Here is a 72,089-nt window from a genome sequence, read left to right as displayed (position 1 = left end):
ACACTAATACATATGTATGGTCAGTGCAGGAACATATGGAGCGGATCAAAATGCCGATGCGCGCATTTCGCAAGTAGCTTTTTCGAGGCTTGTATTCACAGGACAGGCACTAGGTACAGGAACCTGGGACACTGGCCAGCAGCTTACACCAATACATAAACTATAACTGGCAGGGAGGAGCTGGCCTGGCTGCCTTATCACTGGTAGATCAACCAATCAGCACAGCCAGCATAGGAGGAATACCTGATTACACAAGTGAATGCAGTTGCAGTGCTGCACATATACTTGAAGCCTTGCTGTCAGTGAGGACTCCCTGTGGATGCTTGGTGTCCAGTTCGACCAGCATCCACAGCCACTATCTTTGTCTGGCTTCCCGCTTGCCTAGCAACCAGCGGGACCGTTAGCTGGAAGACGCAGTGTCCCGGTTGCGTAGCAACAACCAGGACCAGGCCAGGAGAAAAGCGGCGGCTTGTGGCACTGACCACTGTGTGCAAAATACTAAATTGAGACCATAAACCCTTCTAGATTAAAATGATTGCTAAAGGGGTTATGACTCGTTCTTACCATTCTTATAGCCTATCCACCTCAGAATAATCAGGCTGGGTGCACTGTTTGGCTGTGTATATACTGAAGTCTGTAAAATACCATGTACAATCATTTCTGCAGTTGTTCAATAAGTAAATGTCTATTATACTGTGTCTGTCTTTAAGGAAAGGGATTTCTAAGGTAGAAAGTCCCTGGCAGAGAGCACAGCAACATGTTCCGCAAGTAACATAAGTGATCATATGCCCAGCCACACTACTGACCAGGACTCTGAGAGCCAATGGGGACATTTCTTTCATGTTGTCATGTGTTGCCGGGTAAGAGATGAGACCAGGGAGACGAGAAGTGTATCTGATCCAATGAAAATTAAAAGTGAAAGCATCGGAATTATTATTTGTTTTTATTTAATTTGTTTTTATTTTGGAAACATGATATAGAATTGATATTTGCTGGCCTAGGACACTGTGGGGTTTATGTAATAGGGTGTGATTTTCATGTACTGGTGCTATCTAAGTTATTAAGGCTATAGAGTTAAAGCATTAATAAAAAGTTGGTTTTGCCTTTTAAATTATTACTGCTTTAAGGGGGTTATTCAGACCTGGCCGCATCAGCGGTCCGCAGCGCAGTTTGCCGATGGTAAAAACTGCACATGCACAGTGGACACATCACAGCTGTGCGACCACCCACATTGCAGCCGCATCCCTGATGGATGCGACTGCAATGTGATTGACAGAGGTGGGTGTTTGCGGGGCAGCAATGTGTGTTGGGGGGTGGGGCGAGGTGAACAGGGGCGGGCCTGGATAGTTTTCGGGGCAGCTGCGTGACCTCCCACGCAGTCGCTCCGATCAAAGATATGCTGGTCAACCATCTGACAGAGCAGCCAGGGGTCATCCTTAGTACCGATGCATCCGCAATCTAATTGTCGGGAGGTGGCCTCACAGATGCTGGGTGACCTTGCCCTGTGCTGGAGATGGAAGCAGATCTGGCTGCGTATACAGCGATATGTGTCCATCTCTGAATTAACCCCTAAGCCTACAGCTTTTACAAAAATCGCACCTTACTGCATATACCCATGGGTCTGGTTTTGGGGTAGGTGATAATAGGATTTTGGTTACCTACCGGTAAATCATTTTCTTGTAGTCCGTAGAGGATGCTGGGGTCCATATTAGTACCATGGGGTATAGACGGGTCCACCAGGAGCCATTGGCACTTTAAGAGTTTAATAGTGTGGGCTGACTCCTCCCTCTATGCCCCTCCTACCAGACTCAGTCTTGAAACTGTGCCCGAGGAGACGACATACTTCGAGAGAAGGAAATACACAGATAGTGGCGAGATTCATACCAGCTCACACAACAGGCCGGAAAACACAGCAACAGCTGAAACAGTACTGAAACATTAAAGAAACGCAGAACTTATCTAAGAACAAGGCAGTACTGAACCAAAGAACCACTGCAGGATAACGAAGCGCTGGGCGGAAGCCCAGCATCCTCTACGGCAGGCTTTCCCAACCACGGTCCTCAATGCACACCGAGAGTGCAGGTTTTAGTGATATCCAGGCTGCAGCACAGATGGTTAAATCAAAATAACTGAGCTACTAATTAAGTCACCTGTGCTGAAGCTTGAATATCACTAAAACATGCACTGTTAGTGTGCCTTGAGGACCGTGGTTGGGAATGCCTGCTCTACGGACTACGAGAAAAGGGTTTAACGGTAGGTAATTAAATTCCTATTTTCTCTTACGTCCTAGAGGATGCTGGGGTACATATTAGTACCATGGGGATGTACCAAAGCTCCCAGAACGAGAGGGAGAGCGCGCAGGCTCCTGCAGAACTGCTTGCCCAAACTTGAGGTCATCAGAGATCAAAATATCGAACTTGTAAAACTTAGCAAACGTGTTCGACCCAGACCAAGTAGCCGCTTGGCAAAGCTGAAAAGCCAAGACACGACCAAGTAGCTGCCCAGGAAGAACCCACTTTACGAGTAGAGTGGACCTTAACAGATTTTGGACACGGCAATCCTGCCGTAGAATATGCATGCTGGATAGTGACCCTGATCCAGCGAGAAATCGTGTGTTTAGAAGCAGGACACCCAATTTTCTTGGGGTCATACAGGACAAACAGAGAGTCTGATTTTCTGTGATGAGCAGTCCTCCTCACATAGATCTTCAAAGCCCTCACAACATCCAAGGCCTTTGAAGCAATTGAGGAGTCAGTAGCCACTGGCACCACAATAGGTTGGTTGATATGAAAAGCCGACACAACCTTAGGAAGGAACTGTTGATGAGTCCTGAGTTCCGCCCTATCTTCATGGAAGACCAGATAGGGACTTTTACAGGACAAAGACCCCAATTCCGACACATGTCTCGCAAAATCTAAGGCCAACAAAATGACCGCCTTCCACGTGAGAAACTTGACTTCAGTCTCCTGTAGAGGCTCAAACTAATCCGATTGCAGAAAATACAACACCACGTCAAGATCCCAGGGTGCCGTAGGCGCCACAAAGGTAGACTGGATGTGCAGAACCCCTTTCAAAAAGGTCTGAAACTCAGGGAGGGCAGCAAATTGTTTCTGGAAGAAAATGGATAAAGCCGAACTCTGTACCTTTAGGGATCCCAATCTCAGGCCCATATCCACACCTGGTTGCAGGAATAGGAGAAACCGTCCAAGTTGAAACTCCACCGCAGGAAACTGCTTGGATTCACACCAAGACACTTTTTCCAAATGCGATGGTAATGTTTAGACGTCACTCCCTTCCTAGCCTGTATCAGGGTAGGAATAACTGCGCTCGGAATACCCTTCTGAGCTAAGATTTGGCACTCAACCGCCATGCTGTCAAACGTAGCCGTGGTAAGTCTTGATAAGCGAACGGCCCCTGTAGTAGAAGATCCTCCCGAAGAGGCAGAGGCCTTGGATCTTCCAGCAGCAGATCCAGTAGATTTGCGTACCAAGCCCTCCTTGGCCAGTCCGGAGCAATGAGGATTGCCAGAACCCTTGTTCTTTTTACAAGCTGTAGAACTCTTGGAATGAGAGGAAGTGGAGTGAACATAGGTGGTCATTCCGAGTTGTTCCCTAGCAGTTTTCGTTCGCAGTGCAGCATTTATTAAAAAAAAGAGGCAATCCTGCGCATGCGTAAGTGCCGCAATGCGCACGCATGACGTACTTTCATAACAGCCGAAGTAGTTTCACACCAGGTCTAGCGAAGCTTTTCAGTTGCACTGCTGGCCGCAGAGTGATTGACATGAAGTGGGCATTTCTGGGAGGTAACTGACTGTTTTCTGGGAGTAAGTGAAAAAACTCAGGCTTGCCTGGGGAAACGCAGGCATGGCTGGCCGAACGCAGGGTGTGTTCGTGACGTCAAAACAGAGACTAAATAGTCTGCAGTGATCGCAAGCTAGGAGTAGGTCTGGAGCTACTCTGAAGCTGCACAAAATTATTTTGTAGCCGCTCTGCTATCCTTTCGTTCGCACTTCTGCTAAGCTAAGGTACACTCCCAGAGGGCGGCGGCTTAGCGTTTGCACGGCTGCTAAAAGCAGCTAGCGAGCGATCAACTCGGAATGAGGGTCCTATACACTGATGGGAACACCCACAGTGTTACCAGTGCATCCGCCACCACTGCTTGTGGGTCTCTCGACCTGGAACAGTACCTCCGTAGCTTCTTGTTGAGGTGGAAGGCGATCAAGTCTATGTGAGGAACCCCCCATCAACCGGTTACCTCATCGAACACCTCCGGGTGGAGGCCCCACTCTCCTGGATGGAGATCGTGTCTGCTGAGGAAGTCCGTTTCCCAGTTGTCCACTCCCGGAATGAAGATTGCTGACAATGCCACTCCGTGCCTTTCTGCACAGAGGAGGATTCTTGTCACCTCTGACATTGCAGCCCTGCTCTTCGTTCTGCCTTGTCGGTTTATGTAGGCCACTGTGGTCATGTTGTCTGATTGCACCTGAACAGCCCGATCCTGCAGAAGGTGTGCTGCTTGAAGAAGGCCGTTGTATACAGCTCTTAGCTCCAGGATGTTTATTGGAAGAAGGGACTCCTGACTTGACCACCTTCCTTGGAAGGTTTCCCCTTGAGTGACTGCTCCCCAACCTCTGAGACTTGCATCCGTGGGTTAGAAGGATCCAGTCCTGAACCCTGAACCTTCGGCCTTCCAGAAGGTGAGCTAGTTGCAGCCAACAGAGGAGTGAAATCCTTGCTTTCGGCGACAGACGTATCCTCTGGTGCATGTGTAGGTGAGATCCCGATCACTGGTCCAAGAGATCCAGTTGAAAGGACAGAGCATAAAACCTTCCATACTGCAGAGCCTCGTAGGAGGCAACCATCTTCCCCAGAAAATGGCTGCACTGATGAACCGATACCCGGGCAGGCTTCAAGACATCTCGTTTCATAGTTTGTATCACCAACGCTTTCTCCACCGGTAGAAACACCCTCTGCACCTCCGTGTCAAGGATCATCCCCAGGAAAGACAGCCTCCTTGTCGGCTCCAGATGAGACTTTGGAAGGTTCAGAATCCAACCGTGCTCCCTGAGCAGATGCATCATGAGAGCAATGGACAGTAACAACTTCTCCATGGACGATGCCTTGATCAGCAGCTCGTCCAGATATGGAATTATGTTCACACCCTGCTTGCGGAGGAGAACCATCATCTCAGCCATCACCTTGGTGAAGACCCTTGGTGCTGTGGAGAGACCGAATGGCAGTGCTTGAAACTGATAGTGGTCATCTAACAGTGGAAACCTGAGATAAGCCTGATGCGGTGACCAAATCAGAATGTGGAGGTACGCATCCTTGATGTCCAGGGACACCACAAACTCCCCCTCCTCCAGTCCTGAGAGTACCGCTCTCAGAAACTCCATCTTGAATTTGAACTCACTGAGATAAGGATTTAACGATTTCAAGTTCAGAATTTGCCTGACCGAACTATCCGGCTTTGGTACCACAAAAAGGTTCGAATAGTAACCCTTGTTTAATTGATGAGGTGGAACTGGAACAATGACCTCCGACAATACCAATTTTCAGATAGCGCCCAGTAGAATAGCTCTGTCTGCCGGCAAAGCTGGCAAGCCTGATTTGAAGAATCGGTGAGGTGGTAGAGTTTGAAACTCCAGCCTGTATTCCCGGGACACAATATCCTGTACCCAGGGATCCAGGCACCCAGACGTGGCTGAAATGCCGAAGTCTCGCTCCCACCTGACCGACCTCCAGGCTGTGCGGTCCACCATAATGCTGAGGATTTTGAGGCACCAGAAGCAGGCTTCTGATCCTGGGAACCTGCAGGTGCAGTTTTTTTGGATTTGGCACGACCACCTCTGAAGAAGGTGTGAGAGGGCTTGTTCTTTCTAGTCCTAGCGGGCCGAAAGGACTGTGACGTGTTGGGAGAAAAACTTTTATTCGTAGCCAGAGCAGCTGAGGGAAGATAAGGAGACTTACCCGTGGTAGCCATGGCAATCCACACATCCAGCGCCTCCCCAAAGAGAGCCTGACCTGTGTAGGGTAGGTTCTCCACACTTCTCCTGGATTCCGCGTCCGCAGACCATTCGCGCATCAAGAGACCCCTGCGAGCCGAGACGGCATGGAGGAGATCCCTGCAGCCATGGAACCCAGGTCCTTCATGGATTCTACCAGAAACCCCGCAGAATCCTGTATGTTACGTAAAAACAAATCAGCGTCACCTTTATCCATCGTAGTCAAGTCCTCCTGCAGAGTGATTGACCACTTTGCTATTGCTTTTGAAATGCATGCACAGGCAATAGTAGGCTGCAGTATCGCCCCTGAAGCCGTGTAAATGGATTTGAGCATAGCATCAACCTTGCAATCTGCCGGATCTTTTAATGCGGTAGATCCCGGGACAGGTAAGACCACCTGCTTTGACAGCCTGGAGACAGATGCATCAACAATAGGCGGGGTCTCCCATTTTTTTTCTGTCCTCCTCCAGGAAGGGAAAAGCAAACAGAACCCTTTTAGGGATCTGGATTTTTTTCTCCGGGTTTTCCCAGGACTTTTCAAATATAGCATTTAATTCCTTAGATGCAGGGAAGGTTAGCGAGGCTTTCTTACTGTCCGTGAAGTAAGCCTCCTCAACCTTCTTAGAGGTTGTGTCAGCAATACTCAACACATCCCGAATGGCCTCAATCATCAACTGCACCCCCTTAGCAAGTGATGCTGTCCGAATCGGTATCTGTGTGGTCCTGCGTAATTTGGGCAAGAGCACGTTTTTGAGAGTGTACCGCAGGGGGGCCCGAGGGAACAGAACCGGACCATACTGCCCTAGAGGATTGCAATACATGAGTTGCATTCTCAGTCTGTGCAACCCTCTCCGAAATTTGAGAAATAACCCCTCTAATAGAGACAAACCACTCTGGTTCCCTAGCCGGGATCTGCGCTACAACAGTGCAATCCTGATTACATGGAATGGGATCTTCCTGAGAAGACATATCCTCTACAGCATATGAGACAGAGTCTCTAGACATGGTTGTTAGCAAACCCACACACCCCACATACACACAGGGTAAAGAGTAGACAGAGTTTCCCCCCCAAGAATGGCTGAGAGACACAGAGATTTTTGCCAACCCACACACAGCGCTATACAGGTATAGGGAGACCCTTAACTAGCCCTGACTGTGCCCCTAAATAGGTGACACAGTCTATATACAGCCCCCCCCCCCCTTCTACAACCCCCTGGTACCGTATAGATAGCTGGAGTTGCTCTGGAGGGACTGCTGTTCACAGGCAGCATGCAGGCAGGAAAATAGTGCCGAAACGCTGCTGGGTCCACACTGAGGAGAAGCTCCGCCCCCTTAATGGTGCTGTCTTCCCGCTCTTGATGATTAGACTGGCCTGAGGAATTTGTTGCTGGCTGAGATCCAGGGACCCCGACAGGCTGTGTGGTCAGTATAGGGTGTAGGCGCTCCCTCACAAAGCGCACCAAGTACCTCTGAGCCCCTGGAGCGCAGTTAGTACTGCGTTCCCTACCCTGTTGCCGCCATCTTCACATCAGCTCCCCACTTGCCAGGGGGCCAATGACTCACTTGCCACCGATCTTCTGGCTCTGAAAGGGGGTGGTGGCAGGCTGCTGGGGTGAGCATTCTACTGCGACGGGGAGTAAACAATCCCCTCAGGAGCTTAGTGTCCTGTCAGCGGAGATAGTGACTCAGACCCCGCAGGGCGGACACTACTCCACCCCTTAGTCCCACGAAGCAGGGTGGCTGTTGCCAGCAGCCTCCCTGTAAAAAAATAAACTCTAAAAAAAACTTTTACAAAAGAAGCTCTGTAGAGCTCCCCTAGCTGTGACCGGCTCCTCCGGGCACATTTTCTAAACTGAGTCTGGAAGGAGGGGCATAGAGGGAGGAGCCAACCCACATTATTAAACTCTTAAAGTGCCAATGGCTCCTGGTGGACCCGTCCATACCCCATGGAACTAATATGGACCCCAGCATCCTCTAGGACATAAGAGAAAGCTGGGTTATGGTGGGAGGAGGAATTGGTTTTATCCTTTTTTTCTTTTTTTATAAAGGAACAGAATTCTTACTGCTATATTTTAAAGCTGCAATAACACACACACACACACACACACACTCATTGTACAAATAATATAATTTTCAAAAATGCAAGCAATAATGGCACCAATAGAATAACTAGACTCTGAAATTAGCAGAGAAGAGCTCACTCTCAAATTATTGGTTTGGTTGCACAGGTTACTAATGTGTAAGGTGGTCTTATGCTTTACGTACATCTACATTTAACTTAAAGAAGTACATTTAAGGTACAGCAATTTACTGGGTTGGTTCCTTGGCCATTATTTGCCCTAGTCAGGGTATAACTAGAGTAGGGCCAGTAGGTCATTTTGCTTAGATCCATGACCACATCTGGTGCCTGTGCTGCTTCCTCTGCACCCAGCTTACCATGCAGAAGGCTGCAGTGCACTGCTGGGAGACATCGTGACTCTCCTATAATCCACTGCACCAGCCAGTACAGGCAGAGAAGCCTGTGGATGGAGGCCAAAAAAAAAAATCAAAAATACACATTTTTTTAATATACATATATATATATATATATATATATATATATATATATATATATATACACACTGCTCAAAAAAATAAAGGGAACACTTAAACAACACAATGTAACTCCAAGTCAATCACACTTCTGTGAAATCAAACTGTCCACTTAGGAAGCAACACTGATTGACAATCAATTTCACATGCTGTTGTGCAAATGGAATAGACAACAGGTGGAAATTATAGGCAATTAGCAAGACACCCCCAATAAAGGAGTTGTTCTGCAGGTGGTGACCACAGACCACTCCTCAGCTCCTATGCTTTCTGGCTGATGTTTTGGTCACTTTTGAAAGCTGGTGGTGCTTTCACTCTAGTGGTAGCATGAGACGGAGTCTACAACCTGCACAAGTGGCTCAGGTAGTGCAGCTCATCCAGGATGGCACATCAATGCGAGCTGTGGCAAGAAGGTTTGCTGTGTCTGTCAGCGTAGTGTCCAGAGCATGGAGGCGCTACCAGGAGAAAGGCCAGTACATCAGGAGACGTGGAGGAGGCCGTAGGAGGGCAACAACCCAGCAGCAGGACCGCTACCTCCGCCTTTGTGCAAGGAGGAACAAGAGGAGCACTGCCAGAGCACTGCAAAATGACCTCCAGCAAGCCACAAATGTGCATGTGTCTACTCAAATGATCAGAAACATACTCCATGAGGGTGGTATGAGGGCCCGACGTCCACAGGTGGGGGTTGTGCTTACAGCCCAACACCGTGCAGGACGTTTGGCATTTGCCAGAGAACACTAAGGTTGGCAAATTCGCCACTGGCGCCCTGTGCTCTTCACAGATGAAAGCAGGTTCTCACTGAGCACATGTGACAGACGTGACAGAGTCTGGAGACGCCAAGGAGAATGTTCTGCTTCCTGCAACATCCTCCAGCATGACCGGTTTGGCAGTGTGTCAGTAATGTTGTGGGGTGGCATTTCTTTGGGGGGCCGCACAGCCCTCTATGTGCTCACCAGAGGTAGCCTGCCTGCCATTAGGTACCGAGATGAGATCCTCATACCCCTTGTGAGACCATATGCTGGTGCGGTTGGCCCTGGGTTCCTCCTAATGCAAGACAATGCTAGACCTCATGTAGCTGGAGTGTGTCAGCAGTTCCTGCAAGACGAAGGCTTTGATGCTATGGACTGGCCCGCCCGTTCCCCAGACCTGAATCCAACTGAGCACATCTGGGACATCATGTCTCGCTCCATCCACCAACCCCATATTGCACCACAGACTGTCTAGGAGTTGGCGGATGCTTTAGTCCAGGTCTGGGAGGAGATCCCTCAGGAGACCATCCGCCACCTCATCAGTAAGTGATTTGAAAAATATTAGGTAAGTATTGGGTATTGGTTACAGACTGAGAATTAGGTAAATAAAAGGAAGTGGGAAAATAGAATAAAATAATAAATGTAAAGAATAAAATAAATAGAAAGATATATTGTATCAGTGTTAATAAGGCACACGCTCAGACACAGCAATGTTTACAGCCCTTTAAACTTTAAAGAGGTTCTCAGTGTGGATGTAGAAACAGTTCTGCAGGATATACTATACGGACAAAAATATTTGGACGCCTGACCATTATACCAACAGGGACTATAATGAGAGTGTATTCAAATGTATGGATATAATTGGTCCTGTCTTTGCAAAATTTGTTCAATGCTCTTTGCAGACAGGCATTTTTCCCAGACCCTAAAGGAAGCAATTGTTAGACCTCTTCTTAAAAAAACTAATTTAGATCCCGACTGCATGACCAACTACAGACCGGTAGCAAACCTTCCTTTTCTAGGTAAGGTTATTGAGAAAGTGGTTGCAAATCAACTGGAAACCCGCCTGGCAACCCATGATATCTATGATCCATTCCAATCAGGATTCAGGAGAAGACATAGCACTGAAACAGCCCTGGTGTGTGTTAAATGATCTTCTGATGGCAAGAGACAGAGGTGACTGTTCAATATTAATCATTCTGGATCTCTCTGCAGCATTTGATACTGTGGACCATGGGCTTCTGATTGAGCGACTGATACATTTTTGTGGACTGGATGGCACAGTCCTAAGCTGGTTCAAATAATTTCTCACAGGCAGCTCACAGAGCGTATCGTCTGGAGAATACTCATCACCATCAGTTCCATTGCCATGTGGTGTCCCACAAGGTTCTATACTATCCCCCATGCTTTTTGCAGTATACATGCTCCCGCTGGGTGAAATAATCAGGTGCCATGGCCTGGTCTACCACTGCTATACAGATGATACACAACTGTACTTGTCCTTTGCTCCGGGCACTGATAACCCAATAGCAACCCTAAATGGATGACTAGCTGAGCTCCAGGAGTGGATGAGTGCCAGTTGGCTGCGACTGAACCCAGATAAAACAGAAGTCCTTATGATACGACCGCAACATCAACGGACAAGACTGCAGCATAGCCAACCTGTCACAACTGAGGGCCTGAGCTGACGGGAGGCAGCCTCAGTTGTAGGAGCTGAGATGTAACGGAACCTGGGAGGTTGTATCAGACCCCTAGACATGTAAGTAACATGTAGAATAACTGCCCGAAGGCGTGACCACGACAACCAGGATAAAAGTCAATGATGTTTATTATGACAAACTCCGTAACACAGCAGCAGTAAAGGAAACATAAAAGTCAACAGAGGATAAATACAATTCCTGGGTACTACAGGGTGGCAAGGGCCACAGGCACTGGTAGTGTGAGACAGTTCTTATAATCTTCTAGTTGGAAAGTCCTTACCAGTCCTGACTGTAGCAATGGAGAGAACCCAGGATCGTACCAGCTGGTGTTCCAGGAAAGGCTGGGCTGCTGAAGATAAAACGGCTGCTGTGGATACCGGCTGGAACCAGACTGTTGTTGGTACGGAGTGGATACTGGCTGGAACCAGTTAAATAATAAACGAACTTGAGAGCGATGAAATAATAATGAAGTTTGGAGTTTGAGAGCGGTGAAATAATAATACCGGTGGAGAGTGGTAAACTGCAGAAAGGACACCGGCCCTTTAAGAGAAGCTGTACACTGCTGGAAGCTGGGCTGGAAGCAGGTGATTGATAATGAAGTTTGGAGTTTGAGAGCGGTGAAATAATAATACCGGTGGAGAGTGGTAAACTGCAGAAAGGACACCGGCCCTTTAAGAGAAGCTGTACACTGCTGGAAGCTGGGCTGGAAGCAGGTGATTGTTGTAACTGGAAACAGGTGAGTCCAGAATGGATCGGAGAGTCAGGCTACACCGCAGATGGAATGCTGGTGCGGGTCTCTATAGCAGAAGTCTGGAGACAGGAGCTGGAACCTGGAAGACAACCACAGGAGAGAGACAAACTGGAACTAGGTTAGACAACCAAAGCACTGACGCCTTCCTTGCTCAGGCACAGCTTACTTATACCTGCAGCAAGGAAGGGGTTGGCTAGGCAATTATGCAAATCAACAATACAGACAGCAGATTGGTGGAAATGATCAGATGACAAAATCCAAGATGGCTGCGCCCATGCAGACACTTGGAGGGAAGTTTGGTTTGTAATCCATGTGTGAATTGAAACAGTAATGGCGACGCCGGCCACAGGAGACAGGAGACGCCAGACTGACAAGCGCACATTTAACCACGCGGGCACAGCGGAGGCCGCGGCTGATGAAATCACCACTCTGACATTCTGCATGTGGAAACTCAGGAACAGCGGGATCCGGTCCTGGAACGCTGAGCCAGCCTTAGGAGGCATCTGAAGGGTAAGTAATGGCGTCCAGATACCCGGATCGTGACAGCACCCCCCCCTTTAGGAGTGGCCCCAGGACACTTCTTAGGCTTTAACGGAAACTTTGCGTGGAAATTTCGGACCAAGGCAGGAGCATGGACGTCTGAGGCATTGGTCCAAGAGCGTTCTTCAGGACCATAGCCCTTCCAGTCAATGAGGTATTGTAACTGATCGTAACGGAAACGTGAGTCCAAAATCTTGGCCACCTCGTACTCGACTCCCCGTTGAGTCTGAACTTTGGGAGCTGGAGGAAGTGCGGAATGAAACCGATTCAGGATCAGCGGTTTCAACAAAGAAACATGAAATGTCCTGGGTATTTTCAAGAAGGATGGTAACTGTAACCTGTAGGCAACAGGATTGATGACTTGTTCAATCTTGAAGGGTCTGATGTAGCGAGGTGCAAATTTCATGCTGGGAACTCTCAACCTCAAATTCTTCGTGGACAGCCACACACGATCACCCACCTTGAGAGCAGGAACCGCTCTACGCTTCCTATCGGCAAACTTCTTATACCTGAATGAGGCTTTAAGCAGGGCTGCGCGGACGTTCCTCCAGTTATTTGAAAACTGACGCAAGGTGACATCCACTGCTGGAACAGAAGTTGCGGGAAGCGGTTGGAATTCTGGGACTTTAGGGTGGAATCCATAATTAATGAAGAATGGTGTAGCAGAAGATGAGGAATGGTATTGATTGTTGTGGCTGAACTCGGCCCAAGGAAGGAGTTGAACCCAGTCATCTTGAGAGGAAGACACATATATACGGAGGAAGGCCTCCAAGTCCTGATTCACCCTCTCGGTTTGACCATTGGTCTGAGGATGGTAAGCCGTGGAAAACTTTAACTTGACTTGGAGGGCTTGACACAAACTTCGCCAAAATTTGGCTACAAATTGTACTCCACGATCCGAGATGATCTCTTCAGGAAGACCGTGAAGTCGGAAGATCTCTTGTATAAACACTTGAGCCAACTTGGAAGCTGACGGAAGACCGGTGAGAGGGATGAAATGTGCCATCTTGGTGAACCGGTCAACTACCACCCAGATGGTATTAAACTTGTTGCAGATAGGTAGATCGGAAACAAAGTCCATCGATAAATGGGTCCAAGGTCGACGGGGAACAGATAATGGAACCAGTTGCCCCGCAGGCGACTGGCGGGAGACTTTGTGTTGGGCACACTTTGGGCAGGAGGCAATAAATTCCATAACGTCCTTCTTCAGAGTTGGCCACCAGTAGGACCTAGAAATAAATTCAAGGGTTTTCTGAATGCCTGTATGTCCAGCAAAACGGGAAGCATGGGCCCAATGCATGAGCTTCTTCCTTAGAACTGGCTTAACAAAACTTTTCCCTGGTGGAGGCGTAGAGTCCATCCCTACCGTGGAGAATGCCAACGGATTAATAATAGGATGCTTGTCTGCAGACTCGGACTCATTTTCTTGCTCCCATGAGCGGGAAAGGGCATCGGCCTTACGATTCTGAGAACCCGGACAGAACTGGAGTTTAAAGTCAAACCTGGAGAAGAAAAGTGCCCATCTGGCCTGACGAGGATTCAGACATTGTGCGCCTTTGAGATATAAAAGATTTTTGTGGTCGGTAAGTATGGTGATTGAGTGGGAAGCTCCCTCCAACAGGTATCTCCACTCCTCCAGAGCGAGCTTGATGGCTAGCAACTCCTGATCGCCAATGGCATAGTTGCGCTCAGCTGGGGAGAACTTCCGGGAGAAGAAACTGCAAGGATGTAGATGTCCATCTTTGGCCCTCTGGGATAACACTGCTCCTACTCCAACGGAGGAGGCATCTACCTCTAAGATAAAAGGAGAGTCGGTGTCGGGCTGTTTCAGAACTGGTGCAGAGATGAACCGTTGCTTCAGAAGGTGAAAGGCCTGTGTAGCTTCCTCGGACCACTTGGATGGATTAGCACCTTTCTTGGTTAATGCAGTGATAGGCGCCACAATGGTGGAAAAGTCTCGTATAAATTTTCTATAATAATTGGCGAACCCTAAGAACCTCTGGACCCCTTTGAGGCTTAAGGGTATAGGCCAATTCTGGATTGCTTGGAGTTTCTCAGGATCCATCTCTAGTCCGGAACCGGACACAATGTAACCTAGAAACGGAATGGTTTTAACTTCAAACACACACTTCTCCAATTTACAATAGAGGTGATTGACACGGAGACGGGAAAGAACCTCTTTTACCCAGAAACGATGATCTTCGAGATTATTAGCAAAGATGAGGATGTCGTCTAGATCACAGGTTCTCAAACTCGGTCCTCAGGACCCCACACGGTGCATGTTTTGCAGGTCTCCTCACAGAATCACAAGTGACATAAGTAGCTCCACCTGTAGACCTTTTAAAATGTGTCAGTGAGTAATTAATACACCTGTGCACCTGCTGGGTTACCTGCAAAACATGCACTGTGTGGGGTCCTGAGGACCGAGTTTGAGAACCACTGGTCTAGATAAACCACGACATGGCGGTACAAGATGTCCCTGAAAATCTCATTCACGAAGTGCTGGAAGACTGCTGGAGCGTTGCTCAATCCGAAGGGCATGACAAGGTACTCATAATGTCCGTCACGGGTGTTAAAGGCGGTCTTCCACTCGTCACCCTCACGGATTCGGATGAGATTGTAGGCACCCCTCAAGTCCAGCTTTGTGAAAATGGTTGCACCACTAACTCTATCAAAGAGCTCGGTAATCAGGGGTAAAGGGTATCGGTTCTTGACGGTAATGTCGTTCAGACCTCTGTAGTCGATGCACGGACGCAGACCACCGTCTTTCTTCTTAACGAAGAAGAAGCCTGCGCCGGCTGGAGAAGAAGATGGTCGGATGAAACCCTTCGCCAGGTTCTCTTTGATGTACTCTTCCATGGAGTGTGTCTCAGGCAGAGACAACGGATAAGTTCGGCCTCGCGGTGGAACCTTCCCTGGAATGAGGTCGATTGGGCAGTCCCATTCTCTATGAGGAGGAAGGATATCAGCAGAGGCTTTACTGAACACATCCGTGAAGTCTTGATATGGAGGAGGCGGAACATCAGATGACCTGGGGAAGGAAGAACAAACAGGAAGAACTTTGGCTAAACAAGTCTCAGCACAGGAGGGACCCCATGCCAGTATTTGCGTAGTCGTCCAGTCAATTGATGGGTTGTGGAGACGGAGCCATGGAAGGCCTAAAACCACTGGATGTGTGGCTCTTGGAATCACTAAAAAAGAAATATACTCAGAATGAAGAACTCCCACTCTCAGACGAACTGGAAGAGTCCTTAAGGAAATGACTGCGTCAAAAATCTTGCTGCTATCCACGGCAGTCAAAGAGATGGACGAGGACAGTCTCTCGGTGGGTAGGGACCACCGTTTAACATAAGCTTCGGTTATGAAATTCCCAGCTGCTCCGGAATCAAGGAGGGCAATGACGTTCCTGTAACGTTGAGCAATTTGGAGCGACACTGGGAGGTTACAGTCATGAGGAGATGGAGAGGAGATCATTACTCCTAGCCGGCCCTCTCCTTGGCGAGCTAGGATCTGGAGTTTCCCGGACGTTTGGGACAGGCATTGATAGTGTGCGACGGAGCTGCACAGTAGAGACAGAGAGACTCAGAGAGACGTCTTTGGCGCTCAGCAGGAGATAGACGGGAACGACTAATTTGCATAGGCTCATCCTTGGATGGAGATGGTTGACGAGGAGGAGGAGCAGAAGATTTAGGAGTAGATGATCTTCCTCGCTCGGTTGCTCTCTCTCTGAAACGTAGATCAACCTTCGTGCAAAGAGAAATTAGCTCATCCAACTTAGAGGGCAAGTCTCTGGTAGCTAACTCATCCTTGATGCGTTCTGATAAGCCATGCCAGAATGCAGCATACAGGGCCTCGTCGTTCCATGCCAGTTCGGATACCAGGATTTTAAACTGTATAAGATACTGTCCCACAGTACGTGTTCCCTGGCGTAAACGGAGAATCTCAGATGAAGCAGATGTTATCCGGCCTGGCTCGTCGAAGATGCGCCTGAATGTAGCTACAAAGTCAGTATAGGAGGATAGCAGGGGATCAGACTTCTCCCATAAAGGTGATGCCCAGTCAAGGGCTGAGCCACTGAGAAGGGAGATGATATAGGCAATTTTGGCACGGTCACTGAAGAAATTGCCAGGTAGAAGCTCAAAGTGGATTTCACATTGATTGAGAAATCCCCTGCAGTGTTATGATTCCTGTACTCCAGACCAGAGGAGATCTTGTGGCAGAGGTCTGAGTACAAGGAAAATATGCTGGTTGTGGGAGCAGGAAAGCCTAGTAACCCCTGGCGCCCTAACTCCGTTGTCTCGCCCGTGTTATCAGAAATCCCCTGCGAGACTATGGTTGCTTGAGCCCATGGCAGCCGCGTTCGAAGGGCGGATTATGTCTGCCCAACCCCGATGCCCCCGCAGGTCTTAATGGGAGACAAGGGGAAATCCGAGACAGGGTGATAACAAGGGGCCCTCTGACTAAGCAACCAGGCCAGGGGTTACAAGCTAACTAACTAAACCAAAGGTATGTGCGGACTAGCCGCCAGGGAAAAGGACAACCAAAAGATCCCCTGATCCGTTACTCCTATCCAACACCGCTGGATACCAGAGTGGATCTGTGGGAGCGGAAACCTCCGCAAAAGCTCCAGAACACAAGAAACTAAATAATAAGCAGTAAGCGGACAAGCCGCAACACACGGCTGAGCCGCGACTCACGAACACCACAAGATGTTAAAGGTGATCGGTCAGACTCCAGGAACAGATGACAAACTTCCGAGTTAGGATCTCTGAGGACAGGAACAACCGGACTGAGCAGGACTGGAAACTCTCTGTAGCAGACACAGGCAAACAGGAAGCTATCACCGGCGTCTGTAGGAAGTCCTGAGGGTGCCTTTATTCAGGAACCCTCCAATCAAGATCCAGACAGGGTAATCTACTGACATGCCGTGCAGCTTGTATGCTGCACGGCCAGCACATAATCAGGTAATCAAAACAGACCCAGCAACGGGGAACGCGGCTGAACGTGGCGTCCCCGTTGCTAAGGTCAGAGCGGCTCAGTGCGCCCGGCGTCTAGCGTTGCCAGGGAGCCGGCGGCTGAACGCGCACGGCGTCCCTGGTTGCTAGGTGCCGGGCCGCACCGCCGAGCGGACCCCGGCGCCTAACAGTACCCCCCCCTTGAGGAGGGGTCAAGGAACCCCTAAAGCCAGGTTTCTGAGGAAATTCTCGAAAAAATGCCCTTTTGAGCCTTGGGGCATGAAGATCCTCATCCAGGACCCAAGACCTTTCCTCTGGCCCATAACCTCTCCAATGTACCAAAAAATAAAGCCGACCCCGAGACAACTTGGAATCGAGAACCTTCTCCACCAAGAACTCCTGCTGACCCTGTACATTTACAGGTGATCTCCCCTGAGATATTTTACGAGGAAATCTACTGGACGAAACATATGCTTTAAGCAATGAGCAATGGAAGGTATTTCCGATCCGTAAAGTTTTTGGTAAACGTAACCGGAAAGCAACTGGATTGACTTTTTTGATAATGAGAAATGGTCCAACAAATCTAGGACCCAATCTGGCTGAGGTTTGTCGAAGTTTAATGTTGCGAGTCGACAACCACACCTTGTCTCCTACTTTAAAAGTGCACGGCCGCCGGAGCCTGTCAGAAAATTTTTTTTCCCGGAAAGCTGCTTTTCTGAGAGCCAGGTGCACTTTTTTCCAAATAAGTTTGAGATGAGAGGTCAGGGCCAGAGAGGAGACAGAGGAATGTTGAAAAAATGAATTAGCTCTGGGGTGAAAACCAAAAACTGCAAAAAATGGAGACACATTGGTGGAGGAATGACAGGCATTATTATAAGCAAACTCCGCCAATGGAAGAAACTCAGACCAGTCATTTTGGAGTTTGGCCGAGTACAAACGCAAATATTGTTTAAGAGATTGATTAACTCGCCCAGTCTGTCCATTGGATTGAGGATGATAGCCGGAGGTTAATGATAATTTCATCTTCAACGAAGCACAAAAAGACTTCCAAAATCGTGCAATGAATTGTGGACCCCGGTCTGAGACAATATCAGTGGGTAAGCCATGGAGTCTGAAAACATGGCGGAGGAACAAGACTGCCAATCCCTGGGCAGATGGCAATCGGGGAAGAGCAATGAAATGGGCCATTTTGCTAAAACGGTCCTCTACCACCCATATGACTCGGCATCCGGCTGACAGAGGGAGGTCCACCACAAAATCCATGGAAATATGCGACCATGGCCTAAGAGGAACATTCAAGGGCATAAGTTGACCTATAGGCAAAGAACGGGGAACTTTATGCTGTGCACAGACCTGACACGAGAAAACAAACTCTTTAACGTCTTTGGAAAGACCAGGCCACCATACAGAGCGGGAGACTAATTCCAAAGTCTTAGCGACTCCCGGATGCCCGGCAACTTTGCTATCATGAAACTCTGTCAAAACAGTTGCTCTCAAAAACTCAGGGACAAAAAGATGACCAGCAGGAGTATTTCCAGGAGCTTGATGTTGAAGCAGCTTTAACTGGGTAAATACATCCTGTGTGAGGCCTGCCCGAATGACTGAAGACGGAAGTATGGGAGTAACAGGACTGCTGTCTTGAACTGGAAGAAAACTGCGTGACAGGGCATCTGCCTTAGTATTTTTGGAACCTGGCCTGAAGGTGATAATGAATTTGAAACGAGTAAAAAATAAAGCCCAACGAGCCTGCCGGGCATTCAGTCGTTTAGCTGATTCAATGTATTGAAGATTTTTGTGATCAGTCAAAACTGAAATGGTATGGGTCGCTCCTTCAAGCCAATGCCTCCACTCCTCGAAAGCCCATTTAATAGCCAGCAATTCCCGGTTACCAACATCGTAGTTGGATTCTGCAGATGAGAATTTCCTGGACATAAAGGCACAAGGATGTAATTCGAGGGAATCAGGATCCTTCTGAGAAAGGATAGCCCCTACTCCAACCTCCGAGGCATCAACCTCAACAATGAAAGGCAATTCTGGGTTGGGATGTCTAAGGACGGGGGCTGAGACAAAGGCTTGTTTCAAGGCCTGAAAGGATAACCCAGCTTCACGTGACCAATTGGTAGGGTCTGCTCCCTTCTTGGTCAGAGCCACAATGGGAGCTACTAGGTCAGAAAAAGAGTGAATAAATCTTCTATAGTAGTTCGCAAACCCTAAAAAGCGCTGAATTGCTTTTAAGTTGGTGGGTTGCGCCCAACTAAGGATGGCTTGGAGCTTCTTTGGTTCCATACGGAATCCCCGAGGGGAAATAATGTACCCTAAAAAGGATACCTCTGTGACATGAAATTCACACTTCTCCAACTTGGCATAAAGGTGATTTTCACGTAATTTCTTTAGTACCTGACGCACCTGGGTAACATGTTGATCTACAGAGTCAGAGTATATCAAAATATCGTCTAAATAGACTACAACGAACCTTCCCAGAAACTCACGGAGCACATCGTTAATGAGATCCTGGAAAACTGCCGGAGCGTTAGACAGGCCGAATGGCATAACCAGATACTCATAGTGGCCTGACTGAGTACTGAATGCCGTTTTCCACTCATCCCCTGACTTGATTCTGATGAGGTTATAAGCTCCTCTGAGGTCAATCTTAGAAAAAATCACAGCCGAACGCAGCTGATCAAAGAGGACAGAGATCAGCGGCAGAGGGTAAGTATTCTTTACTGAGATTTTATTCAAAGCTCTAAAGTCAATGCAGGGTCTGAGAGAACCATCCTTCTTCTCTACGAAGAAGAAACCTGCACTTAAAGGGGATTTAGATGGCCTGATAAATCCTTTCTCAAGGCTTTCTTTCACATATTCATTCATGGCCACAGTTTCAGGACCAGACAATGCATATAACCTTCCTTTAGGCAACGTGGCACCAGGAATTAGCTCAATGGCACAATCATAAGGCCTATGGGGAGGCAGAATATCCGCATTGCCTTTGGAAAATACATCAACGAAATCCTGGTATTCTCCAGGAATAGGTGCGGGAATGGCGGCAGCTACTCGGATAGGAAGTGTAATACATTCTTTACTACAGATGGTGCCCCATTGTAAGATCTCCCCCGACTGCCAATCAATGATGGGATTATGAAAGGCCAACCAAGGGTGACCCAGAACTACAGGAACTGCTGGACAATGGGTAAGGAAAAACTCAATCTTTTCAGAATGCAGAGCTCCCACCGAGAGTAAAACAGGAGGTGTACATAGAGAAATAACCCCATTGGACAAGGGACTCCCATCTAAACCATGCATGGTGACACACCTACCCAAGGTTAACTGAGGAATACCTAAGGCCTTGGCCCACGTTAAATCCATAAAGTTCCCTGCAGCTCCACTGTCCACAAAAACAGAGACCGAGGAACAGAGGCTGCCAAAGGAAACTTTAGCAGGAACTAACAGTGAATTATTTGAGGAGATGAGCTGCAGACCAAAGTGAACCCCCTCACAACTCACTTGGTCAGGAAGTTTCCCGACTTGTTCGGACAACTACGGGCAAAATGTCCCTTACCTCCACAGTATAAACAGAGACCAGAATTTTGCCTCCTGGTTCTTTCCTCAGGAGACAATTTGGAGAGACCTATCTGCATAGGCTCCTCCATGTCTACAGGAATGGAAAGAACACAAGGAGCAGGCCCGACAGATGCCCCTTTTTCAGCCCTCCGCTCTCTGAGCCGACGATCTATCTTAATAGAGAGCTCCATGAGTTTATCGAGAGTCTCAGGAGCGGGATACTGAAGGAGACTGTCTTTTATAGATTCAGATAAGCCGAGGCGAAACTGACTGCGCAGGGCAGGATCATTCCATCCACAGTCGTTCGACCAACGGCGAAACTCCGTACAATAATTTTCTGCGGGATTCCTACCCAGTCTAAGAGCACGCAACTGACTCTCAGCGGACGCTTCTCTATCAGGGTCGTCATACAATAGCCCTAAAGATTTTAAAAAGGCGTCTACAGACGATAAGGCCGGGTCGTCTGTCTTTAAACCAAAAGCCCAGGTCTGAGGATCCCCCTGAAGCAGAGAAATAATAATTCCAACCCGCTGAGCCTCTGTACCTGAGGAGACTGGTCTTAAACGAAAATAAAGTTTACAAGACTCTTTAAAATTAAAAAACTGTTTTCTATCCCCAGAAAAACGGTCAGGCAGATGCAATTTTGGTTCTGGGATGACCCTCGGGGAAGTCCGTAACAGATCTTCCTGTGACCTCACCCGGAGGGACAGATCCTGAACCATCTGAGTAAGTTCTTGAATCTGACTAACTAGAAGCTGGCCAGGGTTTGGCCCAACACCGGCGGGATTCATAAGGCCAACAAAAATCTCCCAACTGAATAAGTGAAAAAAAATTAACTCCTGTTAATTACAATTTTTTCCTTTGTCGGGCCGGTGATAATGTTATGATTCCTGTACTCCAGACCAGAGGAGATCTTGTGGCAGAGGTCTGAGTACAAGGAAAATATGCTGGTTGTGGGAGCAGGAAAGCCTAGTAACCCCTGGCGCCCTAACTCCGTTGTCTCGCCCGTGTTATCAGAAATCCCCTGCGAGACTATGGTTGCTTGAGCCCATGGCAGCTGCGTTCGAAGGGCGGATTATGTCTGCCCAACCCTGATGCCCCCGCAGGTCTTAATGGGAGACAAGGGGAAATCCGAGACAGGGTGATAACAAGGGGCCCTCTGACTAAGCAACCAGGCCAGGGGTTACAAGCTAACTAACTAAACCAAAGGTATGTGCGGACTAGCCGCCAGGGAAAAGGACAACCAAAAGATCCCCTGATCCGTTACTCCTATCCAACACCGCTGGATACCAGAGTGGATCTGTGGGAGCGGAAACCTCCGCAAAAGCTCCAGAACACAAGAAACTAAATAATAAGCAGTAAGCGGACAAGCCGCAACACACGGCTGAGCCGCGACTCACGAACACCACAAGATGTTAAAGGTGATCGGTCAGACTCCAGGAACAGATGACAAACTTCCGAGTTAGGATCTCTGAGGACAGGAACAACCGGACTGAGCAGGACTGGAAACTCTCTGTAGCAGACACAGGCAAACAGGAAGCTATCACCGGCGTCTGTAGGAAGTCCTGAGGGTGCCTTTATTCAGGAACCCTCCAATCAAGATCCAGACAGGGTAATCTACTGACATGCCGTGCAGCTTGTATGCTGCACGGCCAGCACATAATCAGGTAATCAAAACAGACCCAGCAACGGGGAACGCGGCTGAACGTGGCGTCCCCGTTGCTAAGGTCAGAGCGGCTCAGTGCGCCCGGCGTCTAGCGTTGCCAGGGAGCCGGCGGCTGAACGCGCACGGCGTCCCTGGTTGCTAGGTGCCGGGCCGCACCGCCGAGCGGACCCCGGCGCCTAACATGCAGAACCTTGGAGATCCATCAAATTTTGCTGGCGTTGGAAGATGAAGATGTGGACTGGAAATGGGTAAGGTGGGTGGGTTTACAGCTGGTGTCACTGTAGTGGACGCACCGGACGTGCCAGGTCCACGGAGGGTCGTTTGAATCCCATCCAGCCATGTAGAGAGATCCTGGAGACAGCGGATGATGTGGCCCTGTGCAGCCTCCTGATGTTCAAGTCGGGCTGCCAGTTCTTGCATCGGCCTGGTCGCTTGATCCTGGTCTCCGGCTGGATTCATTAGGTCAGTGCTTACTGTCACAACTGAGGGCCTGAGCTGACGGGAGGCAGCCTCAGTTGTAGGGGCTGAGATGTAACGGAACCTGGGAGGTTGTATCAGACCCCTAGACATGTAAGTAACATGTAGAATAACTGCCCGAAGGCGTGACCACGACAACCAGGATAAAAGTCAATGATGTTTATTATGACAAACTCCATAACACAGCAGCAGTAAAGGAAACATAAAAGTCAACAGAGGATAAATACAATTCCTGGGTACTACAGGGTGGCAAGGGCCACAGGCACTGGTAGTGTGAGACAGTTCTTATAATCTTCTAGTTGGAAAGTCCTTACCAGGCCTGACTGTAGCAATGGAGAGAACCCAGGATCGTACCAGCTGGTGTTCCAGGAAAGGCTGGGCTGCTGAAGATAAAACGGCTGCTGTGGATACTGGCTGGAACCAGACTGTTGTTGGTACGGAGTGGATACTGGCTGGAACCAGTTTAATAATAAACGAACTTGAGAGCGATGAAATAATAATGAAGTTTGGAGTTTGAGAGCGGTGAAATAATAATACCGGTGGAGAGTGGTAAACTGCAGAAAGGACACCGGCCCTTTAAGAGAAGCTGTACACTGCTGGAAGCTGGGCTGGAAGCAGGTGATTGATAATGAAGTTTGGAGTTTGAGAGCGGTGAAATAATAATACCGGTGGAGAGTGGTAAACTGCAGAAAGGACACCGGCCCTTTAAGAGAAGCTGTACACTGCTGGAAGCTGGGCTGGAAGGAGGTGATTGTTGTAACTGGAAACAGGTGAGTCCAGAATGGATCGGAGAGTCAGGCTACACCGCAGATGGAATGCTGGTGCGGGTCTCTATAGCAGAAGTCTGGAGACAGGAGCTGGAACCTGGAAGACAACCACAGGAGAGAGACAAACTGGAACTAGGTTAGACAACCAAAGCACTGACGCCTTCCTTGCTCAGGCACAGCTTACTTATACCTGCAGCAAGGAAGGGGTTGGCTAGGCAATTATGCAAATCAACAATACAGACAGCAGATTGGTGGAAATGATCAGATGACAAAATCCAAGATGGCTGCGCCCATGCAGACACTTGGAGGGAAGTTTGGTTTGTAATCCATGTGAGAATTGAAACAGTAATGGCGACGCCGGCCACAGGAGACAGGAGACGCCAGACTGACAAGCGCACATTTAACCACGCGGGCACAGCGGAGGCCGCGGCTGATGAAATCACCACTCTGACATTCTGCATGTGGAAACTCAGGAACAGCGGGATCCGGTCCTGGAACGCTGAGCCAGCCTTAGGAGGCATCTGAAGGGTAAGTAATGGCGTCCAGATACCCGGATCGTGACACAACCAACTGGACGTACACTCGGGGAATCAGAATTACAAACCACTGATCGTGTGCGGAATCTTGGCACTGTCCTGGATGGTGGCTTGACACTTAAACATCAGATATCAGCCACAATCAAATCCTCAGTCTTTCAACTGAAAAACATAGCCAGAATCAAGCACTTCATTTCCTCAGATGATCTGTCAAAAGTCATACATGCATTTGTATCATCTTGATTAGACTACTGTAATGCCCTCTACCTTGGTCCCCCAGCAAAAGAATTGCACCTCTTATAGCTGGTGCAAAACACAGCTGCCGGGCTGTTAACCAACCAGCCCCGTTTTAGCCACATAACACCCATCCTCTACTCCCTTCACTGGCTGCCTGTAAGATGGCGAATCATCTTCAAGATTGGCTTTCTGAGTTTCAAAGCATTATATAACCAGGGCCTAAGGTACCTGAAGCAGCTTCTGATTCCATACTGCCCCACTCGATTACTGCGATCTGTAGATGAAGGACTTATAGCAGTACCTAGAATCTCCCGTAATTCATCTGGGGGCCGAGCTTTTAGTCATGAGGCCTCAACTATAGAATCCATCAAAAGTAGACTCAAGACTTTCCTGTTTACTCAGCATTTCCATAATGTCCCTTTAGTATCTTCATGCTTCTGTATTTTATGAAAAGCTGTTCTGTACTTCATTATTTCTGTACTATATTATGCTATGTATCTGTTCAGCGCCTTGAGTCCTATTGGACAAAGAGCGCTATATATAAAAAAAAATAATAATATTATTATATACTTTAATAAGGAGTTGGTCCCCTTTTGCAGCTGTAACAGCTTCCACTCTTCTTGGAAGGCTTTCCACAAGAATGTGTACCCATTCATTCTGTGTAGAGCATGTATGAGGTCAGGCACTGATGTTGGACAAGCTCACAATGGGCCTAATTCTGAGTTGATCGCAGCATCAAATTTGTTAGCAGTTGGGCAAAACCATGTGCACTGCAGGGGGGGCAGATATAATATGTGCAGAGAGAGTTAGATTTGGGTGGGGTGTGTTCAAATTGAAATGTAAATTGCAGTGTAAAAATAAAGCAGCCAGTATTTACCCTGCACAGAAGCAAAATAACCCACCCACATCTAACTCTCTCTGCAAATGTTATATCTGCCCCAACTGCAGTGCACATTGCTTTGCCCAATTGCTAAAAAAAAACTCGCTGCTGCGATCAACTCAGAATTACCCCCAATCTCTGTTCCAATTCATCCCAAAGGTGCTAGATGGGGTTGAGGTCAGGGCTGCATGCGGAACAGTCATGTTCTTCCCTACCAAACTCATCAAACCAAGGGGGTAATTCTGAGTTGATCGCAGCAGGAACTTTGTTAGCAGTTGGGCAAAACCATGTGCACTGCAGGGGAGGCAGATATAACATGTGCAGAGAGAGTTAGATTTGGGTGTGGTGAGTTCAATCTGCAATCTAAATTGCAGTGTAAAGATAAAGCAGCCAGTATTTACCCTGCACAGAAACAAAATAACCCACCAAATCTAACTCTCTCTGCACATGTTATATCTGCCTCCCCTGCACTGCACATGGTTTTGCCCAACTGCTAACAAAGTTCCGGCTGCGATCAACTCAGAATTACCCCCCAAGGGGGATATTTCATAAAACATAAATGATCTCATAAAAACTGGAAAATGTGATATTTATGTTTTCTGGAGATGGAGATAAATATCTCGTCTCCAGTGACAGTTGCAGCACAGTCCAAAATTCAAACAGGGGAGCCACACCAACTGCCAGTGAGTCCCGAACAGCAATGTCTGGCAGTGTTTGGGGTGGCAGTTGGTGTGGCTCCCCTATTTGAATTGTGGACTGCTCTACAACTGCCACTGGAGAGGAAATATTTATCTCTATCTCCAGAGAACATAAATATCACATTTTCCAGCTTTTATGAGATAATTATGTGTTATTAAATATACTCCCATGTCTTTATAGTCCTTGCTTTGTGCACTGTGGCACAGTCATGTTGGAATAGAAAAGTGACTTCCCCAAACTGTTGCCACAAAGTTGGAAACATAGCATTGTCCAAAATGTCTTGGTATGCTGAAGCATTAAGATCGCCCTTCAAGGGGCCTAGCCCAAACCCTTATAAGCAGTCCCATACCCTTGTCCCTCCTCCACCAAACTTCACAGTTGGCAAAATACAGTCAGGCAGGTAACGTTTTCCCGACATCTGCTAAACCTAGACTGGCCTATCTGACTGCCAGAGAAGCGTGATTTATCAGTTTTGTCCATATAGTGTGTATATAGAAAGATGGAACCAGCCCTACCTTTTTCAATAAGGATATCAGTTGTGAGCTGCTGTGTTCCCTCCTGGCTTTGCCTCCGTTCCTGCCGGACAGTTCTCCATGAGCGGCAGTGCAGTTCCTAGAGGTTGGTGGTGGTCAGCAGTGAGTCTCGGGACATATGACGTCACCAGGTATTGGGGGTCATTCCGACCCGATCGCTTGCTGCAGTTTGTCGCAGCGCAGCGATCGGGTTGGAACTGCGCATGTGCCGGCACATGGCAGTCGTCGGTGTCCAACGATCACCTCTGAGGCAGAGGTGGTCGCTGGGCGTGAGGGGGCTGACCGGCGTCGTTAAGCCGCCGTTTAGGGGGAGCGGTCTGGCCAATGCAGGCGTGGCCGGACCGTTGGGGGGGGGGGGGCTAGCCGTGGCGGCTGTGTGACGTGTCACGCAGCCGCTACGGCCAGCAGAAGCAACGGCTAACTCCCGGCCAGCTGCAGGAGCTGCGCTGGCCGGGAGTTACTCCTCAAATACAAAGGCATCGCCACTGTGCGATGCTTTTGTATTTGTGCGTGGGGACCGGCACTGACATTCGGGGCAGACTAGCCCTGTGCTGGGCGTCCCCCCGCATGTCTGAGTTTACGATCGTAGCTGTGCTTAACTTAGCACAGCTACGATCAACTCGGAATGACCCCCATTGTACAGTGGCCTAAGGCAGCCAAAAAGCCTCCTCCCCACTCAGCCAGAAGCACAGCAGTACTTTCTCTCTGACAGCCGGGAGACTGAGGACTTTACACAGCTGCTCCGATTGTGTAAATAAATTGGAGAAGCCCCCCAGGCCCAGCCTGTCACCGGTCATAGCCAGGAAATCGCTTGAAATCTTAAAGTTCTATTTTAGATATTTGTTTTCTTATAGAATGTCTTCTCATATAGAATACCAGAGGGCTGCCACTGGTATTGGTTCACATTTTATTTTTTAAGTAAATTCGGTAACATCACATTTCTTCAACAAAAAAAAAAATGTAATTATAGAGTTTGGAGTAGTTTCTCACAAAAACTGCTCTAAAAGCACTTTAATACATTTCAGTGAAACTAAAATTATGTTAGTAAAAATGTTAACATGTGTGTCCCTAAATTTTTTGTACTGTGTGCTACGTTTTTAGATCTGTAAAGGGACTTTAAGACCTGCTGGAGAAAAGCACAAATAGGATTTTAATTACCTACCGGTAAATGGGGATCCAGTTAGTACCGTGGGGTATAGACGGGTCCACTAGGAGCCATGGGCACTTTAAGAATTTGAAAGGGTATGCTGGCTCCTCCCTCTATGCCCCTCCTACCAGACTCAGTCTAGGAAACTGTGCCCGAGGAGACGGACATATTTTGAGAGAAGGGTATAACAGGGAAGTGGTGAGATTCCGAACCAGCACACAAAACAAGAGGAAAGCCATGCTAACCAAACTTGAAACAGAAACAGCAACAGCTAAACCAAACAACAATACTTAACCAAGTAACAGTGTAGGAAGTACGAAGCACTGGGCGGGCGCCCAGTATCCTCTACGGACTGCGAGAAAAGGATTTACCGGTAGGTAATTCAAATCCTATTTTCTCTTACGTCCTAGAGGATACTGGAGATCCATTTAGTACCATGGGGATGTACCATAGCTCACAAACCGGGTGAGAGAGTGCCGAGGTTCCCGCAGAACTGACTGACCAAACTGAAGGTCCTCAGTGGCCAAAGTATCGAACTTGTAGAACTTAGCAAACGTGTTCGAACCTGACCAAGTAGCTGCTCGGCAGAGCTGTAAAGCCGAGATACCCTGGGCAGCCACCCAAGAAGATCTCACCGAACTAGTAGAGTGGGCCTGGACAGATTTTGGAACTAGCAATCCTGCTGTGGAATAAGCATGCTGAATGATGAACCTGATCTAGCACTCAATGGACTGCTTTGAAGCAGGACACCCAATCTTATTGGGATCATAAAGAACAAACAGCGAGTTCGATTTTCTATGACAAGCTGTTCGCTTTACACACACCTTTAAAGCCCTCACAACATCCAAAGACTTTGAAGTAGCAGAGGTGCCAGTAACAACCGGAACCACAATAGGTTGGTTGATGTGAGACACCACTTTAGGAAGAAATTGCTTACGAGTTCAGCTCTGTCTTCAGGGAAAATTAAATAGGGGCTCTTGTGAGACAACACCCCCAGCTCTGACACACGTCTTGCTGAAGCCAAGGCCAACAGTATGATGGTCTTCCACGTAAGATATTTTACGTCTACCTCCTGTAATGGTTCAAACCAGTCCGATTGGAGGAACAGCAGCACCAAATTGAGATCCCAAGGTGCCATGGGATTCAAAAAGGGGAGGTTGGATGCGCAGAACACCTTTCAAGAACGTCTGGAGCTCAGGGAGAGAAGCGAATTGTTTCTGAAAGAAAATGTACAAGGCCGAAATCTGGACTTTTATGGAGCCCAGATGTAGGCCCACATCCACACCTGACTGCAGAAAAAGCAGGAAGCGTTCCAGATGAAATTCCACCGCAGAATATTTTCTGCTCTCACACCAAGAGACATATTTCTTCCAAAAACGGTGGTAATGTTTAGACGTCAACTCTTTTCTGGCTTGGATTACAGTCGGGATGACCTTGTCAGGGATCCCTCTCCGGGCTAGAATCAGCCATTCAACTTCCATGCCGTTAAATGTAGTCGCGGTAAGTCTTGATAGACGAACGGGCCCTGTTGCAGAAGATCCTCACAAAGAGGTAGAGGCCACGGATCTTCGAGGAGCATTTCTAGGAGGTCCACTTACCAGGCCCTTCTTGGCCAGTCCGGAGCAATTAGTATTGCTTGAACCTTTATACCTTTTTATTCCTTTGAGAATTCTTGGGATCAGAGGAAATGGAGGAAACACGTACACCATCTGATAGACCGATGGAGTTGTCAGAGCGTCTACCGCCACAGCTTGTGGGTCTCTCGACCTAGAATGATACCGCTTGAGCTTCTTGAGACGAGAGGCCATCATGACGATTTGTGGATATCCCCACAGATGTGTCAAGCACCTGAACATCTACGGGTGAAGGCCCCATTCCCCTGGGTGCAGGTCGTGTCTGCTGAGGAAGTCTGCTTCCCAGTCGTCTACTTTCGGAATGAAGACTGCTGACAACGCCACAGCGTGCTTTTCTGCCCAGAGGAGAATTCTTGACACCTCTGACATTGCTGCACTGCTTTTCGTTCCGCCCTGTCGGTTTATGTACATTACCGTCGTCACATTGTCCGACTAGACCTGAATGGCCTGATCTCGAAGAGGATATGAGGGCTGCAGAAGAGCGTTGTATATGGCCCGGAGTTCCAGAATGTTGATTGGAAGGACGATTTCCTGACTTGACCAACTTTCCTGAAACTGCACCCCCTGGGTGATTGCTCCGCAACCTCTGAGGCTTGCATCTGTGGTTAGCAGAATCCAATTCTGAATCCCGAACCGTCGACCCTCGATTAGGTGAGAAGTCTGGAGCCACCATAGAAGAGAATTCCTGGCTTTTGGCGACAGACGGATCCTCTGGTGCATGTGAAGATGCGATCCGGACCATTTGTCCAACAGATCGATCTGGCAGGGTCTTGCGTGAAACCTTCCATACTGAAGCGCCTTGTAAGAGGCTACTATTTTCCCCAGAAGGCGAATGCATAGATGCACCAATATTCGGGTTGGCTTCAGTACATCCCGAACCATCGACTGGATTACCAATGCCTTTTCCAATGGAAGGAACACTTTCTGCGGCTCTGTACCCAGTATCCAGTATCTCTAGGTGAGATTTTGGAAGGTTCAGAACCCACACGCGATGCTGGAGTAGTCTGGTTGAGAGGGCAATGCTGTCCAACAACCTCTTCCTGGACGGCGCCTTTATCAGAAGATCGTCCAGGTACGGAATTATGTTCACTCCCTGTTTGGGGAGGAGAAACATCATCTCTGCCATCACCTTGGTGAACACCCTCAGTGCCGTGGAGAGACCAAATGGCAGGGCATGGAACTGGTAGTGACAGTCCTGCAGTGCAAACCGTAGATAAGCCTGATGAGGCGGTCAGATCGGAAAGTGAAGGTACGCATCCTTGCTCTCCAGAGACACTAGGAATTCCCCTTCCTCCAGACCTGAGATCATCGCTCTCAAGAGACTCCATCTTGAATTTTAACACTTGTAAGTACGGGTTCAACGACTTGAGGTTCAATATTGGTCTTAGCGAACTATCCAATTTCGGTACTACAAACAAGTTGGAATAATACCCCTTGTTTTGCAGATGAGGTGGAACTGGAACAATGACTTGAGTCTGCACCAGTTTCTGAATTGCGTCATGTAAAGTTATACTTGCCTCCTGTGAAACTGGTATGCCTGATTTGAAGAATCTGTGAGGTGGGAGCTCCTGGAACTCCAGTCTGTATCCCTGGGCAATAAGATTTATGACCCAGGGATCCTGGCACAAACTTGTCCAGAAGTGACTGAAGAATTTTAGCTGGGCTCCCACCCGCCAGTCTTCCAGGCATAGTGGTCCACCTTCATGTTGAAGGTTTTGAGGAAGCAGAGCTTGAATTCCTGAGAACCGGCAGTTGCTGGTTATCGTGGTTTACCTCTAGTGCCTCTGGTGGCTGTAGAAGAACCTCTGGTTTTGACCTTGAACTTGGCTGTCCGAAAGGACTGCAAATTGGAAGCTGAGTAAGCCTTTCTGGCTGGGGGAGCTGTGGAATGAAGATATGTGGACTTACCCGCAGTAGCTTTGGAGATCCATTTATCCAGTTCATCTCCGAATAAGGCCTCTCCTGTAAATGATAGGCCTTCCACGCCTTTCCTGGAGTCCCCATCAGCAGTCCACTGGCGTAGCCATAAGCCCCTGCGTGCTGATACTGCCATAGAAGTGGTGTGTGCATTAAGCAAGCCTTTTTATTTTATGGCTTCCACCATAAAATTAGCAGAGCCCTGTATATGTTGCAGGAGTAAAACAATCTCCCCCCACTAAATAAGGAATCTAACCCCTCAATTAGGTTACCTGACCATCTAGCAATGGCTTTAGTGATCCACGCACATGTTATATTGGGTCTCTGGGCCACCCCAGCAGCTGTGTACAAGGATTTGAGTGTGGTCTCAATACTAAGTTTAGCCGTATCTTTCAGGGAGGCTGCACCAGGGACAGGCAATACTATTTTTCGTGACAGCCTGGATACTGATGTATCCACTATCGGTGGACATTCCCATTTTTTGCTATCCTCAGGAGGGAAAGGAAAAGATGAGAGTAACTGTTTAGGGATTTGAGATTTCTTATCAGGATTAACCCACGCTTCTTCAAACAGGGTATTTAGTTGCTTCGACACAGGAAAAGTGACTGAGGATTTTTTTTACATAAAAAAAAAAAAGATTCCTCCCACTCCTCTGTCACCTTATCAGGAATTTGTAGAACGTCTCTGATAGCTTCTATAAGAGCCTCTATTCCCTGTGACAGAGCAGTATCCCCCCCCTTCCCCCCTGAGTCCACCTCACCCTTCTCCATGTCTGACCCGTCATCATCAGAGTCAGACTGCAGGATATGGGCCAGAGTACGTTTTTGCGGACAAATGGTAGGGGTTCTGAGACGCTGATTTGGGGATGGAGTCTCTGTTCATAAACTCATCCACAGACTGTCTTAAGTATTGCGTCTCTTTCTCATTGCGGGACAATTTAGTTCAAATATTGGAAATCATTCCTTTAATGGAATACAGCATGCTGGTTCAGCCCCACTAGCCTGAGAAGGTGTACTACACTGAGTACACTGTAGTGAGCCCCCTGCCGTACATGAAACACACTCTTTGCCTGACATATTGTAATGTGACAGCACACACACACAGGAAAAGGTTAAAAACACAATTAACCTACAAAGAGAACTTCCAGGGAGACACAGAGGTATTATGGAGCCAGCACACAGTGCCCTTATCGTTAATGCCAAGCTTAGCCGGGTCGCAGACTAAGTACCCAGATTGGGGATTTAGTACACAAATAGTCACCGCCCCCTCTACTATGACCCCCTGGTACCACTGAGGTAATCTGCAATCACTCCGGAGTACCTGCCCGTCCCTGTCAGTCAGCATCTGTGTCCACTGCAGAGGGAAAATGGCGCTGGTGAGCTGCTGGATCCGCTCATTGGGGGTCATTCCGAGTTGTTCGCTCGCTAGCAGATTTTTAGCAGCATTGCACATGCTAGGCCGCCGCCCTCTGGGAGTGAATCTTATCTTAGCAGAATAGCGAACGAAAGATTAGCAGAATTGCGAATAGAAAATTCTTAGCAGTTTCTGAGTAGCTCCAGACCTACTCACAGATTGCGATCAGCTCAGGCCGTTTCGTTCCTGGTTTGATGTCACAAACACGCCCTGCGTTCGGCCAACAACTCCCCCGTTTCTCCAGACACTCCCGCGTTTTATCCTGGCACGCCTGCGTTTTTCCGCACACTCCCAGAAAACGGCCAGTTTCCGCCCAGAAACACCCACTTCCTGTCAATCACACTCCGATCACTTCAACGATGGAAATTCTTTGGTGGGACGTGATTAAATCTACTAAGTTTTGAGCTAAAATACTGAGCGCATGCGCACTGCGTACCATGCGCATTTTCGCCTTAATCGCTCCGTTTGCGAAAATTTGCAACAAGCGAACAACTCGGAATGACTCCCATAGTGAAGCCCCCCCCCCCTCAAAGGCGCGCGGTCTTTTCGCTTTTTTTGTACCGGCTGAGGTAATTTTGTGCTTAAAATGAAGTCAGAACCGTTTTAAGTCTGTGCTTGCCAGTGTGGGTACTGTGTACAGTGTACTGAGACTCAGTTCGCCCCCTCAGAAGCTGTGCGACTGCATTGTGTACTGAGTATGGAGACGCAGTCCGCTCCGGTTAGAAGCCGCGTGTCTCCGTACCCTCGTGCCGCCATAATGGCCGGCGACCCGCTAACCAGGACGCCGGCTTAGTACTCACCACTCTTCTGGCTCTGTTAGGGGTAGCGGCGTGCTGCGGGAATGTATGCTTGCCGTGGTGGGGCTTACGAATAGGTCCCTCAGGAGCTACTGTCCTGTTAGCAGGGAACGGGAACATTAATCATTCAAGAGGTCGGCCCGTTCCCCCCCCCCCCCCCCCCCCCTCCTAAGTCCCACAAAGCAGGCAGGCTGGTACCAACCAGCCTGCCTGAAAATAACAAACAGATAAAATAAATGCAGAAAACTCTTCAGGAGCTTCACAAGCATGACCGGTTCCTCCAGGCACATTTTCTAAACTGAGTCTGATAGGAGGGGCATAGAGGGAGGAGCCAGCCCACACTATCAAATGCTTAAAGTGCCCATGGCTCCTAGTGGACCCATCTATACCGCATGGTACTAAATGGAACCCCAGTATCCTCTAGGACGTAAGAGAAATAAAATTATTATTATTTTTATTATACTATAGGGATTGCCCAGCCCAATCACAGAAAGGTCAGATCCTCACTCAAATTCTGATTAAAAATAAGAATTTACTTACCGATAATTCTATTTCTCGGAGTCCGTAGTGGATGCTGGGGTTCCTGAAAGGACCATGGGGAATAGCGGCTCCGCAGGAGACAGGGCACAAAAAGTAAAGCTTTTAACCATGTGGTGTGTACTGGCTCCTCCCCCTATGACCCTCCTCCAAGCCTCAGTTAGGTACTGTGCCCGGACGAGCGTACACAATAAGGAAGGATCTTGAATCCCGGGTAAGACTCATACCAGCCACACCAATCACACCGTACAACTTGTGATCTAAAACCCAGTTAACAGTATGATAACAGAGGAGCCTCTGAAAGATGGCTTCCTACAACAATAACCCGATGAAGGCAACAATAACTATGTACAATTATTGCAGATAATCCGCACTTGGGATGGGCGCCCAGCATCCACTACGGACTCCGAGAAATAGAATTATCGGTAAGTAAATTCTTATTTTCTCTATCGTCCTAGTGGATGCTGGGGTTCCTGAAAGGACCATGGGGATTATACCAAAGCTCCCAAACGGGCGGGAGAGTGCGGATGACTCTGCAACACCGAATGAGAGAACTTCAGGTCCTCTTTTGCCAGGGTATCAAATTTGTAGAATTTTACAAACGTGTTCTCCCCCGACCACGTAGCTGCTCGGCAGAGTTGTAATGCCGAGACCCCCTCGGGCAGCCGCCCAAGATGAGCCCACCTTCCTTGTGGAATGGGCCTTAACAGATTTAGGCTGTGGCAGGCCTGCCACAGAATGTGCAAGTTGAATTGTGCTACAAATCCAACGCTTAGAAGCAGGAGCACCCAGCTTGTTGGGTGCATACAGTATAAACAGCGAGTCAGATTTTCTGACTCCAGCCGTCCTTGAAATGTATATTTTTAAAGCTCTAACAACGTCCAACAACTTGGAGTCCTCCAAGTCGCTTGTAGCCGCAGGCACTACAATAGGCTGGTTCAGGTGAAACGCTGATACCACCTTAGGGAGAAAATGCGGACGCGTCCGCAGTTCTGCCCTATCCGAATGGAAAATTAGATATGGGCTTTTGTAAGATAAAGCCGCCAGTTCTGACACTCTCCTGGCTGAAGCCAGGGCTAGTAGCATGGACACTTTCCATGTGAGATATTTCAAATCCACCTTTTTTAGTGGTTCAAACCAATGGGATTTGAGGAAATCTAAAACTACGTTTAGATCCCACGGTGCCACCGGAGGCACTACAGGGGGCTGTATACGCAGTACACCCTTAACAAAAGTCTGGACTTCAGGAACTGAGGCCAATTCTTTTTGGAAGAATATTGACAGGGCCGAAATTTGAACCTTAATAGATCCCAACTTGAGACCCATAGACAATCCTGATTGCAGGAAATGCAGGAATCGACCCAGTTGAAATTCCTCCGTCGGAGCACTCCGATCCTCGCACCACGCAACATATTTTCGCCAAATGCGGTGATAATGTTTCGCGGTTACTTCCTTCCTTGCTTTAATCAAAGTAGGAATGACTTCTTCCGGAATGCCTTTTCCCTTTAGGATCCGGCGTTCAACCGCCATGCCGTCAAACGCAGCCGCGGTAAGTCTTGAAACAGACAGGGACCTTGCTGAAGCAGGTCCCTTCTCAGAGGTAGAGGCCACGGATCGTCCGTGATCATCTCTTGAAGTTCCGGGTACCAAGTCCTTCTTGGCCAATCCGGAGCCACTAGTATCGTTCTTACTCCTCTTTTCCGTATAATTCTCAATACCTTTGGTATGAGAGGCAGAGGAGGAAACACATATACCGACTGGTACACCCAAGGCGTTACCAGCGCGTCCACAGCTATTGCCTGCGGGTCTCTTGACCTGGCGCAATACCTGTCCAGTTTTTTGTTGAGGCGAGACGCCATCATGTCCACCATTGGTCTTTCCCAACGGGTTACAAGCATGTGGAAAACTTCTAGATGAAGTCCCCACTCTCCCGGGTGAAGGTCGTGTCTGCTGAGGAAGTCTGCTTCCCAGTTGTCCACTCCCGGGATGAACACTGCTGACAGTGCCATCACATGATTCTCCGCCCAGCGAAGAATCCTCGCAGCTTCTGCCATTGCACTCCTGCTTCTTGTACCGCCCTGTCTGTTTACATGGGCGACTGCCGTGATGTTGTCCGACTGGATCAACACCGGTTTTCCTTGAAGCAGAGGTTCTGCCTGACTTAGAGCATTGTAGATTGCTCTTAGTTCCAGAATGTTTATGTGAAGAGACATCTCCAGGCTCGACCACACGCCCTGGAAGTTCCTTCCTTGTGTGACTGCTCCCCAGCCTCTCAGGCTGGCGTCCGTGGTCACCAGGATCCAATCCTGTATGCCGAATCTGCGGCCCTCCAATAGATGAGCGCTCTGCAACCACCACAGAAAAGATACCCTTGTCCTTGGAGACAGGGTTATCCGCCGGTGCATCTGAAGATGCGACCCTGACCATTTGTCGAGCAGATCCCTCTGGAAAATTCTTGCGTGGAATCTGCCGAATGGAATTGCTTCGTAAGAAGCCACCATTTTTCCCAGGACTCTTGTGCATTGATGTACAGACACCTTTCCTGGCTTTAGGAGGTTCCTGACAAGTTCGGATAACTCCTTGGCTTTTTCCTCCGGGAGAAATACCTTTTTCTGAACCGTGTCCAGAATCATCCCTAGGAACAGCAGACGTGTTGTCGGAATTAACTGGGATTTTGGAATATTCAAAATCCACCCGTGCTGTTTTAGCACTTCTTGAGACAGTGCTACTCCCATCTCTAGCTGTTCTCTTGACCTTGCCCTTATTAGGAGATCGTCCAAGTATGGGATAATTAACACGCCTTTTCTTCGAAGAAGAATCATCATCTCGGCCATTACTTTGGTAAAGACCCGAGGTGCCGTGGACAATCCAAACGGCAGCGTCTGAAACTGATAGTGACAGTTTTGTACGACGAACCTGAGGTACCCCTGGTGTGAGGGGTAAATTGGGACGTGGAGATACGCATCCTTGATGTCCAAGGATACCATAAAGTCCCCTTCTTCCAGGTTCGCTATCACCGCTCTGAGTGACTCCATCTTGAACTTGAACTTTTTTATGTACAGGTTCAGGGATTTCAGATTTAGAATAGGTCTTACCGAGCCGTCCGGCTTCGGTACCACAAATAGAGTGGAATAATACCCCCTTTCCCTGTTGTAAAAGGGGTACTTTGACTATCACCTGCTGAGAGTACAGCTTGTGAATGGCTTCCAAGACCGTCACCCTGTCGGAGGGGGACGTTGGTAAAGCAGACTTCAGGAAACAGTGAGGTGGAGACGTCTCTAGTTCCAACCTGTAACCCTGAGATATCTGCAGGATCCAGGGATCCACTTGCGAGTGAGCCCACTGCGCGCTGAAGTACTTGAGACGACCCCCCACCGCCCCCGAGTCCGCTTGAGCAACCCCAGCGTCATGCTGAGGCTTTTGTAGAAGCGGGGGAGGGCTTCTGTTCCTGGGAAGGAGCTGCCTGTTGCTGTCTCTTCCCCCTTCCTCTGCCTCGTGGCAGATATGAATATCCCTTTGCTCTCTTGTTCTTAAAGGAACGAAAGGGCTGCGGCTGAAAAGTCAGTGTCTTTTTCTGTTGGGGAGTGACTTGAGGTAAAAAGGTGGATTTCCCGGCTGTAGCCGTGGCCACCAGATCCGATAGACCGACACCAAATAACTCCTCCCCTTTATACGGCAAAACTTCCATATGGCGTTTTGAGTCCGCATCACCTGACCACTGTCGCGTCCATGAACTTCTTCTGGCCGAAATGGACATAGCACTTACCCGTGATGCCAGTGTGCAAATATCCCTCTGTGCATCACGCATATAAAGAAATGCATCCTTTATCTGCTCTAAAGACAGTAAAACATTGTCCCTATCCAGGGTATCAATATTTTCAATCAGGGACTCTGACCAAGCTACCCCAGCACTGCACATCCAGGCAGTCGCTATAGCTGGTCGTAGTATAACACCTGTATGAGTGTATATACTTTTTTGGATATTTTCCATCCTCCTATCTGCTGGATCTTTAAGTGCGGCCGTCTCAGGAGAGGGTAACGCCACTTGTTTTGATAAGCGTGTGAGCGCCTTGTCCACCCTAGGGGGTGTTTCCCAGCGCGCCCTAACCTCTGGCGGGAAAGGGTATAAAGCCAATAACTTCTTTGAAATTATCAGTTTTTTTATCGGGGGCAACCCACGCTTCATCACACACCTCATTTAATTCATCTGATTCAGGAAAAACTATAGGTAGTTTTTTCACACCCCACATAATACCCTGTTTTGTGGTACTTGTAGTATCAGAAATATGTAACGCCTCCTTCATTGCCAAAATCATATACCGTGTGGCCCTACTGGAAAATACGGTTGATTCGTCACCGTCGCCACTGGAATCAGTGCCTGTGTCTGGGTCTGTGTCGACCGACTGAGGTAACGGGCGTTTTACAGCCCCTGACGGTGTTTGAGGCGCCTGGACAGGTACTAATTGGTTGTCCGGTCGTCTCATGTCGTCAAACGACTGCTTCAGCGTGTTGACACTATCACGTAATTCCATAAATAAAGCCATCCATTCTGGTGTCGACTCCCTAGGGGGTGACATCCCCATATTTGGCAATTGCTCCGCCTCCACACCAATATCGTCCTCATACATGTCGACACACACGTACCGACACACAGCAGACACACAGGGAATGCTCTAAACGAAGACAGGACCCCACTAGCCCTTTGGGGAGACAGAGGGAGAGTTTGCCAGCACACACCAAAAGCGCTATATATGACAGGGATAGCCTTATAATAAGTGCTCCCTATATAGCTGCTTTAAATATATATATAATGCCACAATTTTGCCCCCCCTCTCTTGTTTTACCCTGTTTCTGTAGTGCAGTGCAGGGGAGAGACTGGGAGCCTTCCTGACCAGCGGAGCTGTGAGAGGAAAATGGCGCCGTGTGCTGAGGAGATAGGCCCCGCCCCTTTTTCGGCGGGCTCGTCTCCCGCTCTTCAATGGATTCAGGCAGGGGTTAAATATCTCCATATAGCCCCCGGAGGCTATATGTGAGGTATTTTATGCCTAAAAAAGGTTTCTCATTGCTGCCCAGGGCGCCCCCCCCCAGCGCCCTGCACCCTCAGTGACTGCCGTGTCAAGTGTGCTGAGAGCAATGGCGCACAGCTGCAGTGCTGTGCGCTACCTTAAGAAGACTGAGGAGTCTTCTGCCGCCGATTCTGGACCATCTTCTGTCTTCAGCATCTGCAAGGGGGCCGGCGGCGCGGCTCCGGTGACCCATCCAGGCTGTACCTGTGATCGTCCCTCTGGAGCTTGATGTCCAGTAGCCAAGAAGCCAATCCATCCTGCACGCAGGTGAGTTGACTCCTTCTCCCCTAAGTCCCTCGCTGCAGTGATCCTGTTGCCAGCAGGACTCACTGTAAAATAAAAAAACCTAGCTAAACTTTTTCTAAGCAGCTCTTTAGGAGAGCCACCTAGATTGCACCCTTCTCGGCCGGGCACAAAAACCTAACTGAGGCTTGGAGGAGGGTCATAGGGGGAGGAGCCAGTACACACCACATGGTTAAAAGCTTTACTTTTTGTGCCCTGTCTCCTGCGGAGCCGCTATTCCCCATGGTCCTTTCAGGAACCCCAGCATCCACTAGGACGATAGAGAAATAAAGTTATTATTCTGGTTAATACATCTTACTGGAATAACTCCTCACTACAGTGGAATAGCCTCCCGTCAGAGGTGGTAAAGGCTAAGACAGTAAAACAATGTAAACATGTTTGGGATAGGCATGAGGATATCCTTCCAAAGTACCGAGGATCAAATGGGGTTGAGGTTACCTGAAGGATAAAAAAAAAAAAAAAGGGGCAGATGGACCAGTTGGTTCTTATCCGCCGTCACATTCTGTGGGGGGTATTATTTAGCGGCGGGCCTTTGCCAGGGGCTAGCCTATTATCCCAGATGCAACGCGCTCCTCCCATATGCCGACACTTATTGGGGATTATGCTTCGGGGTGCCTCAGGCACGCAAGTCCACTTTGGGCAAATCAAAACAGCCTCTGATTGGATACCGCGATAATAACCATCGGTCATTAATCGCTATAGCTGGCCATTTTGACTGTCTGAAATCACTTTGGGGCTAATTAGTTAATCTCTCCCTGTATATTTTCTAAACTTAAGGAACGTGTGAAGCTGCCCATGGAGTGTATGATAGTGCAGCCGATATGCATGAGGGGAGACGTGATGTCCAATAGTCAGAGTGCCTTTATAATGTACAATGTATAGAAAGATACATACAATCTCCATTCCCTGCCTGTAGTTGGCTGAACAGAGGTCGTGAGCAGTGGTGTATTTTAACTATTGGCTGCAACTATCCCCCCCCCCCCCCCCCCTCCATCCCCAGTAAAATCTGACACCCACAAGGATTGCCTAGCAGTGACTACCCATTGGAAGCGCTTCCTGCTAATCACAGTCAGACAGGCAGTCCCAGGGAGAGGTGTATTATTGGGACTGCCAGTCTGGACTGTATTAGCATAGAGCACTTCTCATGAGAAGCCACTCCCTTCTATCATTGCAGCCCTTACCAGTTTCTACGGGCTGCAGCCGATGCATTCCCCAGAAGACGGCTGGCTTGTTAATTTGTGCACATAAGGGCAATAAAGACAGTGCATGAAAGAATATCATACGGAATCAATAACTCAAGGACCAGGTTTATTATAAGAAACAGACATTATGTAATGGCTCCAAAACATACAGGCAGATTTATTCACTTATTGATTATCAATCACTTTCAGCTCTATTCTACGTAACATCATATACTGTAGAATCAATTTAAATAAAGCACAAAGTTATTGGCATTTCTTACAAAGATTGTTAGGAGACTTCAGTCCCTATCGTGACCAGGCTTCTAAACACAGAGCATTTGTCTTCCTAAAATTTATACCTGAAAGAAGTAGCACGTGTGGATTGTGGGCAGATTATTTCAACCATTAATATGGGACCAGACCAACTAGAGATGACTTGTCTTATTTTCAACTTGTTTAGTGTGAACATACCAGATAAATAAGGGAGAGGCTCACGCTGATTCAGTGCACACTGTAAGTACTTGCAGATGTATTGCAGCAGTTTAGTGATACACCACTCTACTAGACGTGATCCACACGTAATCATGAGTTAATCCCCATACGCACTAGATGAGAAAATAAGATATTGCTCAGAAGGGCCAATCTGAGTGAAATTTGTACCATCTCGTCTAGTGTGTACACTCAATGTCATTAACTATACGCGCTCCCGTGCATCGTTAATGACCTCCTCCCTCGTCTGAACAGTACAGACAAGCCAGGACCTCGTTAATGAGGGCTATTAAGCGGCCCCTGCTCCCCCACCGTCGCACACTCCCCGCCATCGGCAAGTGTGTATGCAGGGCCGGATTAAGGTCCACTGGGGCTGAAAATTATCAAAGGGCCTATTGTGAGAAGTTGAGGAGGTGTGGCTAATGTTATGTGGGTGTGGCCAGTGACATACAGGGATGTACACTCTCTACACAAGAAGCCCCAATGTCTCCCAAAATATGTAAAAGTAGAAAAACAGCATCACTGTGAGGAAATAAAAAATATTATTTTAATTCTTATCCTTTATGGCTACCATGTGATCAGATGGGTAGTTAATCAACTTTATACTGTCGTGGTGATGGGCCTTTTTTTATCTGGGGCCTGGAGCTGTATCTCCATCCGCCCCATTGTTAATCTGGCCCTGTGTTATGCACTTGCCGATGCAGACACCGCGCCACTGCCAATATCGCTGGGTACACACATCGGCTAGTGTACCCAGTATTAGGCTGGGTGCACACTGGAGCCACTTGTTCCCTGCCCCACCGTCACGTCGACTGAGCGGCTGATTAGGTAAGCATACACATTTACCAATCGGCTGTCGATATGCCGGTCTTCACATTACAGCTGGGCAGGCATTTGCATTTGTCTGTGAATGACATCGTTCACGGACAAATCAGGTATACACACCCACCGACCCGCTAGCGTTATATCGGCAATTCCATCGAACTGCTGATATCTTGCCCTGTGTACCCAACTTTGGGCATCTAACATATCTTGCAGTGTAGGAGTTAAACACAAAAGCAATATACACATCTTAAAAGTCTTGTTTGTATGTAAATCACAGTGAAAGCAGCCATTGTTTATGGATTTCACCAATGTTCCTGAGAATGCAGCCTATACATCTACTGTGAAATAGTGACATCATTGAGGCACAAGACACCTGGGGGTAAATTTACTAAGATGGGAGCTGTATTTAAGATGGGATGTTTCCCATAGCAACCAATCAGATTCCAGATATTATCTTCCAGAAGGTGCTAGATGGGATGTTTCCCATAGCAACCAATCAGATTCCAGGTATTATCTTCCAGAAGGTGCTAGATAAATATAAAGTAGAATCTGATTGGTTGCTATGGGCATCATCCCATTTTAAGTAGAACGCCCATCTTAGTACATTTACCCCCTGATGCCTCAATGGGGTCACTAGCTCCTAGTGAACAAATGGTCTAAATATTCTCAGTACACAACATGGCTGACAGGACCAAGGGGCCCTATACACGGGAGAGAAGTGTGCTGAGCGAACCGCTCAGCACACCTCTCCCGCCGTTCAGCACAGCGCGATGTGTGCTGAGCATACAGGGGGAAATGGGGGGGCGCTCATTTCATCCAGCGGGTGAAATGAGCGACCCTCTAGATTGGCCTGCGATAGCTATCGCTGTAGGGGGTACATACGAGTGATCTATGCTTAAAATCTAAGCAATCCAGTCAGATTGCTTAGATTTTAAGCATGGATCTCTCCGTGAGTACCCCCATTAAGAATCACTCTGCAGATAACACCGAAACCTATTTTGTTTAATAAGCCGCTATGATAATTAGCTGAAACAAGGTCACTTCTGAGAACTGGCCCTAACAGATACATGTAAATGACTGGAGGGGGCTGGCAGCTTCCAGCCTGGGGTAAGCGTGTGGCCTGTGGTGAGACAGCAGAAGTTGTATGTTTACAATAATAAGTATTTCATCAAAAGCAAAAAAGGAATTAGCCATGATTCTTTGGTGGCTGTATCCCCAGACTTGCCAACAGTTGCGAATGTCTCAGTAACAGGTTAATGACCTGGTGGAAAAGAACCATGGTCTCAACTAAACAGACATGGTGTAGGAGGACCAGGACTTGGCCAAATGTGGAAGTGGTTTGAATATATTGGGAGTTGGACCTCCTATATTCTGCTTTTAAAGTCTAGAATGATGACAGGTTAGCATCTACCTACATGATAGGCCTGACATAGCCAGTAACAATGTAATGTACTTGGCAGAAGTCTCAGGAAAGCATTATCACATAAAGCATCCTTGCTTATGAGATATGCGAGGGAACATCAGTGCCGGAATGACAGAACGGCTGGGGCAATTGCCCAGGGGCACCCACACATGACCATAGAGGCGGCACTATGGTATAACCTTTAATACAGTTGTGGGACTGTGAGTATTTGCACATTACTCGTTAATAACATCACCAGCATATCATATTGACAATGTAGTTCCCCTGGGGACCCCACAAACCTTATCCCGGCCCTGTAGCACTACTAACATTAATTTTTCTTTCTTGTCTACAAACCACCACCTGTACCTCCAACTGGTCATTCTTGTGGAACCTACACTATGCACACAGATATATGGAGCCTCATGTGCCAGGACGAAGCCTAGCACAGTGACTACAGGCCAGTGGGAGTGCCTGTTAGAGGTTTCTGTGTAGGAAGGATGGGGAGATTCATCAAAATGTGGAGAGATAAAATGAGAGATAAAAGTACCAAGCAATCAATTAATCTACACAGAGATTATATAGGGGATGCCCATTATAACACTGTTATTAGATTTGGTATTAATACAATTATCAATTAACACCGTGACGGGGGCAGAAGATTGACACTTACGCCCCCATTCCCACTAGCACAATTTTATTAAGATACTTCATAAGAATAATTTTTTAATACAAGATCCCTGGTAATGTCAAGTTTCCAAATTATGTATAATAGATATCAAGGGGGATAGATCTATATCATTTTACTTCTAGTTAGTAGCGCAGAAATGATTTACAGTGCACAATTTGCAGCTCTCGGTATTGTAGCAACAGCTGTGTTCCAGGAGAGAATCACTAGGTCAGTGCTGTCTCCAAAAGTAGATGATTCAAAATTCGCAAAGTAGAGGAAAGAAAAAATAAATAAAAATCAGCTAAAGTTGGAATTTCTTTAAATCCAGACGTTCTCCGGGTTAAGTGCCTATGAAATCTAAATGAACAAAAACAAAATCTTTAGGCTCTTGCATTATTCACTGCTTATTTTTTTAAACGCATATATATATATATATATATATATATATATATATATATATATATATATATATATCATATATAGTCATACATATAGAACATATTCCAGCAAAGGGACAGCATACTGAAAAACCGCTATTTTATAGACAATGGCGAACATCTAGTGTTTTGGATTCAGACATTCCCATGACCCCCTTGGGGTTGGGTACAGACATGATAATCATGCATACCGATTTCTGCGCGAGATTTACCCTTCAGCTAATTAGGAAATAAGTTTCATCAGACAGAGTAATAGGTCACATTCCAGATGCAAAAGTAGTTATACCACATATTAAGAGTGGACACATTTTCATTTATTATAAAAAACAAACAAATCAGTAACTGAGGATTCAGTAAATGCATAAGTAGAATTTGATATTTTATTTTTACTAGATGTTTTGGGAAGCGGCTTCCCGACAGACGGGATATTGGCAGTCGATATATAAACGCCGGGATCCTGAAGTAGGACGCAATGCTGGCGTCTAGATACGACGCCACTCGAGATACCATAGAAACATAGAATTTGTCGGCAGATAAGAACCACTTGGCCCATCTAGTCTGCCCCCTTTTTTTTTTTTTACATTATTTTTATCTCCAACCTTATTTGATCCTTATTTCTTTGTAAGGATATCCTTATGTCTATCCCATGCATGTTTAAATTGCTCTACTGTCTTAGCCTCTACCACCTCTGATGGGAGGCTATTCCACTTGTCCACTACCCTTTCTGTGAAACAATTTTTCTACAAATTTCCCCTGAACCTCTCCCCCCTCCAGCCTCAGTGCATGTCCTCGTGTCCTATAGCTTCTCTTCATTTGTCATATTACCGACAGCCGGTATCCCAATTGTCCTCACACCAAGACGCGCAGACGTCCTGCTGCGCGGGGGGAGGAGGGGTGGAGGAGGTTAGGTTTAGGCCGGAGAAGGGGGGTTAGGGTTATAGCAGGGCCAGGAGGGTTAGGATTAGGGTTAGGCACATAGAAGGGGAGGTTAGGGTTAGTCATCAAGCAGGGAGGGTTAGGTTTAAGCAGCGGGGAAGGGAGGAATAGGCACCAAGCGGGAAGGGTTAGGTTTAGGCAGCGGGGAAGGGAAGGGTTAGGGTAGGGGGAAGAAGAGGAGGGTTAGGGGGCTTCCTGGTGGCCTGTCGGGATTATTATGGACGGGATGCCGCTGTTGCCATACTGACATCCGGCACCCCGTCTATCTGCAATTCATACTGAACCCAATGTTTTTACCTATTCTGCATAACCACTGGCAAAAAATTATAAAAAAAATAAGTTTTTTTTCTTTTATTCACAGCGTTTTTTTTATACAAACAGAAACAAATACACAAAAACTTACGTTCGGTCTGTGGTCCACGGAATGAAGTTTGGGCTGAAAAAAAATAAATACAATAAAATAATTGAATTATCTAAAACAGGAGTCATATCCTAAATGTTCCTAATTTAAATTTTAAATACATAGTTCGCGCTATGCTGACGCTCTGCGTTGGCCTCACTCCTCTCCAAATTATTTGCAGAGTAAATTACATTTTTCTGACTATCTGTGGTCCTAATGCTTAGTGTGCACCTTCTTATTACTGCATAGCACTACAAGTCTCAGCATAGTAGCACCTCTTATTGGAATGGTTTCAGAGATGGACACAGTTGCAATAGTGTATTTTGTTGCAGCTGTTACTGCGTCTTTATGCTAATGCCTTTGCTTTTCCAATGACTGATCAAGATATCTTGCGTGCTGCCCAACTGGTCTGGAACCGACTACCTCTCCCTATCATACTCTTTTCCAGTATCTATACATTCAAATGAGCCCTGGGGACCAACTGCTTCATAAAAACCTATCAGTTCTCCTCATAACGCCTTACTCTACCTGTCTGGCCTCCCACCTACTTTTTCCCAGTTTACCCCTCCTGGTTTTACTCCCTCCCACATGGGCCAGGGTCTCATCTAGCACTATCCCTGTCACCGCTGCGCCTCTGGTTCAGTCTCCCATCCTCCACCAATGGCTCTGGTCTCCGATTATGATCTGCTTCAAATTTCTTCATGAAGTGACTGTACATTACTTGTTCTCGCTAACCATAATGAGTCGCTGCACCCTCACCCTCTACTTTCCCCCCACGTTACACCACTCTGCGCTTGATTTTATCATTTTCCTATAGTTATCCTTCAGTATGTATTGATATTAATTTATATTTTTTACCCCTGTACCACACTGTAAATACCTTGAAGCTCTATATAAATAAGATATAATAATAATAATTACCTTTCCGACCTCGTATGTACATAACCAGACCAACAACGATGAACACTGTTCCCAGAACAATTCCCACAATTCCAGTCACCACCTTGTTTCTTGCGGAATCGGACATCTCAGGCTCTAAACCAGGAGGAAAGCAGAGAAAAAGGATAATCCATGAGGAAAATTCTCCTTTATTAGGCTGATTTAAAAATAATTTGGGCAAGTGTCAAGTACATAACTTTTCATGTAGAACTACAAGCACCAGTGAATAGACACTGTAAGAAACCCAATGCTGGGTTCACACTGGACAATAGGTCATTCGTATATAATCCTGGCTGTCGCCTCGTGTGTACACCTGATATGTCTGTGAATGACATAATTTACAGACAAATTGCGTCGGCTGTGCAGAATGGCAGCTGTGATATATCATTTACTGTACATCTGCCTGCGCATACACAACCAACTGACAGACCCACATGCTGGTCACAGGAAACTGTTAAATGATATCAACATGATGCTTCCTCTGGCCAGACATATCGGTCGGCTGATTGGTGGGTGTGTAAGCACAGGTACTTACTTACCAAATCAGTCGGTGGGTCGTCCAAACGGCTGATCAATTAGCCAAGTGTGTACTCCCCATAACTATTTTTATAAAGGTGGGTTAAAAATGATACATTAAAATGATTTAATTCAGGAGGATAGGGGAGTATTTGGTAAAATCAATAAGAAATGGCCACAAAATCTTACAAAACAGGAAAGGAATGACTTGAAAGACTTAAAAGGAGAATAAAGAATGGATCATTAGGCCTGCTGATAAGAGGGGCGGGATTGTACTTATGAAATCAGACGGCAACTGGATGAGAACACGTAAAATTAAGAGGGGACCTTACACATTCTGGTGGGGGCCAGAGGATGGTCTCATGCTCACAGAGCTCCCATCTTCTGCTCCCCAGTCACCATCACCCTGCTCCATGGGTTACAGCTGAAACCAAGTTGGAAAAAGGACCTCTGACGTCACCAGGGGAGGAGCAATGTCACCGGGGGAGGAGCCATGCCTGAACAAGGTACCCGAAATGTACCCTTGCGGGCTCGCTTCGCACGCCACCGGGTTACTAAAGGGAGTAGTTGGTGGCGTGGATAGTAGAAGAACTATCCCGCTGACCTTGCTCCTACCTTTCACGTCAAGAGGTCCTTTCTCCAACTTGGTTCTAGCCTCTAACACTGCCCTACCCAAGGACCTGCTCCTTGCTGGTGTTAATGAGAAGGCTGAAGAGATCCAGCTATCGTCACTTCCCCACCGCCTTCATGGGTTCATTACAGACTATTTCTACTTCACTGTTAGTTTACTTTCCTTCCCCCATACACACATTTGTCATAATCTTGATCTGTAGTTTTAAGAACCTTTTGTTCACTTATGTTTTTAAGTGTGCTGGATTGTTTTTGCCCCCTGCTGATACTGCCATGTTCTCCCCCCCCCACCAACACACACACTGTATGCTATAACTATGTACTGTACCTCCGCAATGCACCCCAGATGGTTTGCCCACAGGTAGGATGTGCTTCATGTGGATCTTTCCGTACATGACATATCATACTACTACACACGTGTCAGTCTTCAGATATATGCGTTGGGCCGCAGCACCCCCAGTGACTTACCCCTAGCGGCCACCCCAGGTGGGTTAGGGTAAATTAACTACCCCATCCCCTGTAGGCATTCTAAAAGTCGGAATGCTGCGGACAGTCATGACCAGCAGCATTAGGCATTACACCCAATAAATCCCATCTTAAAGATACCAGTGATGTAATTACTCTCTTGAAAGAAATTAAATGGGAAGAGAGCTGACTTTTAGTAAAGGCAGATGTCATAATTGAGGATACAACATGGTAGAGGTCATGACACAATTTTTATACCATAATGAACGGACTAGTGATATATATATATATTTTTTTTAAAGGCTATCATTATTTTATTCTTTGTAATAGTTCTTTTCATTTTAAGGAATACTTTCACCTACAAAAGAAAAGTACTGCGATGGGAACTAAGTTTGCCCCAAGTTATATAAATATTTTTAAATGGTTACTGGGAGTCACAGCAGATTTGGACCAATAACCCATATGAGGTGAACCTGATATCCTGCAATAGGTATATAAATTAAATTGTATTCATTTAAAAGATTTTAAACAATTTTAAAAAGAAAGATTATTAATCTTTTATTTTTATTAATTACTTAGACCTAAATATATATATTGAAAGGTGTACTATTAAATTTAAGCTCTACCAGGATTCCATATACTGCAGATCCAAGAAGTTGTCATAACAACCAGCTAAAAGCTTTCCCCGAAAGGCCAATTAAAAAAACCTAAGAGCGGTATCCTATTACATGCAGTGTTTTACCACACAGTAAAAACAGGCTTTTTAGGGCTATCCAATTACAGACCATTTTTACTGTGCGATAAGTTCCTGTACCCATGTGTTATCGGAAGAAAATGGGTCTCCTGGGGCTGCTTATTGGGGATTCTGCTTTGCATGCCTCAGACACGTAAAGCAAAATCCCTTATAAGTGGCGGCTGATGGGGCTAATTGGATAGCCCCAGGAAAATCCATTAGCTGCAGCTAATTGGATAACTCCTCATGTCAGAATGGTACCGATATTGTTTTCCCCAACAAGGTAAAAGTACATTGATTATCCCTACAGCAAAAGAAAACACAGCTATTTCAATTTTGCTTACATTTCAACATTTTAATTATCAGCATTGTTTTAGAGGGAAAACGTTACAAAAAAAAAAAAAAAAAAACATTTTAAAGCTTCAAATTTAAACACAAAATTTGTTAATGCAATATCACCTCCCACTACATGCAAAGTGGTACCTAAAGGGTCTTACATATGTGGGACACTGTTGATGCACGAAAATAAAAAGGAAGGCACTAAGAAAATTATGGAAGTCAATATTAATGTATATAAACATAGAACTTATTACCTGCAAGTCAAAGACTGTAATTTTATTGAGTGTGGGAAGTGTTATATTGGAACATAAAGGCCATTAAAAGTAAGAATGAGTAAACATCTTAGAAATATTTAGCAGGTTCCACCCACCCACGCTTTACCAGAACATTTTATAGCTATACCAGACTAACTTCTTGCACATACAGTAAATACATTTGGTCTTCTTAAGTTGGTAAGGGGCAATTTCGAGGTTCAAAGACTTTGCCAGTGAACTGGCTAGACCAATTGTTCTCAAACTGTGTGCCGTGGCAATCTAGGGTGCCACAAGGTTCTTGCAGGGTTGCCCTGGGTTGGTGGTCCAGGACCAATTCAAAGTATTTGTGGTCAATGTAATAAGCAAAACCAGTTCTGGTGGCTGCCAATCAAACTATGTGGACAAACAGAAGCAAATCCTGTCCCTCATCACATAACTGTGCCTAAGAATTACGTATAAAAACACAATTTACTTAATTCAATATTTCTTTCTAAATTTCTCAAAAATAAACTTTTTGCCTAGGGGTGCCGTGAAAAAAAAAATCTGATACTCTAGTGCACCCACTGGGCTAGACATTAAATTCAATTATATGAAAACATTAGCACAAGTCCTTATGGAGACCTTTAGGTGCTAAAGTGCTTTTTAAATTGAAGGTTTTTTTTCATATTTGGTAAAGTTATTGACTAGACACCAAAAACAAGGACTCAAGTGATCACAATTCTAAAGTGACGTCACACACAGCTTGTGGGACGCAAGCAGACGTACCACCACAGAATACCCGATAAGCATATGTCTGGGTATTGGTTGAACAGGCCCCAATTCAGATGTGGACAGAGGTGCGACATGTAGCGCAAAGTAGAGATGCTCACCTATCGCTGCATTAACATATTAGTGCTATTGCTGCTGCTTACTGTACATGGAAGCAGCAGATATCGCACCAGTGTCCACATCTGAATCAAGCCCATGGTTAGCTCTCAACTCTCCCACACTGGGGATAAAATGCATTGGAGGTTGGAGGTTGAAGTGCTGTTTACAGTTGGAAGCTAGGCACCATGACACCTACAGATAACCACTACAGGACTTTGATTAAACCCTGGTCATCCTCATAGTATCTGTGCAACACATATTTCACTTTAACATCTGGTAGGAACAGATTCTGGCTAATACATGTTTTCGGTTCTCAGTCTTTATGCATGTTTATGTTTTTAAATCAATTGTGTAAAAATGGTTATGTACTATTGTACCCTTTTCCATTTTCACGGAAGATGTGATGTGAGAACAGTACTGAAGAAAAGGTCGATATTTTAAACTTGAGAAACAGACTCAAACTGGCTGCCAAATCTTTAGATAAAGCCAAAGAACAGGAGTATTGTGCAAGCAGTGGAGTGAATGATGCACCAATGTACACTGCAAATTGTCTCGGGACTGCTGGCAGACCCCATGATAAACCAGATACAACACATCAGTATAAACAAGACAACAATATTCCTAGGTAGCCACCATCTAAAGCACTGCCAATTCCTGTGAGGACTGCCAACAATGAATCGAAGGCTATGAGACACCCACCCCAGAGGTTTGTAGTTCCACCAAGAAAACCCCATCCTCCTAAGAAAGTGTTTGCTTCCAATGAAGCGAATGAGGCCATAGCAACGCACCAAAAGGAAAATTATTATATGGCAAACATACCAATACTGATCCCACCAGAAGCCAAACCGTACCTTTCTTAATCAAGCGGTGATGATATCAAAAGTAAAAAATAGCTTTGTTCCAAAAGGTAGAGGCACTAAGGCAGATACATAACTCATTATCTCCTGCCCCACTTTGAGGTACCCAAAATTCCCATTATGTGGCTATTGCAGATTTTGTTAGGGATGAAGATACCAGTAGCTTTAAAGAAGGGACAGTATTTGAGGTTCAGAAGAAGAGCTCCAGTGATTGGTGGAGTTCTTAGTGGGGGCCCATTCTGAGAGGGCCAATTATCTAAGAAAGAAACCATAATGCTCTGCTTGTCACTGTTCAATAGTCTCCAAGTTCATGTCTGTTTAATTAGTACAGTACATTTATTTATATATTTTTAGTTTTTTTTACATGTTTTTTTTTTAAATATACATTTTATTGTTTATTCACGTCTTTAGAAAAAAACAAAAAAACAAAAACCAAAACATACAAACAAACAGAGCAGCTTGTTTGCTAAACAGGGTTTAGGGCAGTTTTGGGCATGATCTGTCCTTCTGTTTTAGAGCTACAGCTCCCAGCAGGGTGTCAAACAACCAGCTACACCAATATACCATATAAATATACAGGATGGCATTGACGGTCAGTATCCTGACTGCATCCAAAATATAAGTGCCAGCCACTAACCACTATATATCAATGAAAGTAAAGTAAATATTACTACTTTTATTAAATGTTCCAAAGAAAAAAAAAAGCCAGCTGAACCAATTTTGTTTCAGTAGAAAGTCAAAATATACAGATAAAAAGGGGCCAATTCGATCGTTTTGGGAGTCTAAACAGGACTTTTAGACACCCCAAAAAATTGTCACTATTCAATTGTGTTTGGGCGCTTATGCACATCGCATCCAAACAGACTGGGTTTAGTCGCCTAAACTTCCTGCTTTGGGCGTCCAAACTTCCGTTTTCTACATTTTTCCCTCATACCTCAGAACACTGAAAGAAAAAAAAAAAAAAATTCAAGCCCAGCGGGTACTGAGCAACAATTGAATTGCTCAGTTTTGAGCCTCTGGTGGTAGCCGCAAGGAAAAACAATTATATTGGCCCCAAAGAGTCCATTATGCTGTAGTCCAGGTTGCTCTTAGGGGTGTTGCGGGCGTGTGCGATATAGCACAATGCCATGCGGTACACCGCCCTTCAGGACTGATGTCCTGTCAGCGGGGATCGGCTAAAAGTTTAAAACAAATTGAACAAAAAACCCTGGAGCTCCAGAGTGTACATCCTCTCCTGAGGGCACATTTTTCTAAACTGGCTGTAGGAGGTGGCATAAAGGGGAGGAGCCAGCACATCCTGTTTGAAGATTTAAATTGCACCGGCTCCTTTGGACCCCAATGTACTAAGTAAACCCCAGTATCCCTTATGGATGTTAGAGGGGGGGAAAAACTAAAAATCACATAATTTGGGCTTTTTTGTTCCTACAGTATTATTAACCTCAATAACACTAATTTTCAGTCATTTCCAGTCAATTTTGACTACCTCACAATACTGTTCATCAACATAGGCCAAAGCCTGGCTAAACTAAGCAACAGAGCAGCAGCACAAACACACGGCAGTTATTGGTTTAAATATGTTTTGCCAATTAGTAATAGATTAGCAATAACCAAACCAACTCGCAAGTACTTTCTAACAATATAACAAAGAAATTTAAGAACAATGGGGGTCATTCAGAGTTGATAGTTCGCTAGCAGTTTTTAGCAGCCGTGCAAACGTGTAGTTGCCGCCCACTGGGGAGTGTATTTTAGCTTTGCAGGAGTGCGAACGCTTGTGCAGCAGAGCGTCTGCAAAAACATTTTGTGCACAACAAGACCAGCCCTGTAGTTACCTATCGTGTGCATTGATTCTAACGAACGAGGGACGGCTTTTGACGTCACACACCCGCCCAGCGTATGCCCAGCCACGTCTGCGTTTTTACAGGCAAGCCTGCATTTTCCAAAACACTCCCTGAAAACGGTCAGTTGACACCCAGAAACGCACACTTCATGTCAATCTTCCTGCGATCGGCTGTGTGATTGGAACCATCGTAAGAAGCTTTGCAAAACCACAAAGCACTTTGTACCCGTACGACGCGCATGCGCATTGAGTTGCATACGCAAAATAGCCATTTTTTACACTGATCGCTACGCAGTGTACAACGGCAGCTAGCGATCAACTCGGAATGACCCCCGGTGTGTGAAAATAGGATTTTAATACCTACGGATAAATCCTTTTCTCTTAGGGGGTCGTTCCGAGTTGTTCGCTCGCAAGCTGATTTTAGCAGATTTACTCACGCTAAGCCGCCGCCTACTGGGAGTGAATCTTAGCTTCTTAAAATTGCGAACGACGTATTCGCAATATTGCGATTACACACCTCTTAGCAGTTTCTGAGTAGCTTCAGACTTACTCTGCATTTGCGATCAGTTCAGTGCTTGTCGTTCCTGGTTTGGCGTCACAAACACACCCAGCGTTCGCTCAGACACTCCCCCGTTTCTCCGGCCACTCCTGCGTTTTTTCCGGAAACGGTAGCGTTTCTTCGCACACACCCATAAAACGGCCAGTTTCCGCCCAGTAACACCCACTTCCTGTCAATCACATTACAATCACCAGAACGAAGCAAAAGCCGTGAGTAAAATTCCTAACTACATAGCAAATTTACTTGGCGCAGTCGCACTGCGGACATTGCGCATGCGCACTAAGCGGAAAATCGCTGCGATGCGAAGAAATTTACCGAGCGAACAACTCGGAATGAGGGCCTTAGTCCGTTGAGGATGCTGGGGATGCTTCAAGAACCATGGGGTACAGACGGGATCCACAGGAGACATGGGCACACTATAAGACTTTGAATGGGTGTGAACTGGCTCCTCCCTCTATGCCCCTCCTCCAGACCTCAGTTACAGGAAATGTGCCCAGGGAGACGGACATTTAGAGGAAAAAAATAAGAATTTACTTACCGATAATTCTATTTCTCATAGTCCGTAGTGGATGCTGGGGACTCCGTCAGGACCATGGGGAATAGCGGCTCCGCAGGAGACAGGGCACATCTAAAGAAAGCTTTTAGGATCACATGGTGTGTACTGGCTCCTCCCCCTATGACCCTCCTCCAAGCCTCAGTTAGGTACTGTGCCCGGACGAGCGTACACAATAAGGAAGGATCTTGAATCCCGGGTAAGACTCATACCAGCCACACCAATCACACCGTACAACTTGTGATCTGAACCCAGTTAACAGTATGATAACAAACGAAGTAGCCTCTGAAAAGATGGCTCACAACAATAATAATAACCCGATTTTTGTAACAACAACTATGTACAAATATTGCAGACAATCCGCACTTGGGATGGGCGCCCAGCATCCACTACGGACTATGAGAAATAGAATTATCGGTAAGTAAATTCTTATTTTCTCTAACGTCCTAGTGGATGCTGGGGACTCCGTCAGGATCATGGGGATTATACCAAAGCTCCCAAACGGGCGGGAGAGTGCGGATGACTCTGCAGCACCGAATGAGAGAACTCCAGGTCCTCCTTAGCCAGAGTATCAAATTTGTAAAATTTTACAAACGTGTTCTCCCCTGACCACGTAGCTGCTCGGCAAAGTTGCAATGCCGAGACCCCTCGGGCAGCCGCCCAAGATGAGCCCACCTTCCTTGTGGAGTGGGCCTTTACAGATTTAGGCTGTGGCAGGCCTGCCACAGAATGTGCAAGTTGGATTGTGCTACAGATCCAACGCGCAATCGTCTGCTTAGACGCAGGAGCACCCATCTTGTTGGGTGCATACAATATAAACAACGAGTCAGATTTTCTGACTCCAGCTGTCCTTGAAATATATATATTTTTAATGCTCTGACAACGTCCAGTAACTTGGAGTCCTCCAAGTCGCTAGTAGCCGCAGGCACCACAATAGGCTGGTTCAAGTGAAAAGCCGAAACCACCTTAGGGAGAAAATGAGGACGTGTCCGCAGTTCTGCCCTGTCCGAATGGAAAATCAGATATGGGCTTTTGTACGATAAAGCCGCCAACTCTGAAACTCTCCTGGCTGAAGCCAGGGCCAGTAGCATGGTTACTTTCCATGTAAGATACTTCAAATCTACAGATTTGAGAGGCTCAAACCAAAGAGATTTGAGCAAATCCAAAACTACGTTTAGATCCCACGGTGCCACTGGGGGCACAATCGGGGGCTGTATATGTAGTACACCCTTGACAAAAGTTTGTACTTCAGGCACTGAAGCCAATTCCTTCTGGAAGAAGATTGATAAAGCCGAAATTTGAACTTTAATAGACCCCAATTTTAGGCCCATAGACAATCCTGCCTGCAGGAAATGTAAGAATCGACCCAATTGAAATTCTTCCGTTGGAGCCTTCTTGGCTTCACACCACGCAACATATTTTCTCCAAATGCGGTGATAATGTTGTGCGGTCACTTCCTTCCTAGCCTTAATCAAGGTAGGAATAACTTCCTCTTGAATGCCCTTTTCTTTTAGAATCCAGCGTTCAACCGCCATGCCGTCAAACGCAGTCGCGGTAAGTCTTGGAACATACAAGGTCCCTGCTGAAGCAGATCCCTTCTTAGAGGTAGAGGCCACGGATCCTCCGTGAGCATCTCTTGAAGTTCCGGATACCAAGTTCTTCTTGGCCAATCCGGAGCCACTAGTATTGTTCTTACTCCTTTTCCGAATAATTCTCAGTACCTTTGGTATGAGAGGCAGAGGAGGAAACACATACACTGACTGGTACACCCATGGTGTTACCAGAGCGTCCACAGCTATTGCCTGCGGGTCTCTTGACCTGGCGCAATATCTGTCCAGTTTTTTGTTGAGGCGAGACGCCATCATATCCACCTTTGGTTTTTCCCAACGGTTCACAATCATGTGGAAAACTTCCGGATGAAGTCCCCACTCTCCCGGGTGAAGGTCGTGTCTGCTGAGGAAGTCTGCTTCCCAGTTGTCCACTCCCGGGATGAACACTGCTGACAGTGCTATGACATGATTTTCCGCCCAGCGAAGAATCCTTGCCGCTTCTGTCATTGCTCTTCTGCTTCTCGTGCCGCCTTGTCTGTTTACGTGGGCGACTGCCGTGATGTTGTCCGACTGGATCAACACCGGCTGACCCTGAAGCAGCGGTTTTGCCAAGCTTAGAGCATTGTATATCGCTCTTAGCTCCAGTATATTTATGTGAAGAGACGTCTCCAGGTCTGACCATACACCCTGGAAGTTTCTTCCCTGTGTGACTGCTCCCCAGCCCCGTAGGCTGGCATCCGTAGTCACCAGGACCCAGTCCTGTATGCCGAACCTGCGGCCCTCTAACAGATGGGCACTCTGCAACCACCACAGGAGAGACAACCTTGTTCTTGGTGACAGTGTTATCCGCTGATGCATATGCAGATGCGATCCGGACCATTTGTCCAGCAGATCCCACTGAAATGTTCGTGCATGGAATCTGCCGAATGGAATTGCTTCGTAAGAAGCCACCATCTTTCCCAGGACTCTTGTGCATTGATGTACTGACACAGTTCCTGGTTTTAGGAGGTTCCTGACAAGTTCGGATAACTCCCTTGCTTTCTCCTCCGGGAGAAACACCTGCTTCTGAACCGTGTCCAGAATCATTCCCAGGAACAGCAGACGTGTTGTCGGGGTCAATTGAGATTTTGGAAGATTCAGAATCCACCCGTGTTGCTGAAGCACTACTTGGGTTAGTGCTACACCGACTTCCAGCTGTTCTCTGGACTTTGCCCTTATCAGGAGATCGTCCAAGTAAGGGATAATTAACACGCCTTTTCTTCGTAGAAGAACCATCATTTCGGTCATTACCTTGGTAAAGACCCGAGGGGCCGTGGACAAACCAAACGGCAGCGTTTGAAACTGATAATGACAGTCTTGTATCACGAACCTGAGATACCCTTGGTGTGAGGGGTAAATTGGGACATGCAGATAAGCATCTTTTATGTCCAGGGACACCATGAAGTCCCCTTCTTCCAGATTCGCTATCACTGCCCTGAGTGACTCCATCTTGAACTTGAATTTCTGTATGTACAGGTTCAAGGATTTCAGATTTAGAATAGGTCTTACCGAACCGTCCGGCTTCGGTACCACAAATAGTGTGGAATAATACCCCTTTCCCTGTTGTAGGAGGGGTACCTTGACTATCACCTGCTGAGAATACAGCTTGTGAATGGCTTCCAATACCGTCGTCCTTTCTGAGGGAGACGTTGGTAAAGCAGACTTTAGGAACCGGCGAGGGGGAGACCTTTCGAACTCCAACATGTAACCCTGAGATACTATCTGCAGGATCCACGGGTCCACCTGTGAGCGAGCCCACTGATTGCTGAAAATCTTTAGTCGACCCCCCACCGCTCCTGAGTCCGCTTGTAAAGCCCCAGCGTCATGCTGATGGCTTTGTAGAACCCGGGGCGGGCTTCTGGTCCTGGGCAGGGGCTGTTTGCTTCCCTCTCTTACCCTTTCCTCTGCCTCGCGGTAGATAAGACTGTCCTTTTGCTCGCTTGTTTTTATAGGAGCGAAAGGACTGCGGCTGAAAAGACGGTGTCTTTTTCTGTTGGGAGGGGGTCTGAGGCAAAAAAGTGGATTTGCCGGCAGTTGCCGTGGCCACCAGATCCGATAGACCGACCCCAAAAAATTCCTCTCCTTTATATGGCAATACTTCCATATGCCTTTTGGAATCCGCATCACCTGACCACTGTCGCGTCCATAAACTTCTTCTGGCAGATATGGACATCGCACTTACTCTTGATGCTAGAGTACAAATATCCCTCTGAGCATCTCGCATATAAAGAAACGCATCCTTTAATTGGTCTAGAGTCAATAAAATACTGTCCCTATCCAGGGTATCAATATTTTCAGTCAGGGAATCCAACCACACTACCCCAGCACTGCACATCCAGGCTGAGGCTATTGCCGGTCGCAGTATAACACCAGTATGAGTGTATATACTTTTCAGGGTAGTTTCCAGCCTCCTATCCGCTGGATCCTTGAGGGCGGCCGTATCAGGAGACGGCAACGCCACTTGTTTTGATAAACGTGTGAGCGCCTTATCCACCCTAGGGGGTGTTCTCCAGCGCGTCCTAACCTCTGGTGGGAAAGGGTATAATGCTAATAACTTCTTAGAAATTAGCAGTTTTCTATCTGGGTTAACCCACGCTTCATCACACACGTCATTCAATTCCTCTGATTCTGGAAAAGCTACAGGTAGTTTTTTCACACCCCACATAATACCCCTTTTTGAGGTACCTGCAGTATCAGAGATCTGCAAAGCCTCCTTCATTGCCGTGATCATATAACGTGTGGCCCTGTTGGAAAATACGTTTGTTTCTTCACCGTCGACACTAGAGTCATCTGTGTCGGTACCCGTGTCGACTGACTGAGGTAAGGGACGTTTTACAGCCCCTGACGGTGTCTGAGACGCCTGAGCCGGTACTAACTGGTTTTCCGGCCGTCTCATTTCGTCTACTTACTTTTGTAATGTACTAACATTATCACGTAATTCCATAACTAAAGCCATCCATTCCGGTGTCGACTCCCTAGGGGGTGACATCACCATTACCGGCAATTGCTCTGCCTCCACACCAACATCGTCCTCAAACATGTCGACACACACGTACCGACACACAGCAGCCACACAGGGAATGCTCTAATCGAAGACAGGACCCCCTTAGCCCTTTGGGGAGACAGAGGGAGAGTTTGCCAGCACACACCAAAAACGCTATAAATGTATATAAACAACCCTAAAAGGTGTTGTTTTTGTTATAAGCGCTTTTAATATATATAATATCGCCAAATTATGCCCCCCTTCTCTTTGTTACCCTGTTTCTGTAGTGCAGTGCAGGGGAGAGTCCTGGGAGCCTTCCTCACAGCGGAGCTGAGCAGGAAAATGGCAATGAGTGCTGAGGAGAATAAGCTCCGCCCCCTTTTCGGCTGGCTTATCTCCCGGGTTTTGAGAAATCTGGCCTGGGTTAAATACATACATATAGCCTTAATGGCTATATGTGATGTATTCTTTGCCACTAAAGGTATTTAATATTGCTGCCCAGGGCGCCCCCCAGCAGCGCCCTGCACCCTCCGTGACTGGTCAGTGAGAAGTGTGAAGCAACAATGGCGCACAGCTGCCGTGCTGTGCGCTACCTTCATGAAGACTGAAGAGTCTTCTGCCGCCTGTTCCGGACCTCCGATCTTCAGCATCTGTAAGGGGGGTCGGCGGCGCGGCTCCGGGACGAACTCCAGGATGACCTGTGTTCCGACTCCCTCTGAAGCTATGTCCAGTAGCCTAAGACTCCAATCCATCCTGCACGCAGGTGAGTTGAAAATCTCTCCCCTAAGTCCCTCGATGCAGTGAGCCTGTTGCCAGCAGGACTCACTGAGATTTAAAACCTAAAAAACTTTTTCTAAGCAGCCCTTTAGGGGAGCCACCTAGATTGCACCCTGCTCGGACGGGCACAAAAACCTAACTGAGGCTTGGAGGAGGGTCATAGGGGGAGGAGCCAGTACACACCATGTGATCCTAAAAGCTTTCTTTAGATGTGCCCTGTCTCCTGCGGAGCCGCTATTCCCCATGGTCCTGACGGAGTCCCCAGCATCCACTAGGACGTTAGAGAAAGATTTATTTAATTATTTTAAACGAAGGCGAGATACAACCAGCTCACACCACACAACATGACATTAAACAACAACGCATGCAACGGCATGACCAACAACAGTCACAGATTGACTGAACTCAACGCAACATGAGCGTAACTATAACCAAACTGCAGATACAGCCTGCACTGGGACGGACGCCCAGCATCCTCTACGGCAGGCTTTTTCAACCAGTGTGCCGTGGCACACTAGTGTGCCGCGACCAGTTGCAAGGTGTGCTGCGGAGCCACAGCAGCTTCCTGCACCTTCAGAGTGAACTGTTGGCCTGGGCTCTTCTTAGAGGATCAGTCGTGCTCTGGCCGTGACCTATGCCTTCAAGACGCGGCGGTGTGATATCATAGGTCACGGCCGCCGCGTCTCACCACCCAGCCAGCCCACCCACTTGCATATGCATCTTCCAGTTCCTGCTTGCATACACAGCCTTCTTTGCTCACCCACATCTACACCTGCCCGCCCACCCGCTGCTCAGTATTCACAGAACTCCACAATGAACAACCCCCTCCACTGAGGGACAGGGAGGAGGACAGCTGACCGGTAATATTTGTTATGTTATTTCTCCTGTGGGGTGCAATAGGATTTATGTGGGAAGAGTAAGGATTTATGGATTTTTGTGGGGAGCAATGTGATTTGTTTTTTCTGTGTAGGCCAATGTATGTGTGGATTTATTTTTTTTTACTGTGGGGGAACTGATGCGCCTTGGCAATTTTAAAATATTGGTCGGTGTGCCGCAAGTAAAAAAAGGTTGAAAATCACTGCTCTACGGACTAAGAGAAAAGGATTTACCGGTAGGTATTAAAATCTTATTTTCTCATACGTCCTAGAGGATGCTTCAAGAACCATGGGGTTTATACCAAAGCTCTAGAACGGGCGGGAGAGTGCGGATGACTCTGCTGCACCGATTGACCAAACGAGGTCCTCCTCAGCCAGGGTATCAAACTTGTAACTTCGCAAAGGTGTTTGAACACGACCAAGTAGCAGCTAGACAAAGTTGTAACGCTGAGACTCCCCGGGCAGCCGCCCAAGATGAGCCCACCTGTCTGGTAGAATGGGCTTTCACCGATTTCGGTAACGGCAATCCTGCCGTTGAATGAGCCTGCTGAATCGTATTACAAATCCAGCGCGCAATAGTCTGCTTAGAAGCAGGAGCCCCAATCTTGTTGGGAGCCCACAGGACAAACAGAGCCTCTGTTTTCCTAATCTGCGCCGTTCTGGCGACATAGATCTTCAAAGCTCTGACCACATCGAGAGACTTTGACTCCGCCAAGGCGTCAGTAGCCACTGGCACCACAATTGGCTGGTTAACATGAAATGATGAAACGACTTTTGGCAGAAATTGTTGACGAGTTCTCAACTCCGCTCTATCAGCATGGAAAATCAAGTAGGGGCTTTTGTGAGACAAAGCTGCCAACTCAGACACTCGCCTTGTAGACGCCAAGGCCAACAACATGACCACTTTCCAAGTAAGGAATTTTAACTCAACCTTGCGCAAAGGTTCAAACCAATGTGACTGCAAGAATTGCAACACCACATTAAGGTCCCATGGTGCCACTGGGGCACAAAGGGAGGTTGGATGTGCAGCATTTTACGAAGGTCTGAACTTCTGGAAGGGAGGCCAATTCTTTTTAAAAAAGATCGATAAGGCCGAAATCTGTGTTTTAATAGAGCCTAACTTTAGGCCCGCATCCACACCTGCTTGTAGGAAATGGAGCAAACGTCCCAGGTGAAATTAATCCGTAGGAGCCTTCTTGGATTCACACCAAGACACATATTTTCTCCAAGTACGGTGGTAATGCTTTGCTGTTACTTCTTTTCTAGCCTGAAGTAGTGTAGGAATGACTTCACTGGGGATACCCTTTCGGGCTAGGATTTGGCGTCAAACGCAGCCGCGGTAAGTCCTGATACACGCACGGCCCCTGTTGTAACAGGTTCTCCCAAAGAGGAAGAGGCCAGGGATCTTCTACGAGCAACTCCTGAAGATCTGGATACCAGGCCCTTTTTGGTCAATCCGGAACAATGAGGATCGCCTGAACCCTTGTTCTTCTTATAATTTTTATCACCTTTGAAAGTGGAGGGAACACATAGACCAACTGAAACACCCACGGTGTCACTAGGGCATCCACCGCTATCGCTTGAGGGTCCCTTGACCTAGAACAATATCTCTGAAGTTTCTTGTTGAGGCGGGACGCCATCATGTCCACTTGAGGAACTGCCCAATGACTTGTCACGTCTGCAAAGACCTCTTGATGAAGACCCCACTCTCCTGGATGGAGATCGTGTCTGCTGAGTAAGTCTGCTTCCCAGTTGTCCACTCCTGGAATGAATACTGCCGATAGAGCGCCGGCATGTTTTTCCGCCCAGTGAAGAATCTTCGTGGACTCGGCCATTGCCGCTCTGCTCTTTGTTCCGCCTTGGCGGTTTATGTATGCCACTGCTGTCGCGTTGTCTGACTGAATTAAGACCGGCAGACCTCGAAGAAGATGTTCTGCTTGCAGTATGCCGTTGTGGATGGCTCATCATTCCAGAATGTTTATGTGTAGACAAGCTTCCTGGCTCGACCACTTTCCCTGAAAGTTTCTTCCCTGTGCGACTGCTCCCCAGCCTCGGAGGCTTGCATCCGTAGTCACCAGGATCCAATCCTGAATCCCGAACCTGCGTCCCTCCAAAAGGTGAGAACTGTGCAGCCACCACAGAAGGGAAATCCTGGTCCTGGGAGAAATAATTATTTTCCGGTGCATGTCCAGGTGAGACCCGGACCACTGGTCCAACAGGTTCCACTGAAACACCCTGGCATGGAACCTGCCATACGGAATGGCCTTGTAGGCCGCCACCATCTTCCCCAGCAACCGAGTGTAGTGAAGAACTGACACCTTTGCCGGTTTCAGAATCTGTTTTACCATGTTCTGCATTTCCAGAGCTTTTTCCACTGGAAGAAAAACTCTGCAATTCTGTATCCTGAATCATACCCAGGAACGACAGCCGTGTCGTTGGATCCAACTGTGATTTTGGCAAATTTAGGAGCCAACCATGTTCCAGAATCGTCAGTGAAAGAGCAACATTCTTCAACAATTGTTCCTTGGACCTCGCCTTTATGAGATCATCCAAGTACAGGATAATTGTGATTCCCTGCTTGCGCAGGAGAACCATCATTTCCGCCATTAATTTGGTGAAAATCCTCGGAGCCGTGGACAGCCCAAACGGCAACGTCTGAAATTGGTAATGACAATCCAGCACAGTAAATCTCAGGTAAGCCTGATGTGGAGGATATATGGGGACATGCAAGTAGGCATCTTTTATGTCGACCGACACCATAAAATCTACCTCCTCCAGACTGGAGATCACTGCACGTAGAGATTCCATCTTGAACTTGAATTTTTTGAGAAAGAAATTGAGGGATTTTAGGTTTAGAATCAGTCTGACTGAGCCATCCGGCTTTGGGACCACAAACAGGCTCGAATAAAAGCCTTCCCCCTGTTGAGCAGGGGGTACCGTGACAACTTGATTTTGACACAACTTTAGTATCGCAGCGCTTACTATCTCCCTTTCTGGAAGAGAAGCTGGCAAGGCCGAATTTAAAAAAATCGGTGAGGGGGCACGTCTTGAAACTCTAACTTGTACCCTTGGGTTATTATTTCCAGTATCCAAGGATCGAGGTCCGAGTGCACCCAGACCTGACTGAAGAGTTTGAGACGTGCCCCCACCGGTGCGGACACCCACAGAGGAGCCCCAGCGTTATGCGGTGGACTTGGTAGAAGCCGGAGAGGACTTCTGCTCTTGGGAACTTGTCTGTGACCTTTTTCCCCTTCCTCTCGCAGCAAGGAATGAGGACCCACGTCCTTTTTTGAATTTATTGGGCCGAAAGGACTGCATCTGATAGTGGGGCATTTTCTTCTGTTGTGCCGACACATAAGGTAAAAATGACGACTTACCCGCGGTAGCCGTAGACACCAGGTCAGTGAGGCCGTCGCCACAAGACCCTACCGTTAAACGGTAGAGACTCCATCGCCTTCTTAGAGTCAGCGTCAGCATTCCATTGATGAATCCACAGCGCTCTTCTCGCTGAGACTGGCATGGCATTGGTTCTTGATCCCAGAAGGCCAATATCCTTCACAGCTTCTTTTAAATATGCTGCAGCGTCCCTGATGTGACCCAGAGTCAAAAGCACACTATCCCGGTCTAGGGTATCTACCTCAGATGATAAGTTATCTGCCCACCCACCTTTCAACAGCGCTACTCAACCATGCCGCAGCAACGGCCGGCATGAGTAACGCCCCCGTAGTGACATAAATGGATTTTAGTGTATTTTCCTGCTTACGATCCGCAGGGCTGCCATGTCCGGTGACGGGAGCGCTACTTTTTTGGAAAGACGCGATAAAGCTTCGTCTACCGTGGGGATTGACTCCCACCTTTCCCTATCCCCAGCAGGGAATGGATATGCCACTAGAATTCTATTGGGAACATGAATCCTTTTGTCAGGATTTTCCCAAGCATTTTCAAAAAGTGCGTTCAGCTAATGATAGGGAGGAAACGTTACCTCAGGTTTCTTTCCTTTATACATACAGACCCTAGTATAAGGAACAGCAGGGTCCTCAGTGATATGTAATACGTCTTTTATCGCCATAATCATGTACTGAATACTCTTAGCCAGTTTCGGATGTAATCTGTCATCACTATAGTCGACACTGGAATCAGAGTCCGTGTCGGTATCTGTATCTGCTATCTGGGTAAATGCACGTTTCTGTGACCCCGAAGGGGTCTGGGTCTGTGACAAAGCATCTTCCATGGATTTCCTCCATGTCTGGTTCTTAGACTCAGATTTATCAAATCTATTAGCCAACTTAGTCACATTTGCGTTTAAAACACTCAACATATTCACCCAATCCTCCGTCGGCGGTGCAGACACTGCCACTCTCACAGAACTGTCTGTCCCCACTCCAGCCTCCTCCTGGGAAGAGCATTCAGCCTCAGACATGTCGACACACACACACACACACACACGTACCAACAGCCACAACTACACTGGGGCTATAGGAGACAGACCCACAGTAAAGCCTGCCAGAGAGACACAGAGAGAGTTCTGCCAGTTCACACCCAGCGCCTATCCCGGTACTGAAGCAAGTAACCCAGACTGCCCAGACCTGCAATCGCTTTTACATATAATAATAAATCACCAAATCGCTAGTGCCGTGCCGCCCCCCGTTTTGCACCCTGTTACTAGCACAGCAGCGTGGAGGTCAGGGCCAGCGTCTCTGCAGCCTTCTGTGAAGAGAAAAATGGCGCTGGTCAGAGCTGTGCGGGCTAAGCCCCACCCACTACATGGCGCGCTTCAATCCCGCTCAAAAATCTTTATACTGGCGGGGGTCCCTTAACTAGTGCCTGGGCACTATGTCCTATGCCAGTGGTGTTTGAGGTCCCCCATGCTGCCCAGGGCACCCCCCCCCCCTGCGCCCTGCAGTGCCGTGATCGGCATGGGAGCATGGCGCGCTGCGCGGTACCTCAAATGCGTGTTCTGCCATCACTGAAGTCTTCTGATCTTCTTCATACTCACCCAGCTTCTGTCTTCTGGCTCTGTGAGGGAGGTGACAGCGCGGCTTCGGGAACAAGCAGCTAGGCGTACCAAGTGATCGAACCCTCTGGAGCTAATGGTGTCCAGTAGCCTAAGAAGCAGAGCCCTTGAACTCAGAAGAAGTAGGTCTTCTTCTCTCCCCTCACTCCCAAGATGCAGTGAGCCTGTTGCCAGCAGGTCTCCCTGAAAATAACAAAGCTAACAAAAGTATTTTTCTGAGAAACGCTGGAGAGCTCCTCAGTGTGCATCCAGTCTCACTGGGCACAGAATCTAACTGGAGTCTGGGGTAGGGGCATAGAGGGAGGAGCCAGTTCACACCCATTCAAAGTCTTAAAGTGTGCCCATGTCTCCTGAGGATCCCTTCTATACCCCATGGTTCTTGAAGCATCCCCAGCATCCTCTAGGACGTATGAGAAATATCATTGCTCTAAAGTAGCAGTAGTTAAAAAGCAGAGAGAAAAAAACCCCTAATCCATGTGTAAAATAGCAACAGCAGACTTGGATGCCCCTTACACCAGCACATGCCTATTCTCAGTGCCCAATCTGAACCTCCCTCCTGGGGACCCTGGGTCACTGATGACTGGCACTCTATGCCCACGTAAAGCCTCACCAATCAGCATTTTGTTAAGCAGCTCCCCAAAATTTCCCCGACCATTTAAACAGAGTTCCGTAACGGCGGGATAGAGTGCAGATCGGATACAGTGTGCACCAGATATAGTGCAGGTCAGGTGTCAGTGCGGATACAGTGAGTGTCCGATACATTGCGGGATACAGAGCAGGTTGGATACAGCAATAGTACATTAACTGTGACAGGGGGTGCCAGCAATGTGCTCTGCGACGGCGGCGGGGTTAGTGGCTCCTGTGCAGCCCATTGAAGTCTATGGGTAAATGATTATAGGCTGAGAGCCATAACAGACGGCTCTCAGCCAATCAGCAGTCAGGCCAGTGAATTCACAACCCGTGAGATCGGACAGTGGGATCACAATGTTTCGACTCTGCTGTTAGGGATCTGGGGCAGGCAGAGATGTGAGCTGAGGCTCGGATCGCATCGGATCTTGGAAGTTCGGTTTCCTTGGAAACCGAACGGCTCATCTCTATTCCTAAACGGTAGTAACTATTTGGTCAAAAATAAAACACAAACGTTACAGTCGGGAGAAGATCGTCATCTGGCCAATGTTAAGATCTTACCACATAATTCACTTGCCCTACCATGGTCACAAACATTGAGCATGATATCAGTGAGTTGAGTGGGACTCAGTGAAATGGGTTTGCACTACCCTTTAAGGAAGGTTCATATGTCGCTTTCTTGCAGGTTTATTAGGCAATCATAAGCATCAGCCTATGACCATTCTAGTTATATATTTTAGAACAAATCTAGAGTATTTTTTTTTATTGTATGTTGAACATACATTCGTTACTAAGGTGCTTTCCTTTATCATTACTAGCAGCCGCGCGTTTTTACTCCTCCCTACATTCGGAATTTATAGGTAAGTGGCAACATAAAGCACTTACTCCAGGTCACACGAAATGGGGACGTCAGACTCATGTGATGAACCTCGCAGGTGTAATCGTCTCCTTTCTGAATCTCTGTCTCCAGCATCACATGGATTTGGGAAGTCCAATCTCCATTCTGAAAGAGCTCCGTAGACTGAACCTGATCAGTCTCCTCCTGGCCATTCCGGTACCATTTCACCTCTATCTCAGATGGGAAGAACCCAAACACATTACATATCAGCATGTGCTGCTCATTATCAGGGTCTTCATGCGGCATTAGGGACACTCTGACCGATGGTTTCACTGAAATAAAGAAAAATAGGTCATTGTGAGTTAATGGTCAATACATTGAGGCTCATATGCTGGATGGAACTCGCCTCTAAACCATAACATGCAACTCGCATTTTGCTTAGCTTGCAATGCTGGTTAGTATCTGCACCAGGTTTACTCCAGAAGAGATTCTCAAAGGAAAGGAGGTACTGTAGTAAGATGGTGCACTACCCAATATCTTATTTTAAATGGACAGCAAAATGTAACTTATCGCATGTTTATTTAAAAAAAATGTTAACTCCCTATTCCCCCACAAAATTGAAATGGCTAAATATTAAAAATACAAAAAATAGAAAAGAATTTGAGTTTAAAATGAAACGCAAGGGGCTGTTTGTATAGTCTTTGAAGCTTCTTATAGAGTTCTGTTATCCTCGATACTGTATAACCAGGAGTTAAAGGGGGGGGAACGAGGTGGTAGGGGGAACTAGTTCCACCCCCTCCATTGCCCTGCACAGTAAATCCAACAGAAAAACCTACCCCATTACCTACATCAACAGATGATACAGGTGGTGCTAGTGTTATTGATGAGCTGCAGCCACCTCTACCTTCCTCAGGTCCTGGTGGCTCCATGGTCGTCCTCCTCCATCTACAGCCCACCCCTCCTGGTACTCATACACGCTGTGTGTGTTGCACAGCATTGATCCCATCCTCGGGGCCCAGTGGCTTCCTTTTCCAGCATTGTATGCGATGTCATGCTGTCACCTCTGCTGAAGTCAAGAGCCATGAAGAGGAGCAAGCTCTGTGCATCTTGAAGACAAGGAGAGGGGGCTGGAGGGACGAGAGGGGTGGGGAAACTGCTGAAGGGATACAGGGCATGAAGCTGCTGGAGTGACCGAGGCAGAGATATGTATAAGCAGCACTACTGTGGTCATCATGTGTATAAGCAGCACTACTGTGGTCATCATGTGTAAGGGGCACTACTTCTGTGGGAATTGTATCTAAGGGGCACTACTGTGTGGCATAACATGTATAGAGGATACCATTGTGTAGTGCAATGTAAATAAAGGGCCCTACTAAGTGACGTAGCATGAATAAGGGGCATCACTACAGTATGCGGTGTAATGTGAATAAGATTGTGCTACTGTGTGGTATAATTAGAACTGGGGGTGCAATTATGTGACCATGCTGCTTCTTTGTGAGATCAATGTCCCTTTATAAAGTACGGAAGTAGGGCACTAATTTATAGAGGGGTTCCAAAAACACTAGCACTGTCCCTAGTGTGTGTGTGTGTGAGTCCTGTATACCACATGTATTGTAGTTGGATAAACAATATGATGCTTATACAGTATGTATGTATGTATGTACTGTATATATACAGTTATTAGAGGAGACCGAGATATATATCCATATATCTATCAAATTATTATCACGCTCATCCATTACCAGATTTTTCATTCCAACCAGACAGATCTGGTAGATGATCTGCCAGATAATAGTATGCTGTAAGCCCTGCTTAACACCTTGAGATATGCACTAACTTTCCTTAAGATTTTGACTAGTCAAAATCTTACAGATTTATCTCACTGTGTGTACACACCTTTAAAGACTCTGATGCGAAGCAGGAAGGGACATCGACAAGACGTATAAACATCTGGTCTGTGGAAGCAGAAGCTCCCCCTTCCGGCAATGTCCCCGAGCACACAGCGCATCAGCTTAGTGCTGATTGGTTGTGTCGACCTGCCTGGCCGACTCCTCTGCATATGTGCAGGTTCTCGGAACTCACGCAAGATCCCCTATGCAATCCGAAGCCAGCACCGCCACAGGCAGGGACAGCACTGTCCCTGTTGTGTGTGGGCATCACCACCTGCTGCTATCGAAAATTGATAGCTGCAGGTGTCGGAACAGTAAGTGCTGCTGACCGTTCATACATTGCCCAAGCATATTGGCCTGCTATCTTATAGACAGCAACACCAATACGGACAGGGGTGCTTCTCTGAGCCCGCTCCACCGCTGTAATACATGGGGGAGAAGCGGCATCGCTGCACATAACGTGCGCTGATACCGCTTCTCCCCATAACACATTTACCCCTCTGGCCCATGGTGACGTGATGGCATCATGCAGTTGCTGATTTGTTGGCTGCACATTCATGATGCAATCTCCCACCACATCCCAAAGCTGCTCTAATACTGAGATCTGGTGACTGTGGCCATTATTGCTGTACAGTGAGCTTAATGTCACGGACACAGAACCAGCTGGAGAGGACGTGTGACATGGTGCATTACCTTGATGGAAGCAGCCATTAGATGGTGCGCAACTGCAGATATAAGGGATGCACATGGTCAGCAACAATAGCCATGTAGGCTGTGGCATTTAAATTATGCTCTCGGTCGGTATTAAGGGGCATGACATATGTCAAGAAACATTTTCCACCCCATTATACCACCACCAACCTGATCCACTAACACAATAATGGTAATAAATGAATGCAATTTGCCCCAATCTTCAGTTCGGTGAACCTGTACCCACTTGGAATACCACCTTATAATATTCTGATTCCCAGAGGCAACTAAAACTATTTGAAATCCCTAGCACCCCTGGAGAGTGGGGGGTGTGGGGGGAGAAGGGGAAAGACTGCAGCACAGAGTATATCAGGAGACAGCATAACTCCGGAATTCCTGGAGCAACGTACTGAAAAATTGGTACACATCTGACTTACACTCTGGCAACAAACACTGTGGGGGTCAGACACCCCTAGGGGAGGGACAGCAGCACAGAGTATGTCAGGAGACAGCATAACGCCCAAATGCCTGTACCTATTTACAACAAACTTGGTACACATATGACTTACAGGCTGGGAACAAACACTGTGGGGTAAGACACCTCTAGGGTTGAGGCAGCACAGAGTTTTTCAGCAGACAGCATAACTCTGGAATGCCTGCAGCAATTGACACCAAACTTGCTACACATATTGCTTACACTCTAGGAACAAACACTGTGGGGGGGTAACACATCACTAGCACCCCTAGGGGTGGGAACAGCAGCACAGAGTATATCAGGAGATGAGTGAGGTGTCAGTGAGGACAGGGCTGCATGTGACAGGGACAGTGACATGATGTGGGAAGGGGAATGGAGGCAGCAGGAAGCCACAGACTGAGAGTTATATAGTGGGAGGAGCAGGGTCCCCAGCAGCACAGAGTATATCAGGAGATGAGTTATGTGTCAGTGATGACAGGGCTGCATGTGACAGGGCCAGTGACATAATGTGAGGAGGGGAATGCAGGTAGAACAAACCCACACACAGAGTTATATAGTGGAATTAGCACGGTCCCCCAGCAGCACAGAATATACCAGGAGATACATAATGTGCCAAGCTATTTTTAAATTGGGTTTTCATTTTATTGACGTGTATAACATTTTACATGCTTTTTTACACTGTTATTTATACTGTGTGTTTAATATTTAAATTAATCTTTGTAAACAAACATTCTTAAAATCCTGAGCAACGCTGGGTACGCCAAACAGTTAATAAAATAAAAACAAAAGGGGGTGTGAGGGGTTTTGGGGGAGGAGATTTCTTATGCAAGGGTCACCTTCCCCCAGGGTGCAGCACGAGTGCCACTCACATACTAACCTAAAGGGGCTGGGTTCTTAGAGCAGTGTATTGTAATAGCCCTTCTCTTTGGCTCCTCCCAGATCTTCCTCACACTGACAGCATTACTTGTCATCGATGACAACTAAGCTGGGTACACACTGGCCAATATATTACCTGTTTGCTTGAGCCCGTGGGTACCCCTGAACAACATCGTTCACAGACAAACCGCATCAGCCCTGCAGCACATCTGATGGCCAATATATCTGCAGATCAGACCATCTGCCTGGGTGTACAGGTTAACCGCCCGTACACCTGCTGCAAAGGACTGACATCACAGGTGGGCGGGTAAATTAAAAATAGCCACCCAGCTCGGGTGGGGGAGTGGCAGGTGGGGGTGTGCTGCGGATGGGGTCCATAGGTGCTGCGGGTGGTGGAGTGGCGGGTGCCGCAGTTTGTGTAGGGGGTCTGGAGGCGCCACGGGTGGGGCAGGGATGCGGATGGGGGTTCAGGGAAGCAGTGGGCACTGTGGGTGGGGCAGGCGTGGGGGAGGGGGTTGGGAGGCGCAGCGGGTGGGAGAGTGGCAGGTACAGGGATGCTGTGGATGGGGTCCATTAGTGCTGCGGGTGGTGGCGTGCCAGGTGCAGGGGTGCTGAGGTTTGAGTAGGGGGTCTGGAGGCGCCACGGGTGGGGCAGTTGCGGGGGTGCCACGATTGGGGTAGGGGGTCGGGAGACACAGCGGGTAGGGGAGGAGCAGTGTTGAGACAAGTGGGGGAGTGGCAGGTGCTGTGGATGGGGTCCATAGGTGCTGCGGGTGGTGGTGCAGCGGTTTGGGTAGGGGTTCTGGAGGCGCCACGGCTGGGGGAAGGGCGGGATGTACTAACCTCTCCCGCTGTGGTATCTGGCTTATTGCATCCTGTGTGTTCTCCTCGGTAATAAGATCGCCGCTCGCAGCTTTTTCCGCACCACGCTTCCGCCTCATCACCACAGCGGCCACTCCATCCTGAACTCTGTCGCAGTTAATCAGCGCTGCGCTCCCCCTGTCAGTCGTGCATCTGCACACTGGTTATGGCACACAGCAGAGACAAGTGCGCATGCGCGACTGACAGGGGGAGCGATGCACTGATCAGCCGCTACGGAGAGTTCAGGACTGAGT

The 72,089-nt window shown here is 47.4% G+C and overlaps 1 protein-coding gene across 1 annotated transcript; it reads right to left on the bottom strand.

The window, feature by feature from the left end:
* Nucleotides 1-40,747: 40,747 nt before the first annotated feature.
* Nucleotides 40,748-67,373, bottom strand: LOC134949573 (SMH class II histocompatibility antigen, beta-1 chain-like). The gene is made up of 4 exons (XM_063938231.1): nucleotides 67,092-67,373; nucleotides 46,714-46,827; nucleotides 45,796-45,828; nucleotides 40,748-44,376 (listed from the first exon to the last, which is right to left on the bottom strand). The coding sequence occupies exons 1-4, from the start codon at nucleotides 67,348-67,350 to the stop codon at nucleotides 44,360-44,362; spliced, it is 423 nt and encodes a 140-aa protein (XP_063794301.1). The 5' UTR covers nucleotides 67,351-67,373; the 3' UTR covers nucleotides 40,748-44,359.
* Nucleotides 67,374-72,089: the final 4,716 nt, after the last annotated feature.

Source organism: Pseudophryne corroboree, chromosome 8 (assembly GCF_028390025.1).
Source record: "Pseudophryne corroboree isolate aPseCor3 chromosome 8, aPseCor3.hap2, whole genome shotgun sequence".
In the NCBI taxonomy this organism is placed as follows: Eukaryota; Metazoa; Chordata; class Amphibia; order Anura; family Myobatrachidae; genus Pseudophryne; species Pseudophryne corroboree.
The sequence above is the reverse complement of the archived record's forward strand: the minus strand, read 5'-3'. Positions and strand labels throughout refer to the sequence as shown.

What these genes read in the sequence shown, in the direction of transcription:
- LOC134949573 (XM_063938231.1), bottom strand. Translation starts at nt 67,350, where the DNA reads ATGCCGCATGAAGACCCTGATAATGAGCAGCACATGCTGATATGTAAT. An exon ending in CCCATTTCGTGTGACCTGGA is followed by an intron (nt 46,828 to 67,091) that starts GTAAGTGCTTTA and finishes CTCCTGGTTTAG; the next exon opens with AGCCTGAGATGTCCGATTCC. An exon ending in GTACATACGAGGTCGGAAAG is followed by an intron (nt 45,829 to 46,713) that starts GTAATTATTATT and finishes ATTTTTTTTCAG; the next exon opens with CCCAAACTTCATTCCGTGGA.